Raw genomic sequence first — 72,089 nt, 5'->3', positions numbered from 1 at the left:
AAAGAAATATATATTTTTAATATATATTTTTTAAATCAATCAATAAATATATATTTTTTAAAAGATCATCTATTCTTGCTAAAACTTGAATCTGAATCTGATAAACCTCAATATCTCACTACAGGAAAATACAGGGGTCAGAGGCGCTGGTGAGTGGTGATGCCACACCAGTTTAATCAGTTAGGGAAGCCTGGACAAGGTTAAATGACACCATCGGGGAGAAGCATTCTGTCAAATCCAGAATGTGGGAAATTTTACAGGACAGAACTGATTTCTTCTACAAGTGCACTGAAAAGAAGGAGAAGAGAAAAACTAGAACCTATAGATGAAAAAAAGATTAAAAGGGCATACCAATCAACTCCAACATATGTGCATTGTTTAGGTCCTGAATCAAACAAATGAATTGTAAAAAATGTAGAAGACAACCAGAGAAAGTTGTACACTGAGTGAATATTTGATTATATTAAGGAATAGGTGTTATCTTTACATGCAATAATAACTTCAGATAACTAAAGAATGGTTATCTTTAGAAATGGTATTGTAATTATGTTTACAAGTGAGTACTTTGAGATACTGAAATATTTATGGATGAAATGATAATGATACATCTTTTTTTAAATTTTGTTTTATTGCTTAAAGTATTACAAAGAGTATTACATATATCTCCCCTCCCCTTGACCTTCCCCCGGCCTCCCCTGCCCCCCAGTGTCTTGTGTCCATTAGTTATGCTTATATGCACGCATACAAGTCCTTCAGTTGATCTCTTACCTCCCCCCCAACCCTCCCCAGCCTCCCCGCTGTAGTTTGACAGTCTGTTCGATGAAATGATACATCTTAGTCTTGTTTCAAAATGGAGGGCATTGGGTTGGGGGTATAGATGAAGCAAGATTGGCTAACAACCTAGGATTTTGGCTGGCACAATTGAGTGTACAGTGGTAGAGTTAGATAGGGAAGCCAAAGAAAGAAACAGATTTCAATCAGGACAAGGGTAGTGGCAGATTAGTAGTTTTGTTTTTGATACAATAGATTTGAAATGTCTATTAGGTGTAGAAGTGGAGATACCAAGCAGATAATGGGATAATAGAGTCAGGTGCTAAGAGATCACACTAGAGTTGTAACTTTGGGTGTCACCAGATTCTATAGTTTACACTCTCCCTATGTGTTCTCATTTATCCATATGCCTTTAATACTTTCTACATTAGGTGGGAACTTTTGTGTTCTCTACAGTTCAGCCATTCTAGATAACATAATAAGTTAGCAGTTTGTACGCAAATTCAAATGTACCTCCTCAATGAGCAAGCAATCTGACTTCTCTGTATCTTAGAGTAACATTTGCACATGAGCAAAAGCAAACATGACAAGGGTACTCCCACAACCTTTTTATGTATTAGTAAAGAATTTGAAACATGTTCATCAATTGGGGAATGACTCAATTAAAAATATTTCCAAATTATGGAATAGTACACAACAGTGAAAAAGAATTCAGGATATCTGTATATACTGTAATGAAAAGCTCTCTAAACCCTGGATGGAGTGGCTCAGTTGGTTGGGCATCGTCCCATGCACTGAAAGGTTGCTAGTTCGATCCTGGTCAGGAAACACGCCTGGGTTTCTGGTTTAAATCTCCAGTAGGGAGCGTGCAGGAGGCAGCCAATACATGCTCTCACATCCATGTTTCTCTCTCTCCCTCTCCCTTCCTATCTCTTTAAAAATTTATAAGAAATCTTTTTAAAAATCTCTCTAAGATATATTGTTGAATAAAAGCAAGTTGCAGGAAAATACTTCTATTTCTATGCTAATATCTTAAAAACTGTATGTGCATGCGTGTATATATAAATTTTTATATACAAATTAAGTTTTTTAAATACTTAAAATACTATACAAAAAACATAGCATTGGCTGTATTTGGGTATGATACTGGATTTTGGGGGATGTTCAAGAGAAATTTTAATTTTATAAGTAATGTTTTAATTTTATAATAAAATATACTTATATATAACTTGCAAAATTATCTTTTATCTAATTTAAAAGAATTAAGTAAGTAAATGTAACTATCTGGAATCAAGTCATACCAAACTGCATGGTAAAGTGGTTAGGAACAGACTTTGGAGTAGGACTTCCTGAGTTTGAATCCTGGCTCTGCAATTTAGTAGCTGTGTTTGAACAAAATACGTATATTCTTTATGCTTTTCTATCTTCATTTTTAATGTGGAGATTACAATAGGACTTACCTCAAAGTATTGTGCTAAAATAATGTGTATATGGAAAATGCATAAAAGACTGCCTGGCACATAGTAAGTGATCAATAAATCTCAGCTGCTTTTATTGTTGTTTCTATTTCTTAGTTAGGCTTCTGGTTTGGAATGTTAAGGGTGTCTGAATACTATTCTAGTGAATAAAATGATACAATGTGAACTGAATGGTATCGGTAGGATATTCATAGCAGATTCATTTATTAAATATTTTGCACACCTATTATGTACAAGTGTGTGCAAAGTGTTTTTATTCATAGATTGTTGTTTGCCTGAAAAGCCAGTGTGGTACTATTCAATGGTTTTGTCAGCCTTGAGAAGAAAAAAAGAAAAATGCAGATGACATACATCTTCAAGGGATTACCAATTCCATTGATAAACATGCAGGGTTGAATACAATAAAGATAAAGTATTTTTCATAAAGTAAAATAATCTTAAATTAGATCTTAAAGTTTCTCTTATCCAACAGCCACTCAATACTCTCACCACTGTGCATAATAAAAATCATTCTTTTTTAAAAAAATACATTTTATTGATTTTTTACAGAGAGGAAGGGAGGAGAGAGATAGAGAGCTAGAAACATCGATGAGAGAGAAACATCGATCAGCTGCCTCCTGCACATCTCCTACTGGGGATATGCCCGCAACCAAGGTACATGCCCTTGACCGGAATCGAACCTGGGACCTTTCAGTCTGCAGGCCGACTCTCTATCCACTGAGCCAAACTGGTTTCGGCCATTCTGTTTTTTAAACGTTGTTTTGAACAAAGGACTCATTATTTCATGAAGCAGACTGTTCAATCATTGAACTGCTAGAGCTGTGTAAGGAACTCTGTACCTTAAAGAATTCTGTAACTTTCAGAACTGGCTCTTTTTCCAACTGGAGCTACACAAATCTATTCTCTTTCACCTTCTACATGGCAAGTTTTGAATGCCACCCTAGAATCACTTCTTTTTCAGGTTAAAAATTCCCAAACTTATTTGATTTCCTATCACCCTCCTTATCCTCTGGATCAATTCCAGTTCAGTGGTGTTCTACTTAAAGTGTAGGGCTTCGTATTTTTGTTGCTAGGAAAGTACATCTGGAGCACTTGTTCCTCTAATGACCTCATATAATTAACCCTTGTGGTGTCTAATTAAAAATAAACATATATCGGGGCCCCTATGTTTCCCTGTGGAACTGTTCTAATTCATCTTTGTCCTCTGGCTACTATTTTACATAAGATAACCATAGGGCAGTTAATTTTGGAAACACATATGATAGAAACTTGCAGTTCAGTTTTTTTCCTTAATGTACTTTCAATCAGTCCTTCTGGTTATATTCTGATAATTTTCTCATGCCTATTTATTCTCCCATCCCTAACCCTATGTAGGCAATACTGAAAGTTAAACCTTAAAATGGCAAGGCCTAGGTTCACCCCATCCTCAGAATTAGCAAAGTTCTCCTCTGAAGCCAGAAGACAGATATTTTCCTCAACCAGGGGACATCTTAGCCTACTCTCACTCAGAAATAGGAAGGCCACACCAGCACACCTAAGCCCATGTCGGTAGACCTTTACAGACCCTTTGGTTATCAAGTTCTGACTTTTAAAGAACCCATAGTTTGCTCTTTTATCAGGGTCACTGAATTCAGAGTTATTTTGTTTCTCTGGCCCTTCAAGGTAAGTCTCAGCTGATTCTTCCAAACACTGGGACTATATCCTTGGATCTCTTCTCTATCTACAATTCTCCCCTCCCTCAACTAGACTTGTAGTGTTAAATATTTTACTGGATGGGGCAAACGTAGTTCTACAGTTGTTCATATGGAAAATAATACAATAATTAATAAATAATAATACAAGAATAAACTGTTTCATATGCTCACAACTGTAAACCTACTTTGCTCCACCCTGTATATATGCTGATAATACAAAATATATATCTCCTCTTCAAATCTTTCCCTTGGATTCTACCATCCTGGGTGTTAGATTTGTCCGAAGGAAAGCTACAGAGCAACATCCCTTATGAACAAAGATACAAAAATACTTAAAGAAATATTATGGAAATTGGATCCAGCAATGTATATGAGGATAATGAATGCATCACAAACAAGTGGAGTTTATTCTGAGAATTCAAGGTTGTATTAACATTTGAAAATAAATTGTTGTAATTCATCATGTCAACAGGATAAAAGAGAAAAACCATACGATCATTTTAATAGATACAGAAGATTCATTTGAAAAAAATCAAAACTAAATCATGATTTTATTTTGTTGTTGTTGTTAATTCTCACACGAGGATATTTTTCCATTGATTTTTAGAGAGAGTGGGAGGGGGAGAGACAGAGAGAGAGAGACATCGATGTGAGAGAGACACATCAATTGGTTGTGCCTGCAACTGAGGTACCTGCCCTTGACTGGAATCGAACCTGAGACCCTTCAGTTCATGGGCTGATGGTTTATTCACTGAGCCAAACCGTCTAGGGCAGGAATAAATCCTGTTTTGTTTTTTAAAACTGTCAGCAAAAAGAAATGGAAAGGTACTTTCTTAACCTGATAATAGGCATCTATCAGAAAAGCCCTATGGTACTTTTAAGATTGAGAACAGGGCAAAGATGTCCACTCTTGCCATTTCTTTTTGACATTATACTGTGGGTCCTAGCCATTGCAATAAGGTCAGTATGAGAAATAAAAGACATAAAGATTGGAAAGGAAAAAACAATACTATCTTTACTCACAAGTGAGATTACTATGTACATGGAAAATCTTTCTAAATCTCAAAAAGAGCTATGAAATACACAAGTAAGCAAGGTCTCAAGATAGAAGATCAACATACAAAAGTCAATTGTATTTCTGTAAACTAGAAAGTAGCAATTGGATATTGACATAAAAAGTAAAATAGCATCCAAAAACATGAATTACTTAAAGTTACATTTAATAAAAGATGTGCAAACCTGTACATTTAAAACTTATTGACAAAAATTGAAGAAAACTTAAATGGAGAAATACACCATATCACAGGTTGGAAAACCCAGTTCTGTCAAGGTGTCAACTCTCATAGTAATTCATAGATTCAAGTCAAGCTCATGAATATCCCAACAGGGTATTTTAAAAGATATTTACAAGCTGATACTAAATTTTGTATGGAAATGCAAAGATCTAAATGCCAAAAAAATTTCTAAAGTAACAAAGTGGTGGAGGAGGTGGAGGGGGGAAAGGGGGTATATGTAATACTTTTAACAATAAAGAATTATTAAAAAAATAAAAATAATAAAATAACAAAGTGGGAGTACTTATACTACCTGATTCCAATACTTAACTAAAAGGATGCAGAAATCAAGATAATTTGGTGTTGGCAAAAGATAGTCATATAGGTCAATGGAACAGAATAGAGCATCCAGAAATAGACCCACACAGTTATGGTCAACTGATCTTTGATCAAGGTGCCAAGATAATTAAATGGAGAAAAGATAATCTTTATATCAGGTAGTGCTAGAACAACTGGATATCTGTATGCAAGAAAAAGAAAGAAAATAAACTCAGCACTTACCTCAGACCACACAAAAATTCATTTGAAATGGACAACAGAAAAAAAATGAGAAAATATTTTCAATCTTGGGGTAAGTAAAGACTTCTTAGCATTCAATTGTAAAGCATGAGGCAGAAAAGAAAAAACACTGATAAACTGGACCTCATAAAAATGTAAACTTTTTGTTCTTTAAAATATTCTGTTAAAATAAAAAGACAAGTCACAGATTGTGTGAATGGTCTGCAAAACAGATATCTGACAAAGAACTTGTGTCAAGAGTATGCAAAGAGCCCAACCAGTATGGTTGAGCATCATCCCACAAACCAGGAAGACAAGATTCTATTCCCAGTTAGGGCACAAGCCCAGGTTGCAGGCTCGACCCTCAGTAGGGGGCGTGCAGGAGGCAGCTGATGATTGATAATGTTTCTCTATCCCTCTGCCTTCCTCTCTCTAAAATCAATAAAATACATTTTTTAAAAAGTATGCAAAGAATTCTCAAAGTTAATAATAATAATAATAATAATAATAATAATAATAATAATAGAAAACAACCTGCAGAAACATTGGCCAAAAATTTGAACAGAAATTTTATAAAAGATTTTCTACAAAACTAGTCATCAGGAAATACGAATAAAATCACAATGTGATACTACTATATATCCACTAGAATGGCCAAAATTAAAGGATGTAACAATAACCCATATTGGTAAGGATGTGGAGAAACTGAAACACATCTTATTAGTCAGAACATTAAATGGTACAACCACTATGGAAAACAGTTCAGCAGTTTCTTATAAAGCTAAATATATACTTTACATAAAACCCTGTAATGCCACCCCTGCGTACTTATGCAACAAATACAAACATATTTCCATAAAAAGACTTGTATTAGAATATTTATATCAGCTTTATTCATAGTAGCCTTAACCTGGGAATAACCAAAGTTTCCATCCGAGATGAATAAATAAATTATGTTATATCCATACAATGGAATACGAATTTCTGAAAGAGTTTGTGTAAGATTGATATTATTTCTTCCTTAAATGTTTCACAGAATTAATCAGTGAAGCCATCTGGTTCTGTGATGTTTTAAATTATGAATTCAGAATTCAATGTCTTTATAAAATATAACATATTCAGATTTTCCTTTTTATAGTCAATTTCAAAATTTTGATTTTTCATGGAGTTTGTTAATTTCATATAAGTTGTAAAATCTCTTGGCATAAAGTTGTTCACAATATTTCCTTATTATCCTTTTAATATATGAAGGACCTGTAGTGACATTCCCTCTTTAATTCCTGATATTTATCATTTGTTTCTTCTCCCTTTTTTTTCTTGATCCCATTAGTTAAAACTAATGAATCTTTTCAAATAACTAGCTCTTGGTTTCACTGATTTTTCTCTATTGTTTTTCTGTTTTCAATTTCATTGATTCCCTTTCTTTATTTTCTTCCTTCCACCTTTGGGTTGAAGTTGCTCTTCTATTTCTAGTTATCAAGATAGAAGCTTGGATTGTTGATTTGAATACTTCCTTCCTTTCTAATATAGTAAACACTTAATACAGTGTGTTTCCCTTGAGTACTTTTTTAGCTACAACACAAAAATTTTAGTATCCATGTTTTCATTTCCATTCAGTAAAAAATATATTTTGATTTAACTTATGATTTCTCTAACCCATATTAGTTCCAAATATTTGGGGATTTTTTTTGAGATATCTTATAGATTCCTAATTTAATTGTACTGTCGTCAGAGAAACATATTTTGTATGATTTCATTTCTTTTAAATTTATTGACACTTGCTTTATGGCCCCAAATATACCTATTTTGGTGAGTGCTCCATGTACAGTTGAAAAGAATGTGTATTTTGCTGTTGTTGATTGGGGTTTTCTGTAAATGCCAAGTAAGTCATGTTCGTTGATCCAGTTCTTCAAATCTTTTTTATATCCTTATTGATGTTCTATCTACTTGTTCTAGCAATTACTGAGAAAAGTATGTTGAAAATCTAACTGTAACCATATTTATCTATGTTGTCTTTCATTTCTGTCAGTTTTTGCTTCACGTATATTCAATTTCTGTTAGGTTTATACACATTTAGGATTGCTATGTCTTCCTAAAGAATTGACCCTTTATCATTATGAAATGTCTGTCTTTACTTTTGATAATATTTCTTATTCTGAAATCTATTTTATATATTAATATAAGCACTCCAGCTTTCTTTTGCATTGTTTTTTGTATTGTATACCATTTGCCACATATTTCCTTTTAACTTATCTGTGCCTTTATAATAAAGTGAATCTCTTTTAGACAACATATAGTTGGCTCTTGGTTTTGTATCTAAGAGAGAAAAGAAAATGTTTCTTTTTTTGTAATATAAGGAACTCTTATTTGAAAGTCAAATAATGAAGTCAAATGAGTGTATTTTCTAAGATGAGTCAACACCGCCTGACCCAGCAGGATTTGAAAAATCACAGTAGGAAATAAAAAGAATTAAAAGTACTTCTGGGCATTTTGACATTGAATGAATAATGCATGACTTTCAAGCAGTATATAATACAAATTAAAATTTTCGAGTCAACAGCTCAGATCCATTTTAAAATAGGATTGCAATAGAGAATGAAGTATAGGTCTAAGTCATAGACATGATTGAAATACATATATCTCTCAACTTTACATGTTAATATTTTTGGAGTAATGACATTGATGACTATGATGAGCAATAATCTGAAACTCATTTTTGTTTATCAGTGGAATAGACTGCAGTATATTGATACATGTAATTTATTTCCAACAGTTTTACAATATGCCAGGTAGTGAGGACACAACAATTAACAACACAACCACTACTCCCTCCCTCACAACGTTTATATTTTAGCAGCAGAAGAAACATGTAATTAAATAATTATTAGTGGTCAGAGCACTGAGTACTATAGAATTGTATAATGAAGAACAAAATCTAGTTTCCAAGGTATCAGAATCAAAGGTGATAGTTAAGATATCTAAAGAATGAGCAGCAGTAAGCTATATTAAGGGGGTTGGTCTGATAAACCAACATGGGCAAATGCCTCAGCAGAATAAAACATGGTATGTTTAAGGAAAAGAGAGATGACCAGTATATCTGGAATAAAGTGGGGGAGGGAGTAGAATATGAGATAGAAGAGGAGTAGGCAGGAACCTGACAATGTTAAGAAAGTTGATTTACTAATTAGGGAGCTAAAAAAGAAATGAGATTGAGACAATGAAATAATCAAATTTGCACTTAAAATCTCACTCTTTGCTATGTGGAGAAAATATTGGAGTGAACACAAAAGGTTTTATGATGAAACTAGTTAAGAAGCCATTGGAGCAGTGCAATAGGCATTGTTAATAGCTTTGTGGTTAGTAAGTTATGGTTGTGGAGAGGTAGTAAAACTAAACAATTAGAGAGATTTTTAAGAAAGTAGAATTGACAAGACTTTTTGATTCACTGTATATATTGGGTGAAGAAGAAGGAGAAGAGAAGATTAATTCATAAGCATATGGCTTGAGCAGTTGATACATGTATTACTATGTGTTGGATTTGAGAACCCCTGAAGATAAGCATATTTAACTGGAAAAAAGATAATTAGTTCAATTTTGAACATGTTGGACTTGAGTTAGCTATGATGTAGAGTATGAAGTTAGATATACTCTTTTTTATTCTTTATTGATTAACATATTACATATGTGTCCTTACCCCCCCATTGCCCCCCCACCCCCACTCATGCCCCTATCCCCCTGTTGTCTGTGTCCATTAGTTAGGCTTATGTGTATGCATACAAGTCCTTTGGTTGATCTCTCCCTTTTATCCCCGCCCTCCCCTACCTTCCCTCTGAGGTTTGACGGTCTGATCGATGCTTCTCTGTCTCTGGATCTGTTTTTGTTCATCAGTTTATGTTGTTCATTATATTCCACAAATGAGTGAGATCATGTGATATTTATCTTTCTCTGACTGGTTTATTTCGCTTAGCATAATGCTTTCCAGTTCCATCCACGCTGTTGCAAATGGTAAGAATTCCTTCTTTTTCACCACAGTGTAATATTCCATTGTGTAGATGTACCACAGTTTTCTAATCCACTCATCTGCTGATGGGCATGTAGGCTGTTTCCAAATCTTAGCTCTGGTGAATTGTGCTGCTTATGAACATAGGGGTACATATATCCTTTCTGATTGGTGTTTCCAGATATATTCTCGATCTTACAAAAACGGTGTATGCTGGAGATATAAATGTGAGAATCATCAAACTATCAATAATAGTTGAAGTCATAAGAGTGGATGATATTTCTTAGGAAAGGTGTGTAGAATTAAAAAGAAAAGAGCCCAGGAAAAGTCCTGAGTAACTTCAACATTGAAGAGTCAGATAGAGGGGAAAGGTCTAGAAAAGGGGACTGGGATGTAACCATATAAATAGAGGGAAAACCAGGAAAATGTAGCTTACTGGAAACCAAGGTAGGAAAGAACTGCAAAGAAGGACAGGTTAATTTTGTTAAAAGCTACTGATAGATCTGGTTAAATAAACAGGCATATTTAATTTTCATACACACATTCTAAATGGATATAATTAGAAAAGAAGGTGGCATTTTACAATGCAAAGAACATAATGTCTAATTAAGACAAACCTGGTTTTATTTACTTGTATTATATATTTGTTTCAATTACAGTTTACATTCAATATGTATTCTGTATTAGTCTCAGATGTACAGCATAGTGGTTTGAAAATTGTGAACTTGCTGTCTCAAGTACCCACCTGGCCCCACTCATAATTATTATGATATTATTGACTATATTCTCTGTGCTGTACTTTACATCTCTGTGACTATTCACTCATTTTTAGAAAATGGACAAAGAATGAAATAAGAATTGTTTGAGGGACTTGAGGTATTTCTCCAATAAAAGTATTGCATGATACACCTCATTTGTGATTCTCCTAGCATAAAAAAAGGGTTATTTTTGCCAAAACATTTGAACAACTCACTGTTTCTTCTAAAGACCCCTCATTAATTTGATATCAAAATACCCATCCCTTATCAATCCATGTAAATTTTCTTCACTTCAGTTGGTAACTAATCTAATTCATGTGTCAGTGACTTTGGTGTGTTGAAACAGTTATCCACCACTACTTTCAACTTTATGAAATCCTGTATCTTTTGCAAGATTTATAATTTTACCTTGCAATTATTTGCAGTTTTTGCATTGTTAGCATTCAATAGTTGACAAAGGACTAATGATGTGATGGAGAGTAGAGTTGCTATTGCTTAGCAGGGAGGGATGTTTGAAGAGGACTAATTTTATAAGTGATCAATTTATTAGGGGCCTTTCCCATGGTATAATGAACTTTGTTTTCCTATACAACCTCAAATTATAAGCATTCAGAAAAATATCTAAAGTAATTTTATATATACACATACACATACATAAACTTGTCTGTACATCCTATATAATAATCCTATATAATAAAAGGCTAATATGCAAATTGTCCCCTGGACTGGGAGTTCGACCAGGGAGTGGGGCCAGCTGGCCAACTGCCCGCAGCCCCTCCCCCTGGTCAGCCCCGCCCCCAATTGGCCCCCCCACTCCAATTGGAGGTGGGGCCAGCCCACCAATCACCTGTGGCCCCTACCCCCAGCCAGCTGGGCCTGATCGCCTGATGGGGGCAGGCCGGCCGACCCCACCCATGCACAAATTCGTGCACCGGGCCTCTAGTGTATATATAAAGTCTTATAAAAATATATACCCTAAATGGCAGGATTAAGGTTGATTTTTATACTTTCCTTATTATCTACTTGCATTTTCTGATTTCTTATTACTGATCATGCATTACTTGTATACAAAACTTTTATGGCATATCTAATGAAAATAGGTTTTGAATAATGGCTGAAAACAATGAGGCTTATAGTATCTGTCTAGTGACAGATTTTGTTTGCACTGGTTTTATAAACTGGTGACTTAAATTAGGCCTATATCATAGTCATTAAGTCCAGAATTATAGGGTACCAGTTACGAGGGACAGTAAATGAACTTGAAACTACAGAATCAAAGATTTAGTTTATATCTAATAAATAACATTCTGACAGTTTGTGTTGTTAACTCTGGTAGGCACTCCTGCAAATTGAAAAATCTGATTCCAGTTTAGGATTATATCTGATCCTATTCTGAGATTGGGGCATTAAGTAAATAGGTTTTATAGCTTCTGCTTTTACAGTATTTTGTTATCAGTGTTGCCTGGGTCTCTTGCTATAAATACGGATCCTCATCTTCCACCCTAAAAATTGTGACTTTGTAGGCCAGGAATCTATGTTAACAGCTAACACCCCCAGGTGATTCTGATGTAGCCCATCCATATAGTGGTGTTAAGGAATCAATGTCTTAATCCAATTGTTCTGGAAGGAAACCACCAAACTCTCGGTGTATGGACATTTAAACTCACTTCTCCATGATCATATGAGAGAGTTCCTTAGGGTATGGTCCTTTTTGGGCAATACAAATGTATGCAATTTCTATCTGTATCAACTGCCAGCACCTGCCAACCAAGAGAAAGCAAAGGATAATAGTGTTATTGCTCACTATCAAGTACCAAACAATAAAATGCAGCAAAACTTTAAAGAGAAAAGCAATCACTTAAAGAAAACTCTTTTTGCCAGATTCAAATACAGTCACATCATAAAAATTTTTCTAAAAAATCAGCTAGTACGACCTCCATAATTTTTCAGATGAGAGTCAGAAAGGTGGAGTCATATGAGTTGCATTGAAACTGGAGGTGTAACAAAATCCAGGACACAATGACTCTTACACTTGCGTGTTTTTAATGACTCAATTACATATATTATTTGAGTTCCTTGAGAGCATGTGTCTCTAGTACTTAGCATACTTCTCTTGGCACATGATGCCTCAGTAAAAGTTTGTTGAACTGAATTTCTCTGTGTAATTGCAGGTACTTAAAATTAAAGTCATGGGGATAACTTCTAAAAAAAATCCTAGGCTGGCCAGCATTGCTCAGTGGTTAAGCATCAACTTATGAACCAGGAGGTCACGGTTCGATTCCTAGTCAGGCCATATACCCTGGTTTCCGGCTTGATCCCCAGTATGGGGCGTGTAGGAGGCAGCTGATAAATTATTCTCTTTCATCATTGATGTTTCTATCTCTCTCTCCCTCTCCCTTCCTCTCTGAAATCAATAAAAATATATATTTTTTAAAAACCCAGAATGTTGGTCTTTCTAATTTGGCAGGCTATAATTGTATGACTAACTCAATACATCTGGGCAATTGAAACATGTTACCTTCATGACTGAAAAAAGTGGTTCCTTGTGTGGGACTTACTACATAAGCAGTAACCTTTTGCTCTATTACATTCCTGCCCCACTCATCCTTTAAGACACAATTTGACTGTGAAGTCAGCTGTGAAGCTGCATTGTATAAAGGTATATAGGGGACTCTGAAGTCAAAATAGACATTGGATTTGAATTTCAGCTTTGTTATTAACCTTTTACAGGGTACTTTATCCCTTTAAACCAGTGGTTCTCAACCTTCCTAATGCCGCAACCCTTTAATACAGTTCCTCATGTTGTGGTGAACCCCAACCATAAAATTATTTTCGCTGCTACTTCATAACTGTAATTTTGCTACTGTTATGAATCATAATGTAAATATCTGATCTGCAGGATGTATTTTCATTGTTACAAATTGAACATAATTAAAGCATAGTGATTAATCACAAAAACAATATGTAATTATATATGTGTTTTCCGATGGTCTTAGCTGACCCCTGTGAAAGGGTCATCTGACCCCCAAAGGGGTCGTGACCAACAGGTTGAGAACCGCTGCTTTAAACCTAAGTTTTGTCACTATCTTTCACCATGTCCTTTTATATATCTGCATAAGGAGATTTCTTTGGATTATTTATAAAGTTCTAGTTGCTGCTGAAATTTCAAGAGATATATCGCAAGATGATATTATTCAGAGTTGGTGGAATAGTAACTGAGACTAAGTATATATATATATTTGAAAAACAGAAGATAAGAATACTTGCCTGACATTAAGTAGAAACTCAACAAATGCAGTGTTTTATGTACTGTTGTATTAGTATCTTGGACATATCAGACACTCAATACATATATATTCAAGAAATAGAGGGGAATGTGTTTCCTTTCCTTCCTCTGCCTACTTGACATAAAATATCTATCATATCAATTATCATTGTGCCATGCATACGTATTTTTCTGCTTTACACCTCCACCCAGATTGTGAACACATGGTTTTATCCTTGTTTGTAGTCACCCAGTTCAGCAGGTTTCAATAAATGTTTAGTCTGTATGTTGCTTCAATTCTTTTAAATTTCTATATGGCTTTCTGTTATACTTAGAAACTTGCTGTCTTCTTACGAAAAGGTATTTCCACCTCTCAACAAAGTCAATGGTCTGCATACCTGTGTGAAGATGTAGTAACCGTCAATATAGAGTTGAGCAATAGTGTATCCTAGTGATCTTGTGAACCATAGGATGTGAATGAATTTGTTACTTTTTTACAGAGATTCAAAAACACTTTGAAATTACTTTCCAGAAGGGAGTAAAATGGACAAATTAAAAATATGTATTCTTTGGTTTCCTTTGTGTGACATATGATGAACAGCTTTCTTTTTTTAATCTTTACTATTGAAAGTATTACATATGTCCTTCTACCTCCCCCATTGACCTCTTCTAGCCCACCTCCCACCCCACCCCCACCCCAGGCCTTCACCACCATATTGCCTGTTCCCATGGGTTATGCATATATGCATACAAGTTCTTTGGTTGATCTCTTCCCACCCACTCCCACCTTCCCTCTGAGATTCTGCTCTCTGTTCCATGCTTCTATGTCTCTGGAACTATTTGACGAACAGCTTTCAAATGCTCTAAGACATAACATGAAAATCATTACCTTTACATGCGAGCTATCTGAAGCTTTTATTCTTTTCCTTACAGGGAACCACTGTGGCCACAGATTTAAATAAAATTGAAGGCTGTAGTGGGAATTTTAGAAAGCCTTGAGATGCGTTAGGAAGAGCAAGAGTCCAGGGAGCAGCCACCTCAGCTTGTAGACCCAGCCCTGCAGCCTCTAACTGCAGGGTGATTTAGAGCAACCCCTTTGAGCCTTACTGTATAAGACTTAGAGGTGAACTCCATCCATGGTTTTGACCCATCATTTAAACCCCAGCCTCTTTTCTTTCATAGATGTGCTCCAAGTGAATCTCGAGACCAGTGGGGAGGGAGATGAAACCCCGTCCACTCTGGTTTGTTCTTGTTTTTTTCCCCCGAGGAACAATGAATGAGACAAAAGAAAACCAAAGTTGACCTGGTCTACATGATGACTGTTACATCCCCATGCCTCCTGAAGAAGACCATAGTTTCAGTCCATTTTCCACCTCTCTCCGGAACCCAGGCCACGAGCTCGCATTCAGTGGCCACAATATCTAAGGAGAGCCGTCCTGGAGTCCCCAGTCCACTGGAGGGAAGAAAACTACAGGGAGGGCACTCTGCCCCATCCCTCCAGCCACAGAGCAGCTGCCTCCAGCAGTGACCACCTGGCCTGCCTGGTCCCTGTTCTCTGACACTATCCCGACCCCCAATTCAAGCTCTGTGTGGCCCTGGGGACTGTGTACTCAGAAATACTTTACCATTCGCTAGCATTGACTCACTGTCTTCCAACCATTTTGCTGTGAAAGGTTGGCTCTCCTTAAACACCCCCTTACCCCCGCCAATCTTGGTGTCTTCTTAATGCTAATCATCAGCTTTCAAGGAAATGTGGTCCAGGAGGCAGGAATGGAAATGGAGGAGGAGTAAGGAAGCAAACAGTTTGCGTATGGGTCTGGAACTGTTAGATTTAGCAAACCAACACTGATTGCCCACCACTCCTTGTGTTCCTTCTTAAGGTGCTTCTGAAATGTATGCAAGAGGGACTGGGTAGGAAGCACAGATCCAGGCAAAGGAGGTTGATGATAACAATGTCTTTACACCATTACAGCGATGATTAAATGCAGTAATATATGTTTATCTTAGAATACTTTTGGTACCAGAGAAGTGTTAGCCCTTCTCATTAGTATGCATTCTTTTAACAAACTCTAACTGAGCAACCACTCTGTGCCACCTTGAGAAAGAAAGGTGAACAGGAGCAATAAGGTTCTGGCCCTCATAGGACTTATATTTTCCACTATTGAATAAAATGTAATGGGACAGACAGACAAAATGCAAGTAAACAAGAAAAATTATTTTGATTGTCATACATGTTGTAAAGAAAATAAAATAGGAGCCCTAGCCGGTTTTGCTCAGTGGATAGAGCATGGGCCTGCGGGCCGAAGGGTCCAGGATTTGATTCTGGTCAAGGGTACACCTCGATTGCAGGCTCCTCACTGGCCCCGGCCCTGGTTCAGGGCGCGTACAGGAGGCAACCAATCAGTGTGTTTCTCTCACATGGATATTTTTCTCTCTTTCCCTCTCTCTTCCACTCTCTCTAAAAAAAAAAAAAAATCAATGGAAAAGTATCAAGTGAGGATTAACAATAAAATAAAACAGGAGAATGTATAGTGATCAGTGGACAGGGAAACTCCCTTTGAAAATGGGCAGTATAAACAGGGACCTGAGTGACAAGACATATGCACAGATCTGGAGGTTCAGCGTTCAGTGCTGAGTGAATGGCTGGTGTAAAAACTCAAAGGTGAGAACATCTTTGATGTATTCCAAGGTGGGAATCATGGACTTGCTATATGATCATGTCTGGATTCTCATGAAGAAAGTTGGAGAATGGGGAAGACAGGGCTATGTGTCCTGGATGTTCTCTAATTATAAAAGTGATTGATGACAAACGTCCATTTCTGTGTGGAGAAACAATCCCACCCCCTTCCACCAACAAATAATTGGTTAAATGCTGAATGCATGAGGAGTCAAAATCTTAAACAACTGGGAATGAGCCAAAGTGGAAAAAAATGCCAAGTTACAGGCCTCTTCACAGAGATACCAGTTCTTTGTGGTTTGCTATCCCATAAGAATGTGGAGCTTTTACAACAAATTAGAAGTGAGCCAACAGATGGGACATGCCTGGCTTTTAAGCTGAGAACTTTGAACTGGACTTTAATATTCCATCAGAATTTTAAAGCAAGATAATGTCAAATCAGTGCTTTCTTGCCCTCCATTTCATCATGTTTATAACTTAAACCTAATCACTTGCTGATAGCAATAATATCTACCTCAAAGTCATTACTATCTCTTGCTTTTAACTCGGTGATTAAGATAATTCAAATTAGCCCTTTTTATAATTTGAGATTGCCTTTGCTTTAGAAACCTCAAAATTTTTAAAAATGAGTTGCCTTATTAGTACTGCACTTCCATCTGCTGCACCACACCTCGGTCTTGCCCTTGGTCCTTTTATTTTATTTTATTTTATTTTATTTTATTTTATTTTATTTTATTTTATTTTATTTTATTTTATTTTATTTTTTGTTAATCCTCACCCGAGGGTGTTTTTCCATTGATTTCAGAGAGAGTAGAAGGGAGGAGGAGAGACAGAGAGAGAAACATGATGTGAGAGAGACACATCGATTGGTCGCCTTCCATTCCCGCCCCAGGGGGCTGGGGATTGAGCCTGCAACTGAGGTACGTGCTCTTGACCAGAATTGAATCCGGGACCCTTCAGTCGTGGGCTGATGCTCTAGCTGACCCTCTATCCACTGAGCCAAAAATGTTCCTGTTCCGTGAAGCAGGCCTTTTCTGTTTCACTCACTCCATCCAGTCTAAGCTGTACCAGTAAGGAGAAAATATAGCGAGCTCCCAATTTCTCTAGGATTAGAAGTTAGTGGATAAGAAAGAAAAGGAAAAAAAAAGTGAAATGGTCACAAAATTTGGAATCTCCTTATGAATATTCTGTATGTTTCTTTGAAGCTAAGAAAAAAGTCAAGCAGTCAAGGGAGGTAACATTTATAACAGAATGAGAGGATCAAAATATGCCAACTTAGGAAATAAAACACTTGAATAATTTTGCTAGATCAGAGCAGATATTTCTATATCTGGATGCTCATTGGGTTTTAGAAAAAGCTAAGGAAATTGCTCTCCAGATGGGAGTTGATCTCTCAAGTCTTTCTGGCTGGCAACAACACTTGCAGCATCATCACAATATCATGTCACTTCACCTAGAAGGGAAGCATCTACAACAACTCTTGTTTGCTGGATATCATCTTGAAAATGGGAGGCCAAATCTGAAAAGATATTCCCATGGAGGCACATCTATGTACCTCTATAATCTGCTACAAAACCAGAGGCACACTCTGACAGGAAAACGTTGTCCTGGGGGAAAACAAATATATATGGAGAAACGGGTCATCAGCTTTCCTTTGTTACAGTGCTAAGAGGAGCAAGAAATTAGAATCACTTATATGGAAATTTGAAAACTGCCTTTATATATACAACTTTCCTTTGTGTATATAAAGGGAAAAATGCACTGACGTCTGGCAGTTTGTTTGGGAAATGCCTCCTGCAATTAGAGAGAAAAGTGGCTTACCAGAATGTGAACATTCTATTACTGACTAGAGGCCCGATGCATGAAATTCGTGTGTGTGTGCGGTGGGGGGGGGGGGGGGGGTCCTCAGCCCAGCCTGCACCCTCTTGCAGTCCAGGACCCCTTGGGGGATGTCTGCCTGCCAGCATGTCTCTCACAGTATGGGACCCCTTGCTCCTTACTGCCTGCCTGCAGCGGAGGCGGACTGAGGCTTTCCACCACCGCCACTGTGCTCGCCAGTGTGAACCCAGCTTCTGGCTGAGTGGCACTCCCCCTGTGGGAACACAATGATCACCGGGGGCAGCTCCTGCATTGAGCATCTTCCCCCTGGTGGTCAGTGTGTGTCATAGCAACCGGTCATTCTGCAGTTTGGTCGATTTGCATATTAGCCTTTTATTATATAGGATAGCTGCACACAGACACTGGAGGTTTAAATTAAAACAAGTCTGTGGGGTTTTTACTTTGTATTTTTGTTGGGGGGGGGGTTGCCTACTAGCATCATGGCTATGTGTAGCCATTAGACTGAGATGTAATAAATTTAAAAAGTTGGATGTTGTAAGTGCTTGGTTTAGTATGAGAAGTATTGTTTTATTGAAGATATAAAGAAATGGTATGTTTTGAAATGGTGAAAAATTTCATTGCTATGTGGGACAGACAACTCTGAAGTAATCCACAATTGCTTTGCCAAGTCTGGTGTTAGAACCACTGATGGCTTAGATGAACAGAGCAGGACATGTGATGACTGTGACTGGAATGAGCTGCAAAGAGAAACAAACTGTCTCATACTCAAATGTCAATGATTTTATATATATTGATAACGTGTTAGCTCCCTCTGCTGATTGTGAATTTCAAAGGAGAACACGCATTCTTTTTCTTTTTATTGACTTCAGAGAGGAAGGGAGAGGGAGCGAGAGATAGAAACATCAATGATGAAAGAGAATCATTGATCGGCTGCCTCCTGCACACCCCACACAAGGGATTGAGCCCACAACCCGGGCATGTGCCTGACCAGGAATCAAACTGTGACCTCCTGGTTCATAGGTTGGTGCTCAACCACTGAGCCACACCGTCCGGTCGAACATGCATTCTTGATATAAGTCTGTTTCAAGCATTGAAGAGAGGAAGAAAAATTGCCCAAGTCCAAATATCCAGGAGAAAGAAGTATAAGCAGCACTGGTGATCAGTGGAGAACTGCAATAATGTCAATAATTTTTTTTCCAGGGTACTCATTTATCCATTATTTATTCAATGTCAATGATATTTATGCCAAAGCAACAGTCACTAGATTTGTCTGTGGACCATAAAAGAACACAACGAGATCCGATCATGGTAAGCAGAATGTGAAACCAGGGTATCCCACATATGACTAGAGCTCTGTGTAGTATATATATCTTATTTTAGCCCAACAGACATTTCTAGAGCATCTGGTACATGTGAGCTGGTTTGTAATCCAGGTTACATCTCTTCTTTGCCTTTTAATCTTTGTCAAGACCAGAAAATTTCTCATGTGTACAATGAGGAGACTGGATTAGGTTATCTAAAGTAAACCATCAGTTCTTTAATTCCAGGTTTGGTAGCTGCAGGAACTAAAATGGAAATTGAAACTTTGACTCCACAAACTCAAGCTATCTAAAATCATGGATTATAAAGAAAGAGTTTCTATTCTTTAGTAACTTGATGAAATGGTAACAGAACTTCTAAATTGTAAAATTATAAAGTCACCTATTTGAACGGTTCCACATAAACTTTAGTGTACATATCCAGAAGCATTTTTTTCTTGGAAATTAACATATCTTGAAAGCTGTACACATTAATTATTGCCAGAATAGACAATGTATCAGCATGCTAAATAAAGCCTGATAATTTTTTAAACCCAGATATCAGATCATATCACCCCTTTGCTTGAACCTCTCTAATTATTTCCCATTACACTTAGAATAAAACCCAAACGTATTATCCTAGCTTTCATAGCCTTGCAAGACCCTCTGGCCACAAGAAGATGAGAGGGAACAGAACTCCAAGAAGAGAGAACTGGTGCAAAGATCATAAGATAGGGAGGAGCTTGACATATTTGAGGAGCAGAAACAAGGCTAGTGTGATCTCCTCTCCTACCATTCTCCCCTTACTTCCACTACCATCAGTCATGCTGGCTTTATTTCTGATCCCTCTCATCTTCTTGTGGCTTATTCTTCCTTGACATTCAGGTTTCAACTTAAATGCTCCCCCACCTCAGAGAGACCTTCTCTGATTTCCCAATATAAAGGCTTATGATAGATATACAAGTTTTAGAACATAGATGATTAGAAAACTGTGGTACAGCTACACGATGGAATACTATGCTGCTGTAAAAAAAGAAGGAACTCTTACCATTTGCAACAGCATGGATGGAACTGGAGAGCATTATGCTAAGTGAAATAAGCCAGTCAGTGAAGGAAAAATACCACATGATCTCACTCATTCATGGATAATAGAGACCATTATAAACTTTTGAACAATAATAGATACAGAGGCAGAGCAGCCTCAAACAGATTGTCAAACTGCAGCAGGAAGGCCGGGGAGGGTTGGGGGGCAGGAGGGAGGGGGGTAAGAGATCAACCAAAGGACTTGTATGCATGCATATAAGCATAACCAGTGGACATAAGACACTGGGGGGTAGGGGAGGCCAGGGGATTGTCAAGGGCGGGGGGGAAAAAGGGACACATATGTAATACCCTTTGTAATACTGTAAGCAATAAAAAAAAGAAAAAGAAAAAAAAAAGAACATAGATGATATTACTTTAGGAGACAATGTGGAATAATTTAGGCTCTAAAGCTCATTCTCTTTCTAAGATATTATGCTGTCTCTCTCAGTATTTAATAAAAACTAATATTAATATGAAAAGTAAGCCTTTGCAGAGGGTGGATAAAGTTGAGAAAAGAAGCATATACTTTGCTAGAAAATGAAGATGTGATATTTGAGCTAGGTCTTGAAGAATAAATAAGATTTAGACAGGGGAGACAGCATGTGCAAAGGCACTGAGGCCTGGAAGAGCATGGTAATGAGGTGCTAACTCTATATAGGCAAGGACATTGTCTTTCTCATTCACTGTTTATCTCCAGTGTCCAGAACAAGGCTGGCTCACAGTAGGTACTTAGTATACATTTGTTGAAGGAATGTATGAATGGGTGGATGAATGGATGGATGAGTGAATACCATAATACAGGAGCAAACTTGAACACAGGATGTGTTGGTGAGAGAAGCAGAATATAAAGCAGGAGAGATAGTGAGAGGTCAGTTCATGGAAGCCTTCATCTTGGACATTATCCCCATTATGAAAGTTTTAAGTAGGATTTTGAAGTGAAGAGATTTTGTTTTAGATGTAATCTCAAGTGAGAAGAGCAGGTGGTGAAGAAGATACAATAGGCACAGAGACATTAATTCTGATTTCTAGTGTCCAGATCATTTTAGTCATGATTCTCCTAATGTACTTTTGTTTCTTGATAGCTCATCCAGAGCTGGTAACAATAACTAAGATATAGTATATCCTGTACACGTTAGAGTAGAACCATGTGCATAGTGCCTCGTAATCAGTACTCTATTGTGTCATGCTTGGAAAAATACTGAGGAATGGAGTGGGGGTAACTTGCACAAACTATCTCACCATGTTTTGTTTTCCCCCCTTTTATTTATCGCTAAATATAAACTACATAAAAGTAAATGCTGGCTATCATTATTAAGATCTAATGAAGGAGAACTAATGACAAACACAATGCTTGTTTAATAAATACTTATCCTTGAGTGCTTACCCTCTGCCTGGCATGACTGCTTATTAAGCATTCAATAATCCTTGAACATAGACACCATTATTTTCCTCATTTTATTTATTTGTTTTTAAAATATATTTTTATTGATTGCAGACAGGAAGGGAGAGGGAGAGAGAGATAGAAACATCAATGATGAGAGAGAATCATTGATTGGCTGCCTCCTGCATGCCCCACACTGGGGATGGAGCCCAAAACCTGGACATGTGCCCTGACCGGGAATAGAACCATGACCTCCTGTTCATAGGTCGACACTCAACCACATCAACACTAATAAAAGAGAAAAATGGTAATTGGTGTACGAGCTACCCTTTTCATTGGCTAATCAGGGCTATATGCAAATTAACTGCCAACTAAGATTGGCAGTTAACTGCCAACAAGATGGCGGTTAATTTGCATATGTAGGCACAATGCAGGGAGGCTAAAGGGAAAGCAGGAAGAAGCCCCCTGCCACTGACAGTGATCGGAAACCCAGGGGGGAGCTAAGAGCTGGGGGGCAGGGCAAAGGCGGCCCTGGGGCCGCCTTTGCCCTGCCCCCCAGCCATGTTCGGAGAATCAGGGGCCTTTTCCACCCTGGCCAGTGATAGCAGGAAGTAGGGGTGGAGCCAGCGATGGGAGCTGGGCACGGTCGAAGCTGGCAGTCCCAGGAGCTAGGGGTCCCTTGCCTGGGCCTAATGTGAAGCCCACGATCGTGGGGCCGCTGCAGCTGCAGGTCCCTGCTGCCCGGGCCGGACGCCTAGGCCAGAGGCGTCAGGCCTGGGCAAGGGGCCGATCCTGCGATTGGAGGGTGATGGGGGGTCAACGCCTGAGGGCTCCCAGTATGTGAGAGGGGGCAGGCTGGGCTGAGGGACACTCCGCCCCACACACACCCAGTGCACGAATTTCGTGCACCAGGCCCCTAGTTATAAAGATAAGAAAACTGAAGCTTGAAAGTAAAATATTTAGGAAATAGAATTAATGACTTGGTTATTGGAAGTGAACAGTGAGGGGTAAAATGATACCCAGTTTCCTAGTGTGGGCAACTGATTCCATGGTTGTGCCAATCACTGGAATGGGATTAGAGGAGGAGGAGCAGGTTATGGGAGAGGGGAGAGTAGACATGTATTAGGCCAACTGAATACTATTAAGTTTTAGGTGCCTGAAAGAGATGCCTAGCTGTCATTAGATATTTCAGTCTCACAGGAGTTCTGTCTGGTCTTCCTATATGTGGGAATAATCAGCATACTGACAACTAAAGCAATGGTGATAGTTAAGATCACCCAAAAAAGTGTGACGAGTAAGAAAAGAAAAGAGTCTAGGGCAGAGTCTTATGGAACATGAACATTTCAAAGGAAAATGAGAAACTGCCACAGAAGTGAGAGAGAAACCGGGGGAATGCAACATCTTAGAAAGAGCTAAGCGACTAGAGGGTGCTATGAAGTAAATGTTTGTGCTCCCCATACAAATTTATAGATTTGAGCCCAAATTATCAAGTGATGGTATTTAGAGGTGGGGCCTTTGAAGGTAATTAGATCATGAGGGTGGAGCCCTCATGAATGGGATTAGTGCCCTTGTAATAGATGTGTAAGTGAGGATATCTCTCTGCCTTGTGAGGATACAGCAAGAATAGAGCACTCTGCAAGCTGGGAAGCAGGTCCTCACCAGAACCTAACCGTACTGGCACCTTGTCTGAAACTTCCTAGCCTCCCAAACTGTGAGGAATAAATTTCTGTTGTTTAAGCCTTCGGATCTGTGGTATTTTGTTAAAGCAGCTGGAACTAAGATTTCAAGGAGGAGGGAATAATCTATGCAAAGCCCTGCAGAATCGAGGTATGATAATGGTTGAAAAGTGTCTATTTGTTTTGAGAATTTTGACTAGAAAGGAGAAGTGGAAGAAAGACCACAAGTTTAAGTCTGTGTGTGTAAGAGGTTTGGAGGGTGTGGGTTGAGGAATATTTTAGATGAGAGAAACTTTTACAGCCTTTAAGTGTTGATAAGAAAAAGTGAATTAGCAGGGAACCATTGAAAAGTCAGGAGACAAAAAGATTCATCAGTGGAGCTAGACTCAGAGTTGGCAAAAGGGAATGGGGATGTAAAAGCAGATGGGGGAGCTTAAATCAAAGTAAAGTAATAGTGCCCAGCCAGGGGGTGGCTCAGTGGTTGAGCATTGACCTATGAACCGGGAGGTCCCAGTTAGATTCCCAGGTTGTGGGCTCAATCCCATTCTCTCTCATCATTGATGTTTCCATCTCTCTCTCCCTCTCCCTTCCTCTCTGAAATCAATTTAAAAATTTTTAAGTAGAGTAGTAGTAGCAGCAGTAGTTTTTATTGCAAAAGAATGGGATAAAGGAAGCAGGTCCTCACCAGAAGGTTCCAAAGAGGTTAGAAAATTTTGTGGGTAAATTAGAGAGAGTCCCTGCCAAATGAATTCTACTTTATATGTATGTACATTACCTGTTGAGACTAAGCAGGCAGTTGGTGGGACAAGATTGGCTCTTCATTTATCCCGCCCACTCAATGCTGGTAGACGCTTTGTGACACCGCATCCTCTCGTTTTCCTGGAGAAATAGTGCTTGACGTCCTTTAAGCAAGTTATTGACTGAACATGTGACAGACCAGGGCTATAACCCAGTCCGCACTACCACTCCCAGAATGCAGTGTGGCTCCTGGGAAGTGCGGCGGCTGGGAACGCACAGGCCCCACCCCTCCACCCGCTCCTATTGGAGGAGCACTCACATTCCCAAGAGGCCGCGCGCGGGCGGGGCTCCGTACCCGGAAGCTGGCGGCGTCCGGTCCCAGCCTTCTCTGGGAGCCGGGAGTTAAAGACCCTCCGCTGAACTGCGCCCCACCGTCCGGAGCCCGCGCGCTCTCAGGGGGCGTCCGGACAGGTAAACGGAGCGGGGCGCTCGGCGGAAGGCGGGGAGCGACAGCGGAGGGAGGGCAGAGATGTGGACCCGGACGTGCCCGGGTAGAAAGAGGAGGCAGTGCTAGGGTGACTTGGGCTTCTCTGTCGTCGACAGTTTTGTCAGCCGGGTACAGTTTTGGCGAAGTGAGTGTTACGCCACTGAAAAGGCCGCGAGATAAAGAGTGTCAGAATGCGTCACATACAGCAGGGGGCCAGATGACAAATTTAATTAAGCTGGCATTGAATCTCTCGACATCTCTTGAGTTTTCTGAAAACTCCCCTTGACGCCCTTGGTTTTCTGACGTCACTTTCTGCTTCTCATCCTCATCCTGGGCTCCTAGGTGGGTCTCTAGCCCTCCGCGAGCCCGTCCTCCACCCCCGCAGTGTTGACACTCTTCTTCTTCAGTTCGGTTGGGAACTCTTATTTCCACCCACTGTTTTCTCAACATCAGACATGTATGATGTTGTTATTATTGGCCAATATTTAACAAACTCTGACCATGTAATAGCTCCTCTGGTACATGCTTTACATCTCCCTCCCTCAAAACACCCCAGTCAGTTGTCAAACCCTTTTCTGTCTTATTAATTTTTCTCAACTACCTGTACCTCCATTGTCCCATCCATGATCCCAGAGGATACTGTCATGTTTGGGACATCCTTTCCCTTTGAATAGCTGTGTCTGAGAGCACTTCTTGAACAGCTATTCTGTGTTAGACACTCTTCTAAGTGCAAGGGATATAGCTGGAAACAAAACATAGGAGATCGCTACTCTCAGTAGCTTACATGTTTGGGAACAAAGAAGAATAATTAAGATCATGTTATATGGTGGCAGTGGTAGTCAGTGTAACATAAAACAAGTGGTTGACTTGACAGGGTAGGCTACTGTTCTGAGAAAGTCAGAGCGATTGGGTTGGGTCTAAGAGCATCACCCAAAAAGAATATTTATAATACCAACAAGAACAGTCTTGAGCTATGACTAGACTTAAGGCTTTTCATAAATATTTCTTCTTTTCCTCTCTCATATCAACGTCTGTTCTTCACTCTTCTGTCTCCTTCAAGGTTATTACATCAGAATTGGTGGTTTATCTGTCGTTGGTTTGTTTCCGCCTCAGACCCAGAGGAAAGAGTTGGGGGATGGATTAGTGTCAGATCAATTGCTTTATCTTACTTAGGGAGATAGTTGGTAACTGAAACATTCTTTTTGCCAGATCCTACTAATAAAGTTATCTATCATTTATAGTATATTTATTTTTTCCTATTGATTTTTTATATAATATATTTTTATTGATTTCAGAGAGTAAGGGAGAGGGAGAGAGAGAGAGAGAAACATCAATGATGAGAGAGAATCATTTATCAGCTGCCTCCTGCACACCCCACACTGGGAATTGATCCCACAACCCGGGCATGTGCCCTTGACTGGAATCGAGCCTGCGACCCTTCAGTTCACAGGCCGATGCTCTATCCATTGAGCCAAACAGGCCAGGGCTCCCATTGATTTTTAGAGAGAGTGGAAGGGATGAGGAGAGACAGAGAGAGAGAAACATTGATCGGAGAGAGACACAGCGATTGGTTGCCTCCCAGGCACCTGGACTGGATGGGGCCAGGGATTGAGCCTGCAACTGAGGTACATGCCCTTGACTGGAATTGAACTTGGGACCCTTCAGTCCTCAGGCCGACACTCTATCCACTGAGCCAAACCAGCTAGGGATATAATATGTTTAAAACCAAATCGTGCTTAGTGTCCAAAATACTTCAGGGAATAGTATATGCCAGGCACTGTGCTGGACACTGAGAACCTAGTGAAGATAAAATAGACAATTTGACCTCCCTCTCAAGGAGAAATAGTTGTAACAGTATACTGAGAAATTTCCCAATACGTAGGCTGACATCTGCATTCTTTTTTTCTTAGTCAAGGTGTGGTAAACACAGATTTTTAAGAAATCTCCTGAACAGTTGTGTACATTCTTATATTACCAGTAGAGGCCTGATGCACGAAGATTCGTGCAAGAATGGGCCTTCCTTCCCCTGGCTGCCAGCACTGCCTTTCCGCCTTCCCATGCTGGCCAGAGGCCCAGAGCGGCTAGGGCCGTGCGGAATGCCTGCGTCGTCGTCATGGCGGATGCAAGCGTCCTGCCCCACCCCTGGCCACTCAGCCGCTATGTATGCAAATTAACCCACTATCATTGCATACCCACTCCTGATTGGCTGGTGGGTGTCACAGAGGTACAGTCAATTTGCATCTTTCTCTTTTATTAGTGTAGATTACATTTTATTGCATTGATTTGTCTGTCTTCCCCATTGTACTATGCCTCCCTTGAGTGTAGAGGTCTTTTTTTTAGTCATCTTCATATTGTGTCTACTACATTGACTGCCACATAGTAAACCTTCAGAACATACGTGTTGAATTGAAATAGAAAAACTACTTTATGCAATTCAAATTACTTAACTTACACAAGACCTTCTTTATATGAGGCCATTAGACATAGCCCTAAACCTTCTCATTAACCAAATGTGGACCATTCCATAATAGATCAATCCCCTTGCAATAATATAAATAATGATATAGAATACTTTTTATTTCGGGTTAATCATTACCATGTGATATGTAATGAGTTAATCCTTCCCCCTTTTTTCTGTTTGGACAGGTGGACAGCCTTTATTTATATAGCACATTATTGTACCATTTGGTTTCCACTTTGTACAAGCACATCTTGGAGTATTATAGTATTTTCTCCTTAGCCTGAGAAAACATACCTGTCCTTGTTATTCTGCCACATTGTCATTTTCCGAATGTCAGCTGAAAGTCTCAATTCTTAAGTTTTTTCAGTGCAGATATCTTTCCATTGTAAATTGTTACTGTGAAAGATACATTTCATCTTTATAACTGATTATAAAAGCACAACAGAAATTCAAGAGTGCTTGAGTTATGATTTTAGGATATGCCAACCTAAGAGCTGCCAGACATGCTTCCATTGCATTAAAAATTAAGCATTGTCATTTTAGGGACCTTATAATGCAAATGGAGCACTGCGTTGTGTGCCATCACTCATTTATAAGGTATACAAGTCAATGATCCAGAATATTCATATACATCTTTAAATTTTTAAAAACTATTTTTTATTGATTTCAGAGAGGGAGAGACAGACATACATCAATGATGAGAGAGAATCATCAATCCGTTGGCTCCTGCATGCCCCACACTGGGGATCAAACCTGCAACCCGGGCATGTGCCCTGACTGAGAATCGAACCTCAACCTCCTGATTCATAGGTTGGCACTCAACCACTGAGCCACACTGGCCAGGCTTAAATTTCTTTTTTTTAATCCTCACCCAAGGATATTTTTCTGTTGATTTTTTTAGAGAGAGTGGAAGGGAGAGACAGAGAAACATTGATTGTAGAGAGAGACATTGATTGGTTGCCTCCTGCATGCACCCTGACCAGGGCCAGGGATCGAGCCTGCAGCCCATGTATATGCCCTTGACCAGAATTGAACCCGGGACCCTTCAGTTCACGGGCTGACATTCTATCCACTGAGCCAAACTGGCTAGGGCATACATTTTTAAATTTTATCAAAGTAAAAATACAGAATTTCAAAATTTCTCAGAACACATAGACTGGAGTGTGAGAAACACTGAGATGGCTTTTTCTCCTCATCAGTTATCTGAACCTCTTCAACCTCCTCTTGAAGATGCCTCCACGGGGGAGGAGCATTTGCATCATTGCTGTGCTATTTTGTTAGCAATTTTTTTACAAATATAGGTGGTCCCGTACTTACAAATACATATATTCCTCAGGTTCCTTTGCAAGATTATTGTTTGACACTCTGGATGCAGTTTCCTCTATAAACAATGCTACTTGTGATGTTTTTATTGGTATGCCAACCAGTAGCATCTTATTTAACCTTTATTTTAATGGACTTAAAGACTTTCACCACAATTTATAATAATTCTTCTACAACAAACAAACAAACACAAAACTGCATCGAGATTTCTCATTTGGATTTCCCCATAGCATATATTTTTTCTTTTTGGGGGAATCGTAGCAACTGGAACAAAAATGTCCTTTCCTTGGAAACTTCTAGGCTGTAGAAACAGTCCTGTTCTAACTCCAAACTATGGGAGGTTGCACTTCTCACCCACTGCTGTAAGGACTCTTACATAAGTAAGGAAAGAGATGAATAGAGGTTTTGGAGAGGAAAGGGAGGCAGGTTTGGGTGATGTGCATATGTGGAAGAGAGAGTAGAAGTGATTTGGAGGGAATGGTTAATCTCTAAGGTGGGGGCTTATTGTGTCCTCGACAAAGATATGTTGAATCCTGACCCCTGGTACCTGTGAATGGGATCTTATTTGGAAGTAGGGTCTTTGAAGTTATAGTAATTAAGCTGTAAGTTAACATGAGGTCATACTGGAGTAGGTATCCTTTTTAAAAAATATATTTGTATTGATTTCAGAGAGGAAGGGAGAACGAGAGAAACATCGATGATGACAGAGAATCATTGATCGGCTGCCTCCTGCACGCCCCACACGGGGGATCAAGCCCACAACCCAGGCATGTGTCCTGACCAGGACCGAACCATGACCTCCTGGTTCATAGGTCGATGCTCAACCACTGAGCCATGTGGGCCTGGCTGGAGTAGGTATCCCTGTAAGGAGAGAAGATACACGGAGAATACTATGTGAAAACATGGACGGTTTGACTATGGAGGCAGAGACTGAGTGCTTCAGCTGCCGCCATGGGTTGCCAGCAAAGCATCAGAGGCTAGGAAGAGACAAGGAAGGATTTTCTCCTACAGATTTCAGAGGGAGCATGGCCCTGTCAGCATCTTGATTTTAGGCTTCTGAAATTGTTTTAAGCCTTAATACTTTCTGCACTTTTTTAAATGGTCCACAGGAAACTCATACACAATTCTTAGCAGGAATGGAGTAGAATTGGGATGATGGCTGTGGGACTAAGCAAGCAGAGAATAAGAGAACAGGGAAGAATGGTGAGACAGGGCTTTCCTTTATATTCCACTAGAGGCCTGGTGCACGAAATCCGTGCACGGGTAGGGTCCCTAAGCCTGTCCCGCGATCAGGGCTGATCTGTGGAGCAACCAGTGGGGCGAGTGGGGGGCCCCTGCTGGCACCCACCTTGGTCAGCCTGGCACACCCTGCTCGTCAGCCCCACCCCCCCCCACCACCACTGGTTGCCTCCCTCTGTGGGGCGATCGGTGGCGGGGGGGGCGGGGGAGGTGGTCACTGGCACCCATCTTGGCTGACCTGGGGCCTACGGGCTGGGAGCAGCTCCTGCATTGAACATCTGCTCCCTAGTGTTCAGTGCATATCATAGTAACTGGTCATTCCACCGGTTGTTCTGCTATCCAATCAATTTGCATATTAGGCTTTTATTATATAGGATTATCTTTTTTTTCTTCTTTTCTCTCTCTAGCTTATGTTTTCATTCTTTTTCTTCTTAAATATATTTGAATAGCACTCTATGGTGTATTGGACATTCACTAACTGCTGATAATTAGCAGAGCCAGGTTTTCTGATTTCAAATTCAGTATTATTCTTGTCACAGTTGTTTCTATGATCCCAATACTCATTCAGACATTACGGGTTATATTGCAAGGGATTACAGTGGGGTCAGGTGAGACTGGATGATAGGTGGGTTTTTTTTAAAAAAAATTATTTTTATTGATTTCAGAGAGGAAGGGAGAGGGAGAGAGACAGAAACATCAATGATGAGAGAGAATCATGGATTGGCTGCCTTTTGCATGCCCCACACTGGGGATTGAGCCTGCAACCTGGGCATGTGCCCTGATCGGGAATCGAACTGTGAGCTCCTGGTTCATAGGTCAACGCTCAACTACTGAGCCACACTGGCCGGGTGATAGGTGGGGTTTTTAGCAGTATAGGAGAGAGTAAGAAATTCCTATTAGTGACATGTGAGAGGAAAGTAGTTTGTTGCTATGTACTCAGTGTTTAGCCGTCAGGCATTTTTAAATTGAGGACTGCTTTTATTGACTAAAACACTGCTTCCCTGTAACTGATATCCATTGTTCTTAGTTAATAATCCGAGTAACGCGCCCTGTTCCAAGTGACTGTACTTTATATCAACTCGAAGACTGCTGTCATAGTCCCTCTAAGTCAGCGGTTCTCAACCTGTGGGTCGCGACCCCTTTGGGGGTCGAATGACCCTTTCACAGGGGTCGCCTAAGACCATCAGAAAACACATACATAATTACGTATTGTTTTGTGATTAATCACTATGCTTTAACTATGTTCAATGTGTAACAATGAAAATACATCCTGCATATCAGATATTTACATGACGATGCATAACAGTAGGAAAATTACAGTTATGAAGTAGCAACAAAAATAATTTTATGGTTGGGGGTCACCACAACATGAGGAACTGTATTAAAGGGTCGCGGCATCAGGAAGGTTGAGAACCACTGCTCTAAGTCTTCTCTTTTTCTTGTGAAAGATTTCTAGTTCCTCTGGCCATTCTTAAGTGATACAATCTCCAGGTCTCTCGCCCATACTGTTGCCCTTCCGTGCAATCTTGAAATACTATACCCAGAACTGAACTCAGTATTCCACTTGTGTTCTAACTACCACAGAGTACAATGGCAGTAGTACTTAAAGAGATCAAGATACCCTGTCTCTAAATGTAATTTAAGATTACATATGCTTTTTAAGCAATTACCTCATGTCAGTTCATAATGAACTTAGGGTCCACTAAGACACTGGATGTTTTTGTATAGTTGCCAAACTCAGTGTTCTTCTTCCAGCGGCTAAGGGACTGAGGCTGCTACTTTTCTGTCTCTGTATGTCAGGAACCATATGATTCTTCATCTCTGTTTCTCTTTGACCCTAACCAGTGACCTCCTTCGTTATAAAAGTTCAGTGACTGTTTTAGAGACATCATACTGTGCATCAGTGAACACAGCTAGGAGCTGACACTTGTTCTTCTTGAAGCTTTCTTTCCCTTTGGCTTCCAGGCCACCACGCCCTTCTGACTTTCCTTTCATTTTCCTAGTCGTATGTACGTATGTATGTATGTGTATGTATGTATGTATTTCAGAGAGGTAGAAACATCAATGATGGGAGAGAATCATTGATCGACTGCCTCCTGCATGTCCCACACTGAGGACCGAGCCCATAATCCAGCCACGTGCCTGACCAGGAATCAAACCAGGACCTCCTGGTGCATAGGTTGATGCCTAACCACTGAACCACATGGACCGGGCCCCAGTCTTCTTTGTAGATCCCTGTTCATCTACCTTTCCCTCATCTATTTGTTGCATCTTGGGTTTTATCTTTGGTTTTCCCTCAATTTTGGTGTGCCTTTGCTTTTTTCTGCTTTGTTTTGTTTCTTAAAAAAAAATTTTTTTAGAGAGAGAGAGAAACATTGGTTGGTTGCCCTCCCCCCCCCCCCCCCCCGCTCCCCACACACGCCTCGACCTTAGATCAAACCCGCAACCTAGGTATGCACCCTGATTGGGAATCCAACTGCCACCTTTTGGTGTATGGGACAACGCTCAACGAACTGAGCCACAGCAGCCAGAACTGTTTTGTTTCTTGCAGGCAATGTGTCTTCAGCAAATAAATGGCAGGTCTAGGTCAGCTCATCTAGGGATAAGAGTGCAGAACCAATCCCTGTGGAAATTCAACATTTAGAGGTAAACTAGAGGAGGAGGACTAGCAAGATGACAGGAGAACCAGACATGTAGGAGAATTTCAAGAAAGAGGGTTTAGACCACGGTGTTGACTGTTCTGGGAGGTCAAGTGAAGTGAGAATAGAGAAGTTACCACTAAATTTTGCAACAGAGAGGCAGTTGGTGATCTTAGCAAGCACGGTTTTATGGAGTGTTGAGGACAAAAGCCAGAATATAGTAAGTTAGACAGTTCAAAGGAGGTATAGAAGCATAGAGAGTGTGTAGATGATGATTTTTAAAATGGAGTAATATTTGGAGAATGTTACAGGGTCAGTTGAGATTTTTTTTTTTTTTTTACTTTTTTTCCCCAGAAACACTGCTTTAATTTTTATTTATTTTCCTGTTGTTAATTCTCTCCCAAGGATATTTCTCCAGTGATTTTTAGAAAGAGTGGAAGGGACGGGGAGTGATACAGAAAGAGATACATTGATGTGAGAGAGACATATCCATTGGTTGCCTCCCACATGCTCCCCGACCAGGGCTAGAGGTTGGGCCTGCCAGAGAGGTATGTGCCCTTGACCAGAATTGAACCCGGGACCCATCAGTCTACGGGCTGGCGCTCTATCCACTGAGCCAAATGGGCTAGGGCCAATTGAGGTTTTTAGAATTGAGGGATATAACATGAAAAGTGATTGAGACATTATAACTTGCTCCATATTATAAGGAGAAATCCAGAAAGAAGATGGCTGAGGACATAACTCTGGGGAACACCCTCATTTAGAGAGTGGAATGAGAAGACAAGTTCAAGAGACAGAAGAGCACCTCTGTCTGTGTGCTATCCTTTGGGGCTAGGATTCCAAGAAGGAATCGGGGTCTGCCCTGACGTCAAGCACTTTATATCTGTTGCTGTGTTTCACAAAATGCGGCTGTATGAATCACCTGCATCCAGGCAGGCTTGTATTAGACACATATTCGAGGCCCCACATCAGGCCTACTGAATCAGAATTGCAGGGGATACTGCCAAGAATATGAAATTTTAACAAGTGACGCTTACTCTGCCACCTAAGATGACTCATTCACTGCAGTGTGAGAAGCACTGGCTTATGGGATGAAACTGAACATAACAAACAGCATTAGGTTGAAGAGTTAGTTGAAGACTAGGAAGGCATTTTTTGCATCCCTTTTTATAAGTGTATAGCATTAGATAAGACAAACTGGGCTGTCATGGAGGAACGCAGTGCTACAAAGTCATCAATATGAGAAAAATAATCTTAAACGCATGCTGCATTGTTTTAGAAATGCTTTGTTTCTGAAGCATAATTTAAAGAAGCACTCCTCTCCTATGGAATGTTGCTTGTTTTCACTTTGTTTCTGTTATGGGTAATTAATGCCTTTCTAATAGAGGCAGTATACCTACTAGTATAGGGGATAAGATTGTGGCTTTTAGAGCCATAGTGCCTGGATTTAAATCCCAACTCTTATCACTTCCTAGCTCTGTAATTTTGGGCAAATTATGTAAGTCATCTATAGTTCAGTTTCTTCATTTTAATGTACGTTTCATAATAGTGCATAATTTCATTGATGTGAGGGCTAAATGAGCTAATATTGGTAAAATGCTTAAAATGGTGCCTAGCACATAGTAAGCACCTAATAAATATGGGCTATTATTTCTCTTTATTGTCTAAAGTTTTACAATATGGGTTATTGTTAATAGGTATCTTTAGGAATCTAGAGTCTAACTTCTGTTGAACTACTTCCCAAGGATAAATTTTCAGGATGATATTATTGCATTAAAGGGTGAAGACATCTTTATGTCCCTTTGATATCTGTGGTCATCACTTTTTAAAGGGTGATACAAATTTGTGCTGTATAATTTACAAATGCAACCTATCCATCAATGTAAGGTATATGTGTGTGTATCACATATACATCACCTTGTATACACACATACATATATGTATTATTTGCATATATGTATTATTTGGTATTCTACCCTATCTAATAAAAGAGAAACATGGTAATTAGCCATACCTCCGCTACCCTTCCCATTGGCGAATCAGGGCAATATGCAAATTAACTGCCAGCCAAGATGGCGGCCGGCAGCCAGGCAGCTTGAAGCTAACATGAGGCTTGCTTGCTTCAGTGACAGAGGACTCCAACATTCTCCGCCTGCCTTGCCAGCCTCTGAGCTTGCAGTTTGAAACATTGTTACAAATATAGAAGCTAAACAAAACCCCAGAAACCTACTTTCAGCCAGCCGGGATCTCAGAGCTGGAGTTGATACAGTGTTTCGATTATAGAACCCAAACAAACCAGATACCTGCTTTCAGCAGCAGAGGCCTCAGAGCTGGAGCCAGAGCTAAAGCTGGCCCAGAATTAAAAGAAAAAAAGGAGCAGTTGGGAGCTTCAGTCACCCGCCAGCCTGAAAACAGCCCTCAGCCCCTCACCCAGACTGGCCAGGCACCCCAGTGAGGACGCCCACCCTGAAGGATGTGTGACCAGCTGCAAACAGCCATCATCCCCTCATCCAGCCTGGCCAGGCACCCCAGTGGGGACCCCCACCCTGATCCAGGACACCCTTCAGGGCAAATCAGCTGGCCCCCACCCATGCACCAGGCCTCTATCCTATATAGTAAAAGGATAATATGCCTCCCAGCACCAGGATCAGCGGAGCCGCGAGGCCTCCCGGCACCGGGATCAGCGTGACAGGGGGCAGCACCCAAACCCCCTGATCGCCCTGCGGCTCTGTGTGTGACAGGGGGCAGGGCCACAACCTCCCTATCTGCCCTGCTCTGTTTGTGACAGGGGAAGGTGCCCCAACCCCCTGATCAGCCCTGCTCTGTGCCTGATAGGGGGGAGCTCCCCAACCCCCTGATCGCCCTGCGGCTCTGTGTGTGACAGGGTGCGGCGTCCCAACCCCCTGATCGGCCCTGCTCTGTGTGTGACAGGGTACGGCGCCCCAACCCCCCCTCCCCCCACGGGCCCTGCTCTGTGTGTGACGGGGTATAGCCATAACCTCCCCATCAGCCCTGCCCTGAGTGTGAGAGTGGCAGCCCCCCAACCCCCTGATCGGCTCTACCCTGAGCGTGACTGAGGGTGGCATCGCAACCTCCCGATCCGCCCTGCTCTGTGCATGATGGGGCGGCGCCCCAACTCCCCAATCGGCCCTGCTCTGAGCCCGACCAGGGGCTGCACCTAGGGATTGGGCCTGCCCTCTGCCACCCGGGAGCAGGCCTAAGCCAGCAGGTCGTTATCTCCCGAGGGGTCCCAGACTGCGAGAGGGCACAGGCCAGGCTGAGGGACCCCCCTCCCCCGAGTGCACAAATTTTTGTGCACTGGGCCTCTAGTCCTATATAATAAAAGGCTAATATGCAAATTGTCCAACTGATGGCTTAGGCCTGCTCCCCTAAGCCGTTAGTCGGACATCCCCTGAGGGCTCCCGGACTTTGAGAGGGCACAAGCCAGCCTGAGGGACCCCCCAAGTGCACGAATCTCCCGCACTGGGCCTTTAGCGTCTATATATGTGTGCATATCAGCATGGTTTAGGTTTTAAGCTTATACAAGATTTTGATCCTTTTCAAATATATTTTTAATGATTTCAAAGAAGGGAGAGAGAGAGACATCAGTGATGAAAGAGAGTCATTGATCGGCTGCCTCCTGCACATCCCCTACTAGGGATTGAGCCCGCAACACAGGCATGTACCCTGACCAGGAATCAAACCATGACCTCCTGGTTCATAGGTTGACGCTCTTGTTAAGCCTGTAATTAAGTCTGTTACATTTAATGTTATAATGTCTTGGTCAATACTGTCTTCAGGCAGATGCTGATAAATGATATTAAGTTACTTTTGAAAGATCATATCAAAGAAATATTCTAAGTCTTGTGCCTTTTTTCCCTTTGATAGATTAAAACCATGGCCATTCTTTTTGCTGTTGTGGCCAGAGGAACTACCATCCTTGCCAAACATGCTTGGTGCGGAGGAAACTTCCTGGAGGTGACGGAGCAGATTCTGGCTAAGATTCCTTCTGAAAACAACAAACTAACATACTCACATGGCAGGTGAGTTCTGCTCTGCCTGGGTGAAGGGTGAAAGAAGTGAATTCTATTATTGTAGTCAGGACAGCATAAAACTAGGAAAGAAACTTCTTAGCAGATCATTTGAATAATCTGACAGAACAGTAACCTTTACCAGCTTAGAACATGTCAATTTCTATTAATTATAAATTTAACTTATAATTATTTTATTCTATCATTTGAAGTGATTTAATATTTTAAAGAAAGAAAAGGAAATGTGAGATGTAAAAATGACTTTGTTATAGAGCTCTAGGATATGTGAAACTTGATACAGATAAGATATGTAATATTTTTTAAAATATATTTTTATTGATTTCTGAGAGGAAGGGAGAGGGAGGGAGAGAAACATCAATGATGAGAGAGAATCATTGATCAGCCGCCTCCTGCATGGCCCCCACTGGGGATTGAACCCACAACCTGGGCATGTGCCCTGACCGGGAATGGAACTTCAACCTCCTGGTTCATAGGTTGATGTCCAACCACTGACCCACACCGGCCAGGCTATCTTCATTTTTTTTTTTATTGTTGACAGTATTACAGATGTCCCTCATTCCCACCCTTTGCCCTTCCACCCAGCTTCTTCTAGAAACCCCTGAACTCCAAGCCGGGCCAGGTGCCCCCCCCCTTTTTATTGATTTCAGAGAGGAAAGGAGGAGAGAGAGATAAAAACATCAATGATGAGAGAGAATCATTGTTCGGCTGCCTCCTGCACACCCCCTACTGGGGATCGAGCCGCAACCCAGGCATGTTCCCTTGACCCATATTGAACCCGGGACCCTTCAGTCCACAGGCCGACGCTCTATCTACTGAGCCAAACCAGCTAGGGTCAGGTGCCCCCTTTTTGTGCATCTCCGTAGAATCCTGGGTTTATTCACATTGTAATACTATATTATAATTACAATCTTTATCTTTTGTCTCTGTCCCCTTGATAGCAAGGACCATCCCTCATTTCCTTTTGTTATCTTTGCACCAAGTTACTCCCAAGTGTGATTTAGGAGAAATACATTTTGTAGGGAAAAGGATGACTTCCATTTTGGACATCTGGTTGGATATGTCTAGTGGACAGTAGCGTATGCAGACCTAGAACTCGGCAGAGAGGTCCGATTTAGGAGTAGCCATCACAATTGCTGTAGCCGAAAACAAACATCAACAACAAAACATGAGAGTGGGTGCTGCCCTTCAGGGAGCGTGTGTGAGGAAAGCAGGGGCTGAGGCTGCTGGAAAACATCAACAGAGAAGGAAAGAGACGACCACATAAACTAGGCCAGCCTGCTGTCAAGGAAATCTAGTAGAGAGAAAGCACTTTCCAGAAAAAGGAAGTGGTTACCACTAGCAGATGTTTCAGAGCCACTGGGTAGGGCAATGTGGAAGGCAGTGGAGGAAGACATTTTGCCTGACTTCCCATACCTCCGGGTAATTCATATGAAGCCTCTATGTGAACATTAATAATATAACTCAAGCCTGGCCGGTGTGGCTCAGTGGTTGAGCATCGACCTATGAACCAGGAGGTCACAGTTTGATTCCTGGTCAGGGCACAGGCCCAAGTTGTAAGCTCAATTCCCAGTGTGGGATGTGCAGGAGGCAGCTGATCAATGATTCTCTTTCATCATTGATGTTTCTCTCTCCATTCCTCTCTGAAATCAATAAAAATATATTTTTAAAAATAATATAACTCAACAGATACTTCTGTCTATCCACTTGCCCAAGGTAGAAATCTAGGTGGCAAAGTTGAGTAATCCCTCTGCCTCACCTCCAATAGCCAATCACCAGATTCTGTTCTGTTTCTTCTTTGTCCCTTCTTCCGCCTACAGTACTTTAGTTTATTTCCTTCATTGTTTCTCATCTGCTCTATTGCAGGAGAATCTGTCTGGTCCTCCTTTCAGTTAGTTCTCCACACTAGGCAAAGCACCCTTTAAAAAAAAATATATATATATATATATATATATATATATATATATATATATATATATATATATATATATATATATGTTTTTGTTGATTTTAGAGAGAGGGGAAGGGAGAAGGAGAGAGAGATAGAAACATGGATGAGAAAAAGAACATCAATGAGCTGCCTCCTGCACGCCCCCTACTGGGGATCCAGGGGGATGTGCCACCAACTGAGCCACACTGGTCAGGGCCCAAACATCCTTTTATATTGCAAATCTAATCACACTCTCCCCTTGTTCACTGTTCTTAGGATAATGCATAGTGAGGTTTTAAAGTCTTGTGTAACCTGGTATTTGCTCCCTTCTCTAGCCTCACCTGTACAGTCCATTGATTTTTTCCTTACACTCTATACTCTAGTCAGATGAACACGTTTTAGTTTCCTAAACTCATGATGTGCTCCAGGCCCTTAATGCTTGTTGGTCTCTCACTCGGGAACACTTCGCTCACTCTTCACCTCGCCATCTCTTACTTATTCCAGGATATCCTTCCTGTTACCCTTAGCCAAACTCTCTTAGGTACCTCCTCTATGTCCCCAGAGCACCATCTACTGAACTTTAACTCCTCATCCTACCTAAGCCATGCCACTCTGTCACTCCCTTCAGTGATCTCTGTGAAGGCAGGGACTGAAGAGTTTACTCATCGCCCAGCCCAGCAACTGACTTCAAAGCAGATACCAAGCAAATGTTATCATTGAGTATTTGGGAGAAGAAAGTGTTTGCTTTGAGATCTTAGGAGAAAGCAACAAAGAAGACCATATTGCTCTTTGGGGGTTCACCTTCATTACATGTCCCTCCTAAGATGTCATCTCTTGTCCAAGCCTTAAGAGTCTAATTATGCTTGTGCAGCTATAATTTTAATGGATAAATGTGCACACTGTTGTGCTATATAGTTAGAGTAGAGACATTCTATTTTTTAAATATATTTTTATTGATTTCAGAGAGGAGGGAGAGGGAGAGAGATAGAAACATTAGTGATGAGAGAGAATCATTGATCGGCTGCCTCCTGCACTTTCCACACTGGGGATGGAGCTGCAACCTGGGCATGTGCCCTGACCAGGAATCGAACCATGATCTCCTGGTTCATAGGTCGATGCTCAACCACTGAGCCACGCTGGCCGGGCGAGTAGAGACATTCTTTAGTTTCTTGTTTGTTCCTATCAGTTTGACTTGAGAGAAACAGGTATGCATAAGGGAGGGAAAGAGAGAGAATAGACAGTATTTGTAAATAATATGGTCACATTAGCAGTACGATTTTGCTTATACATAGAAAAAGACAAAAGAGAAAGAGATATTACACATAACCACATAACTTTTATATCTTTTATCCTACAGTTACTTGTTTCATTACATCTGCCAAGACAGGATTATATACCTTTGTATTACTGATGATGTAAGTAACTTGAGGACATATTGCTATTTAATTGTGTGTACTGTTAATAGAGTCATTTCTTAGTCTTAATTATCTATATCTATGGTGGGTAAAGGTGACATGGATATAACTGTCCATAGCTGGAAATTTTTTGTATACTTTACATTTATCATATAGAGCAAGCAGCAAATGACAAGCAGAGTTGATATCTGGTTATATGCAAATCAGCTTGGTTCTGGTAGAGTTTTAGCTTAACTTCTTGCAACTTCTACATTTATCCTGTTGTATAGTGAGAATTGGTGTTCATAATTATGACTCTTTGGTGTCAAATATTCTCAAAATTTATCTGAAATAGTAAATTAAATTATTTCATCCCTCCAATTAATAGTTAGTGAATTTTTTTGTAATGTATGTGAACTTTGGGAAAATCACAAGACACTATGATCGGCTGTAGTTCACATTGGCAGATTGCTTTTGAGTATTTGTAAATTCTGTGCTCAGTAACTTGATGTTCTCAAGGTCCTTTGTCTGTGACTTAGTGTCAGCTCCTCCCTAGACACAGTCCCCATCCCCCCTATGCCTGCATGTAGCCACACGCTTACTTATTTGTTCCCAGAGGCTGGGGACTAGGTTTTCTCCAGTCTCTTATTGTAGGAATGAGGAAGCTTTTCCCAAAAGCACATTCTCCCCTCCCCCTGCTTTCAAAGCAGACTTCCTTTCATGCAGCATTGGCTAGGACTAGGCTACATACTTATTTATAAATTTATCACTGACCAGAGGCATGGAATTGACATGAGCGTTAGCTTTTATTTTGTCACAGATCCCCTCTGACATTCATGGGCCCCGCCCAGAATGTTTTAAAATATGAAATAAAGTACATGACTGTAAACCAAGAATATTGAAAGACAGTATTCACAGGTTTTAAGGTATGTGCTTCTTTATGAATTCATTAACAAGATCTAGCCATGGGTCTAACAACTAATAATGATAATTTTATTATTATAACAATATTTGGAGATGTTTAGAACTGATAGTAGATGGGAAAAAAAGATTTCTGTTGGTGGCAGGTACCATCTAATGATACTACTCTGGTTTGTTCCCTACATTCAAAATTGAAATATAAGTTAAAGATTGGTGAAAATAACAGTGTAGTTTTTTTTCCTATCTAAGTACATAGGCCCCTTGAATTGGGACCACTGACCCCAGTGTAAGAACCGTGGGCTTAGATTAATCAACTGGTGAAGTGGAGATAAGTTTCAGCCACAGTGGTCACCACAGTGACTTTTATCCCTGGTCTCACAGTACTTTTAAAAATTATTTTGAAAAATCCAGCTGTATCTGAAATGACAGATGTAAAAGGACTTGGAGTAGATGAGAAATATCACTAAATTTCTTAGAGCTAAGTCTTACATTTATTGAGCTATGATTGTGTGTGTGTGTGTGTGTGTGTGTGTGTGTGTGTGTGTCTGTGTGTGTGTAAGTCTTTATATATTATATAAATACTTTTTGACTAGCTGGGACTAGACAAGAGGACATCATTTGATCTTTTCAAATGTATCACCACTATTAGAAAAAAAATCAATTCAAAGTTTATCTTAGTAGTGTTATCTTTGTTATGAATGACTGTACTGTTATTATGGGTTTATTAAACACCTTGAGCTGGGCCATCTGAAAGATCCTGTGAAAGATATGGAGGAAGTAAACCCCAATTCCTGCTCTCAAGAAGCTCACCTAGTTCCTGTTATCTTCACTTGGCAGTAATCAAACATGTTTGGAGTGGACTCTCGGCTCATTCATTTACCAGTTATCTGACCTTTGGCTAGTTAGTTACCTTTCCCGAGACTTTGTTTCCTTATCTGTAAAATGAGGTCAGTGTTAGTTCTTCCTCATGGAATCATTGCTCAGTAAATGTTAGCTGTTCTTATGGTTGTTAATCATCTATGTCATCTTTTGTTTACTTTTGAACTCTGTGTTGGTCTCTCTTCAGGATTTTGAACGTTCCCGGGCCTTTAATTTTCTGAATGAGATAAAGAAGCGGTTCCAGACTACCTATGGTTCAAGAGCGCAGACAGCACTGCCTTATGCCATGAATAGTGAGTTCTCAAGTGTCTTGGCTGCACAGCTGGTAAGATCTTTCTCACGATTAGTATTTTTATTCATATCTTTATTACCTCAAAGCACCGTGAATATAGAGGACCCTGACCTGCAATACAGTTTTCTGATTATGTTATTATATGCCACCATAATACAATTTCTCTCACAAAAAGGGGTCATTTTAGGGTAGAAAGCTAATAGTTGGTGATATTCTCTGTTAATAATAGTCAGAGTATCTCAGGATTGAGAAGGCCCTTAAAGATCATCTACTTAAACTACACATAACGCATAAATCCATTCAACATGCCAAATGGCCTCTCACCCTTATTCAGTGACCTTCTACCACCCCATGAGACAAATTTAATTTTTGAGAAACTCAGAGCAGTCCTTTGAAAGTCTGTTTATCTGTAGGCATGCCTAATTGTGGGCTCAGTGACGTTTTACATACGTATACACCTGTGAAATAGCACCCTTTTCCGATAGAAAAACATCTAAAAGTTCCCTCACCGCCCCTTTGCAGTCAGTCCTCTCCCTCACTCTGCCTCAGGCAACACTGCTCTATTTTCTTTCACTATAGTTTTGTCTTTTCTAGAATTTCCTATACATGGAACAATATATTATGTACTCTTTTTCTTGTTTTGCTCAATGTGAGGCTTTTAAAAATATTTTTTATTGATTTTATAGAGGAAGAGAGAGATAGAAACATCAATGATGAGAGAGAATCACTGATTGGCTGCCTCCTACACTGCTCACATTGGGGACTGACCAAGGACTCCTGGTTTATAGGTGGACGCTCAGCCACTGAGCCACGCCAGCCAGGCTTTAATGCTCTGTTTGAGTATTATACTTCTAAATATGCATTGTTCTAGGGATGAAGTTCCTTTAAATAGTTATAAATCTTTATTATTCAATCAGTTGATTTGTTTTAGGCTTCCCACTAGGAAACATTCATATATGTGAAACTATGTAAAATGTCACCAACAGAAAACATACTAATGCACAGACAAAAGTAAACAAGGGAAGCTGGCAGCAAACTTTCAACTTAGGTGGTTGTCATTAGCTCCAGTTCTGTGTGTGACCCTCTGAATAGTTACCTGTAAATGGCTATAATAATGATAGCGTCTTCATCATAGAGTTTTTGAGCAAATTAAATAATACCCCCTACTTTCAGCATTTAGCACAGTTAAGTGACTGGAATATTGTATATCAAGCACTCAATAATTGTTTGCTAGGATAATTTCAAAATGTATACTGTTATCAGTATCTTACATTTCTAGCTCCTATAAAAAGCCAATCAAAATAGGATGCATAACTTGATCCCAACAGTATAACAACAGATGCCTAGAAGCTGGGCCATCTCCTATCTCATCATACCCAAGTAGTGGGGAACAATTTAGTGTACCCTTTCCCTGTCCTGTCCCCCTTGCCTCAACTATAGTCTTCTGTTCTTCTTTCTTCCTAGTCTGAACCCCCTACTTCTGTTCCAAGAGTCTCAGATGTATATTTGATATATTATAATACATTTAGCTTTAATTCATTTAGAGTAAGGGGCATTTTTATACTATAACACATATTTCATTTGGTAGCATTTTTATGTTTATACTAGAGGCCTGGTGCACAAATTCATGCATGGGTGGGGTCCAGCTGGCCCGCCCTAATTGGGGTTGGGGGTCCAATTGGGGGCGGGGCCGACGGGGGGGGGGGAAGGGGCCGCAAGTAGTTGGCTGGCTGGCCCCGCCCCCTGGTGGAATTCCCCCTGGTTGAATGCCCAGTGGAACTCCTGGTCAAGGGGACAATTTGCATATTAGCCTTTTATTATGTAGGATTTTTCCTAGGTCTGGTAACAATGTTTAAATGAATTGACATGTTTTTTATATCAATAGACACATAATTTTATAGTACTGTCATTGTCATTCCTCTTCTTTTTGTTTTCCTATTATAAATAATGTCTGGGTACCATAAGTTCAATATTATTTTCTTATAGAAGCATCATTCTGAAAACAAGGGCCTAGACAAAGTGATGGAGACCCAAGCCCAAGTGGATGAGCTGAAAGGAATCATGGTCAGAAACATAGGTATGTTTCATGACACAGTCCATGTGAATGTGGGCAAAAATGATAATAGATTACTTGATTAGGGTCAAATAATTCTAGAGAGACTGAAACCAAACGTCTTTATTCTTACTACCGGAAGCTAATTGTCAGCTGAGATACAGAGATTACTTGCCTATGATACTGTCTACTGTTTGAATGGTTTCTTTTTAGTAGTTATGATTGTTCTATAATCTAAATTTGTTAGTTTGCTTAGCAAGACTAATTTCCTACACCCTTGCAACAGTTCAAGGATTTAGCATAATTTAATCAGTTTTGACTGGAGATACCCAGATAGCTGATATTATCAGTAGATATTTTAAAGTATAACTATTTAACCTCCTTAGAAGGTTTGTAGCTCTTTTTTTAAAAATATATTTTTTATTGATTTCAGAGAGGAAGGGAGAGAGGGCGAGAGAGAGATAGGAACATCAATGATGAGAGAGAATCATTGATCAGCTGCCTCCTGCATGCCCCCCACAGGGGATTGAGCCCCAAACCCAGGCATGTGCCCTGACCGGGAGTTGAACCGTGACCTGGTTCATAGGTCCACGCTCAACCACTGAGCCACACCGGCTGGGCAAAAAAAAGGCATTTAAAAATTTATTCTTGGTCTCACCATCCTAAGATTTCTTTCCATTTTTCTTCCTTTAACTTTTTATCCACATGTATACTTAGTTGTAATCACAGTTTATATTCCATTTCATGGAGGCAGTATAATATAGTGATCAAGATTTGGAGTCATACATGCCTGATTTCACATCCTACTTGCTGTTAGTCCTCGATCAGTCCTTTAACCTCTCTGAGCTTTATTTACTAATCTGCAAAAAAAGATAATAGAACCTAAAGATACCTGGAAAAAAAGAGGTAATGTATGTAAGTCACTTTGTACAGTTCCGGGCACATAGCGAGAGCTGAGTGACTGTTGGCTGTTGTTAGTCTACTTTATGTTCATACAGTATTTCATTGAGTTATATCATAGGTTACCAGTCATGTCTTTATTTTTTACACTTTGGTTCTGTAAGTCAGTGATGTGCTCCCTTCATTGAGAACGTGTCACTGTGAAAATCTCAGTGAGACTGAACAGTTTGCTTAGAGACTTAAAGCAGTAGCAGACACTCTTAGGTAGCACTGATTTAGATGTTTGTGTTATAATAGTTCTGTTAGAAATGGTTTTGTGGCTATTATGATTTTCTTAAGCTCAATTCCCAGGAATGGGGTTAATAATCAAAAGGTAGAAACATTTTTTGCGGTTCTGGACGTGTATGTCTCTTGGGTATTTGAAGTGATGTCCTTTCATTGATTTTAATTTTAATTATATGTCTAGATGCAGTCTAGAGAACCTTTTGAAAAAATAGCTTCCTCTTGTTCCCCCTTTTTTTTTGTCAACGAATGTATTTATTTTACCTGAAAGTGGAAGCCGCCAACTACTATAACATTATTTACTAGAGGCCCAGTGCACGCATTCATGCACCAGTGGGGTCTGAAGTGGCAGGCGGCCAGGGAGGAGCCCCAGCCCGAGCCGGGCGCTGTGCCACTACTGCTCATCCCAGCCCCCCTGTGCCTGCAGCCGTCGCAGCTCAGTAGTGCTGCTGCGGAGGCGGGAGACACTCGCACCACTGCAGCCACGCCACTGTGGGAGTGCACTGACCACCAGGAGGCAGCTCCTGCGTTGAGCATTTGTCCCCTGGTGGTCAGTGCACGTTATAGCGACCGGTCAAATGATCAGCTGGTCGAATGGTTGACAGGTCGCTTAGGATTTTATATATATAGATTACAGATGCATGTTTCTAGAAAATGAAGCTTTTAAATCAACTCCTTTTAAATGTTTATTTTTAGAATAACAGAAACAACAAATTAAAAATGTAGCAAAACCATTTCTAAACATTTTCCTTTGATTTTTTAACAGCTCCATTGAGATACAATTCACATACCATACGATTCACCCATTTAAAGTATTCAGTCCAATGGTTTTTACTATAATCAGAGTTGTGCAACCATCACCACAATCAATTTTAGAACATTTTCATCACCCCCCCAAAAGAAATCCTATACCCACTTACAGTCCCCTCAAACTCCAGACCTAAGCAGCAGTTAACCTCCTGTCTGTCTATATCAGTGGTTCTCAACCTTCCTAATTCCACGACCCTTTAATACAGTTCCTCATGTTGTGGTGACCCCCAACCATAAAATTATTTTCGTTGCTACTTCATAACTGTAATTTTGCTACTGTTATGAATCATAATGTAAATATCTGATATGCAGGATGTATTTTCATTGTTACAAATTGAACATTATTAAAGCATAGTGATTCATCACAAAAAGAATATGTAATTATATATGTGTTTTCCGATGGTCTTAGGTGACCCCTGTGAAAGGGTCGTTCGACCCCCAAAGGGGTTGCGAACCACAGGTTGAGAACCGCTGGTCTATATAGATTTGCCTTTTCTGGACATTTCGTATAAATGGAATCATGTAACATGTGGTCTTTTGTATCTTGGCTTTTTTCACTTACCATGATGATTTTGAGGTTAGCATGCATCAGTACTTCATTCCTTGTTATGGCTGAATATTCCATTGTATTGATACATTTTATTTATCTTTTAGTTGATGGACATTTGGGTGGTTTCTGCTTTTTGGTTATGAATAGTGCTTCTATGAACATTGGTATACAACTTTTTGTGTGAGCATATATCTTCTTTTTTTTTTATTTTTTTTATTTTTTTTTATTTTTTTATTTATTTTTTATTTTATTTTTTATATTTTATTTTTTATAATATTTTCATTTCTCTTGGGTATATACCTAGGAGTAGAATTACTAGGTTTCATGGGACCTCCATGTTTAACATTTTTTTCTTTTATTTAATTCTTAAAAATTTTTTTATAGTTGACACTATTACAGATGTCTCCCATTCCCCCCCTTTGCCCACCTCCACCCAGCCCCCACCCTCCTCCCCTGGCATGTTTCACATGTTGAGTAAGGCCAGACCTGCCTAAAATAGCTGCCCCATTGTCCATTCCCAGTAGCAGTGCATGCAGATTCCAGTTTCTTCACATCCTTGCCAAAATGTATGGTTTTTCTGGACTCTTGGTTCTGTGCCAATACTATGTGTCTATCAGGCCAGTACCACACTGTCATGATTATTGTAGATTTGTAGTAAGTTTTAAAATCAGGAAGTATGAGTCTTCCAACTTTGTTCTTTTTGAAGATTGCTTTGACTATCCTGAGTATCATTTCCATGAGAATTTTAAGGTAGGCTTGTCAGTTTCTGAAACCAAAACAGCTGGGATTTTGATAGGGCTCGTGTTGAATCTATAGGTCAGTTTGGGTAATATTGCCAGCTTCAGGATATTAAACTTCTGATCCATGAACATGAGATGCCTTTTCATTTATTTAGGTCTTCTTGAAGTTTTTTTTTAGAGATGTTCTGTAGTTTGCCATGTACAAGTCTTACGTGACAAAGACTATGCTTGACCAAAGGTTACACAGGCTCCTCTGAGCCCTCTGTTTGACCAGGCTTCATCCTTGGGCCCTGTCCTTGGCCTGCCTAAGCCAGTTTTAGCAAAGAATCCTGTTAAGTCAATCCCCTACCCTTGATATCTGATCACCCTTGATAGCTGAGCAAAGTTCCTCATCCCCTACCTTTGATGTGTAAATCTTTGGCCTGCCCTTTACAGAGATGCTTTAGGCCAGTTTAGCAAGATTCCCTTCCTTTGGTTTCACTTCCTAGTAATTTTCCATGCACTGACCATCCCCTCACTCTGCTCCTCTTTTTTCATTATTGAGATATAATTTACATACAAAATCCTGTGAGTTTAAGGGGTACAACATGTTGATTTGATACATTTATATATTGCAGTAATTACCACCTTAGCTGTAGCTAATCTCTATCACATAAAGTACTTTCTGTGGTGAGAAACACTATCTAGTCTCTTAGCAATTTTGAAGTATATAATACAGTGTTACTGATTATAATGAGTGGGCTGTGCATTAGATCTCCAGAACATATTCACCTTCTCGTTGCAAGTTTGTACCCTTAACAACATCTCCCCAATTTCTCCAACCCCCATCCCTTGGTAACCATCATTCTCCTCTCTGTTTCTACGAGTTTGGCATTTTTAGATTCCATGTATAAATAATATACAATATTTGTCTTTCTCAAGCTGGCTTATTTCACTAAGCATAGTGCCCCGAGATCCACCCATGTTATTGCAAATGGCAGGATTTCCTTCTTTCCCTTGGTTCAGTAATATTCCTGTGTGTGTGTGTGTGTGTGTGTGTGTGTGTGTGTGTGTGTGTGTGTGTGACATATTCTTTATCCATTCATCCATCATTCATCCATTAATGGACACTTCGGTTGTTTTTCATGTCTCTGCTATTGTGAATTAGTGCTGCAGTAAACATGGGAGTGCAGATAACTCTTCAAAATCCTTTGTTTTATTTCCTTTGAATGTATACCCCAAAGTGGGATTGCTAGATCACATGGTGGTATTTTTAATCGTTTGAGAAACCTGGCTGAACCCATTTACATTTCCCCCAACAGAGCAAAAGGGTTCCCTTTTCCTCCATTTGCTTGTATCTCTTGTCTTCTTGGTGATGCCATTCCAAAAGATGTGTGTTTTCTTTCTTTTCTTTTTTGCAGGCTCGGGGGTGGTTTTATTGACACCGCTTTGCATCTGCAGATTTCACTGCCTGTCCTTGAGCTGTGCAGGGTGGGGCGAGATCTGGAGAGCAGAGACCCAGAGCCTTGGGGATTAGCCGTGAGGGAGACCAGGAGGGGCTGACGTGGCTGGTGGCACAGAGCCTGCCCTGAACACATTCCAGCTGATCAGTCGGTGATAGCCCGTGGCGGCCTGCGGCCACGCAGCAGACTGGCTCCACCTGTGGCCTCCCCGCCCCTCCCTGTGGTTTTGATTTGCTTGTTCCTGATGATTAGTGATGTTGAGTGTCTTTTCATGTACTTGTTGGCCATTTGTATGTCTTTGGAAAAATATCTGTTCAGTTCCTCTGTCCATTTTTAATCAGCTTGTTTGTTTTTTTTTTGTTACTGGGTTATAGGAATTATTTATATACCGGGTGTCCCAAAAAATGTATACACACTGTAACAGCTGATAGCTCCACTTTGAAAATGAAATGCATTTTAATAAACGCTGCCTTTATAATTATTCAAAATGTGTTATACATTTTTGGGACACCCCTTGTCCGATATATGGTTTGTAAATACGTTTTTCCCATTCTGTGAGTCTTTTCATTTTGTTGGGTTTGTTTTTTGTTTGTTTGTTTGTTTTTGGGTTTTTTTTGCTGTGCAGAAGCTTTTTAGTTTGCTGTAGCCCCACTTGTTGACTTTTGCTTTGGTTGCTTATGTTTTGGTGTCGTATTCTAAAAAATATTGCAAAGACCAATGTTAAGTCTTTAGTCCATTTCAAGTTAATTTTTTTTATTTTTGAGTGGCATACAGTAAGTCCTCAATGTTGTCAGTAGGTTCTTAGAAACTGTGACTTTAAGAGAAACAATGTATAGTGAAACCAGTTTTACCTTAAGCTAATTGATATAAACAAGAGATAAGTTCCTACAGCATATTTTGGTCACAAAAACATCAACAAACTTCTAAATAAAGACCCTAAACACTTCGAATATCAAGCATTGAAATAAACATGAGCTACACATACATTTAAGAAAGATTAATAAAAAGTAAAATTCTTTTTCAACCCACTTATTCCAGGTCAGGGTTGCATGTGCCTGGGACCTAACCTGGCAGCTCAGGGTGCAAGGCGCGAACCCCCCCTGGACAAGGTGCCATTCCATCACAGGACTCCCATAGTGCTGACACTGCCCACTGGTCCTGCTTATATTCAGAGTTGAGCTCAATCTTTCCCCTTTTGTGATAGTCTTGACCCCCTACTGCTAGAGTCTTGAATAAAGTCTTCCCTTACCATTTGACAAAGTGTCAGAATCATTTCTCTTTAATAGTATCTTCTAACATTCTTCTTGCCTTGTTTTCAAGTATTTTTTTTATGCTATCGTAAATGGAATTTTTCTCTTCCATTTTTGGATTGTTCATTGCTTATGGTTTTTATATGCTGATCTTCTATCATGCAGCTTTGTAGAACTCATTTTATTGCATTTAGTGGATTACTTATGATTGTGTGTATATAGGATCATACATTCTGAAAATCAAGATAGGTTTAATTCTCCCTTTATAATCTGGATGCCTTTCATTTTCTTTCTCCTATGCAGTTGCCCACTCTAGAACCTCCAGTACAATGTCGAATAAAAGTGGTGAGAGTTGCCTGGCTGGTGTGGCTCAGTGGCTGAGCATCAACCTGTGAACCAGGAGGTCACAGTTCAATTCTCCGTCAGGGCACATGCCTGGGTTGTGGGCTTGATCCCCAGTAGGGGGTGTGCAGGAGGCAGCCAATCAATGATTCTCTCTCATCACTGATGTTTCTATCTTTCCCTCTCCATTCCTCTCTGAAATCAATACAATTATTTTTTTAAAAAGTGGCAAGAGTAAACATCCTTGTCTATTCCTGATCTTAGGGAGTCTTTCACAATTAAGTATGATGTTAACTGCGGTTCTCTACTAGGTGCCCTTTATCCGATTTAGCAAGTCCCCTTCTATTTCCTGCTTGTTGAGTGATTTGTAATGATAAGGTGTTGGATTTTGTCAAGTGCGTCTTTGCCTCTACTGAAATGATCATACGGTTTTTGCCCTTTATTCTATGAATACAGTATATTGCAGTCATTGATTTGGGATAGTAAATCAACCTTGCATTTCTTAAATAAATGACACTGTATCGTGGTCTACAAGCCTTTTTATGTATTGCTGGATTCATGTGCTGGTATTTTATTGGAGATTTTTTTAAAGTCTATGTTCATAAGAGATACTGATCTGTTGTTTTCTTCTGATGTCCTTGTCTGGTTTTGATACCAGACTATTACTGGCCTCTTAGGATGAATTGAGAAGTGTTGCCTCCTCTTCTATGTTGGGAGGAGTTTGTGAAAATTCGGTATTCTTCTTGCAGTGTTTGGTAGAATTCACCTTTGAAGCCATCTGGGCTTGGGCTCTTCTTGTTGCAAAATTTAAAAATTACTTATTCAGCCTCTGTTCTGTATTCAATTTGTTGTAGGTCAGATTCAGATCTATTTCCTCTCGAGTCTGTTTTGGTGGTTTGTGTCTTTCTAGGAATTTATCTGTTTCATCTAAGGTATCAAATGTGTTGACATACTCTTGTTCATAGTATTCTCTTAGGATCCCTCTAATTTCTGTGAAGCTGATAGTGATTCTTTTAGTAATTTGAGTCTTGCCTCTTTTCTCTTTGGTTAGTTTTTGCAGATTTGTCAATGTTGCTGATTTTTTTTTTAAAAAAAATCTTTTGGTTTTAATTAGTTTTCTCTATTGTTTTTCTGTTCTGTATTTAATTTTGTCTGCCCTGATCTGTATTATTTCCTTCCCTTGGCTGAGAACTCTCTTCCTGGTTATAGATTGCTGCCTTGTCACGGTGTCCTTGAAATGGGGGCGGGGGGAGGCAGGGAGAGGAAGAAAGAGAGAGACAGACCTCACGTTCTCATCTAAACCTAATGACCTCCCAAAGGTCCATGCCCAAATACCATCATAGTGGTGGTTAGGGTTTCAAGGCTTCAGTATAGGAATTTAGTGGAGGGAGGGGCACAAGTCAGTCTCTAACATCTTCGCTTTAATGTGGGTGTTTAATTTCCTTATATATTCCCTGCTATAAATTCCCTTCTGTGCACCGCTTTGACCTCATCCCATATGTTTTCCTTCTGTTGTTGATTTCTGATTTCATTCCATTCCTAAATCCCACAGCTAAGCCCCCCAATGTACATTTCTAATCTCTGCTCTCTTTCCTGTCTGTGGCTCACACTTTCCTGTTTGTTTTCTTATCTCCATTTTTTGTTGAAAACTGGACACTTTAGATAACATATTGCAGCAACTCTGGATACTGATTTCCAAACCCCGGAGTTTGTGGTTTGCTCGTTTATTTGTGTAGCGATTGTGCTGGGCTTTACTGTTTGAAGTCTTGTTTTTCCCATGGTGTTCAGCCTCTAATGTCACTTCTCCGAGGGAACAACCTTGGGCATACACACAGTCAACCTGAAATGACATGGCTGTTTTGATTGTCTCTTTTCTTAATCTCCCTGGTATGCCTCTTTTTTTCAATATACTTTTATTGATTTCAGAGAGGAAAGGGGAAGGAGAGATAGAAACATCAATGATGAGAGAGAATCATGCATCAGCTGCCTCCTGCACGCCCTGCACTAGGGATCGAGCCTGCAACCTGGGCATGTGCCCCGACCAGGAATCGAACCGTGACCTTCCGGTTCATAGGTCGACGGTCAACCACTGAGCAACACTGGCCAGGCTTCCTGTTATGCTTCTAGCTAGTCTGCTTTTGTTGGTGTCTCACTCTGCTGTTAACCTTCACGAAGTGCAGGCTAATTGCTCTATTTTTTCCCAATAGTTCCCTAGACTTAAATGTCTCCAGTCTGAGCTAATTAGATTTGGGCTCCCTTGTCTCTGTGGGCTGTCTCAGATATTTTTTCTTACCTCAGATGGTTCTTCTTAGCTGTCTCTTTCTTAGCTCTCTGTTAAACTTCTCCTGGCCTGTGGTTTATCTTGTGATTCTCATGATGCTACCACTGACATCTTACTTGCTTACCTCCAAAATCTCTATTGTTTTTTTAATATGTCTTTATTGATTTTATAAAGGAAGGGAAAGGGACGGAGAGATAGAAACATCCATGACGAGAGAAAATCATTATCGGTCAGCTGCCTCCTTGCACACCCCCTACTGGGGATCTAGCCTGCAACCCGGGCATGTGCCCTGACTGGGAATCAATGACCTGGTTCATGGGTCCATGCTCAACCACCGAGCCACACCGGCCAGGCTAAAATGTCTATTGTTTTTGACAGCACTCTTAGGCTTGCACTTCCCCACACTCTTCTCCAAATAAAACCTGTGCTCTTGCCCTAGCTGGTTTGGCTCAGTGGATAGAGTGTCAGCCTACGGACTGAAGGGTCCCGGGTTCGATTCTGGTCAAGGGCACATGCCCCAGTTGCGGGCTCGATCCCCAGTGGGGGACATGCAGGAGGCAGCCGGTCATGATTCTCTCTCATCACTGATGTTTCTATCTCTCTCTCCCTCTCCCTTCCTCTCTGAAATCAATGGGAAGGACAGTGACTGCTTCTCTGGAGGGACACACTTGCTCTGTCTATGGAGTCCTGGGTAACCCTGGTCTTCTTGGCTTGCCTCTCCCAGCATGGGAGTGAGTTGGGGCAGGGACACTCAAGGTCCAGTATTCTTGGCCTGCCACCTGAGGTAGAGCTTCTGCCCTGTGTGGTGGGGCTAGGTAGAGGACTGGAGCCCTAGACCTCTCTATCATGCCTTGCCAGAGTAGAGCTTCTGCATCATTAAGCCTTAGATGGGGCAGGGTGGGAGGAGAAAGGGTGGTGACTTGCCCCTACTACCCCCTCCTGGGGAGAGAGTGTAGTCTTTGCCTGGGACCTGAGGAGAAAGACAATCCCCAGGCTTTACTTGCCAGAACTAGAGCCTCCATCTCCCTGAGCTGAGTGACGTATGGAGCAGGTAATAGATTAAATGCCATAAACTCTCACTGTTCTTACTGAGAATTAGTTGATTTTTCTTGTCTAAATGTTTCTTCATTTGGTTATGTCCTTAGGACAGTCACAGTTTTCAAAGACTTTAAATATATTTTATTTGTTTTAGAGAGGAAGGGAGAGGGATAAAGAGAGAGAAACATCAATGTAGGGGAGAAACATTGATCAGTTGCCTCTGGTATGCACTCTGACCAACCAAGGACCTGCCACCTGGGCATGTGCCCTGATGGGAATCGAACCAACGACCTTTTGGTGCTTGAGACGATGCCCAGCCAACTGAGCCACACCGGCCAGGGCTCAGAGACTTTAAATGGTGGTTGTTGTTTGTTTGTTTTTCAATGTATTTTTATTGATTGCAGAGAGGAAGGGAAAGAGGGAGAGATAGAAACATCCATGGTGACGGAATCATGGATCAGCTGCCTCCTGCACCCTTCCCCCCCCCCCACTGGGGATTGAGTCTGCAATCCCAGCATGTGTCCTGACGGGGAATCGAACCCTGACCTCCTGGTTCATAGATTGAAACTCAACCACTGAGCTGGGCTGTTGTATAATTTTTGCCAGATACAGACTTTTGTTGGAGAGAGGGTCTGTGGAGCTCCTCAAACCACAGTTCCCGCGGTGTCCAACACTCACTTTAACAGTGTCTTTTTTCACTCTCAGATTATACTCTTAATTTAGGGGTTTGGAAACTACATCCCATGGATCATATCTGGCCTATTTTTCCACATAATGTCTCCTTGGAACAGAGTCATGCCCATTTGTTTACATATTGCCTGTCTGACAGAGTTGAGTGATTGCGACTGAGACTGTTTGGCCCACAAAGCCTAAAATATTCAGTATCTGGCCCCTTTACAGAAAAAAAAAAACCCGCCAGCCCCCACTTCAGTTGATAAGCTTTACTAATATATTTTATTAATTAAACATAGAAGTGCTTCTCTAGTAAATGTGAGCTCTCCAGCAGACCAACCATAATTAAAGTCAGATTGGGCTTAAAGCAAAGATTAAAAATAGCACGTCTTTAATATAAACATGTTATTTTCCGTTTTTCCAACATTTTCAGACCTGGTAGCTCAGCGAGGAGAAAGATTGGAACTATTGATAGATAAAACAGAAAATCTCGTGGATTCGGTAAGTACAGGATATGATCGTATTTTTCAGGAAGTAAAGTACAGAAGTGGTTGATGGCTAACTTAAAGGGGAAATGTCTTAAATTCCATACTGTAGTGTGTTTTGTTCTGACCTATTTATGTGATTACATTATGATTACGAGGATAACAATGAGGCATAGAAAAAGAGCCACAACCATTAATAGCCACTAAGGAAGCTTCGGTTTGGAAAACCTCCTCAGTTTACAGAAACAATTTTTCAAGCTTTGGATTGATGCCTACATCAGTTAGCACCTCAACTGCACATACCAATCTGTTCTCTGTAGGTTTTATAAAACGTGAAAAAAGAAATTTTCAGGCCACTTAAGACCCAGTACGAATCCTGAAATCTGGACAGTTGCAGTCACTTTCTTGCTTACTGTGACATCTTTATTTTTTTTAATCAATATATTTTATTGATTTTTTTTTTAGAGAGAGAGGGAGAGGGATAGAGAAATAGACACATTGATGAGAGAGAAACATCATCGATCAGCTGCCTCCTGCACGCCCCACACTGGGATCAAGTCCGCAACCCAGGCATGTGCCCTGACCGGGAATCAAACCGTGACCTCCTGGTTCATAGGTCGACACTCAACCACTGAGCCACACTGATTGGGCTACTGTGACATCCTGAGCTTTCCTTATATCAAGCAAGAGGCAGGGATTGGGAAGGGCCACTGAGCCTTAAAGCAGTCACTGTGTCCCCGTGACCTACTTACGCTACAGTGACGTGTGTCTCGGCGTTCTCCATCTGGTTAGTGGATGAAGGTTGTGAGGGAGATGATGGATATATGGTGAATGCCAAGTGGGCAGAGATCAGTTACAACTTGCGTCTGCATGATTACAAATGTAACTGCAGAGTGGAGGTTTACACCTTGAAACAGATCAGTGAGCGCTCATGTTCATGCTCACCAGCCGCGGGATCGCAGTAGTTAATAGCACAAGCTCTAGATTCCAGCTCCCTACGATTGAATCCCATCTCTGCCTCTTCCTGGTTGTGTGACCTTAGGAAAGTTACTTAACTATGCCTCGGTCATTATCTGTAAAATGGAGATGTACCTGCTTCATAATGTTTTGAGGCTTAAATAAGGCAATGTATGCAAAGTGCCTGACAGTGTCTGGTACAGAGTAAGAGCTATTTAAATATTTTGTTGGCTATTTTACAGGAACATTGGTTAACAGTAGGTCTTAGAAGGATAACAGTTTTTTCATCAAAGCACGTGGTAATTGGAGGAAGGGTGGCGCCATATAGGAATAAAAAACCCCAGGGTTCTGTAATGGCTCACTTTAAACCCATTGCTGGGGTGTGAAGAGGGCTCATACTGCTTACCATAGACCTAGCAGAGTCCTGCTTTGGGGAAGTAATGATTATGAATGACCATCTCTACCGGGGAAGAGAGGGAAGGGGTAAAGAACACTGGGACAAAACAATGAATGAAAGTAAATATTTTGGAGGTATTGCTGCAAATCAACCATATAAGTCAGTGCCAGGGTTCAAACAATTCATGTTTTTTTCTAGTCTGTTACCTTCAGAACAACCAGCAGAAATCTTGCCCGAGCCATGTGTATGAAGAATCTCAAGCTTACTGTCATCATTATCATCGTATCCATTGTAAGTTTTTGTCTTTTTTTGCGTGTGATTTTATTTTTTTAAATATATTTTTATTGATTTCAGAGAGGAAGGGAGGGAGAGAGAAACATCAATGGTGAGAGAGAATCATTAATCGGCTGCCTCCTGCATACCCCACACTGGGGATCGAGCCCACAACCCAGGTATGTGCACTGACTGGTAATTGAACCGTCACCTCCTGGTTCATAGGTCGATGCTTAACCACTGAGCAACACCAGCCGGGCTAGTTCTTGGTTTTAAATGAAATGCTTCTAATATTTAATTTAGAAGAGTGACATTTACTATGAATACTTGTTGGATTTTTATTGTCAAGTTAAAGAACTTTCGTTTTATCTCTAGACTGCTAAAACTTTTGATCAGGAATACGCATTTAATTTTAGGAAATGATATTTCTCTACCCAATGAATTGATAATGTAACTATTTACATTTAATATTAATGTTTTGAATTACAGTAATAAATGCATTTATAATTATTTTATTTCTGGGATTGATACCAAGGGGTTATTATGTAGTATTTTTAATGCATGATGAGTTCAGTTTCCTAATATTTATTTAGTAGTTCTCTTATCTATAAGTAGAAATTAGTCTATGTGCCATTCTCCTACTGGCAGCCCTAAGTGAACAGATATTGGACCTCTTTGGACTATCCTGCGTGTATAGTAACCTTTCTAGTATGTTTAAACTCCTTTTTGCATTACATTCCAGGAGAATCATTTTGCTAGCTCTTCCAACAAAATCAATTTACTTTTAGCTCTGTTCATTCTGCTATCCACCTCTGATTTATTTATTTTTTATAATCATGTTGTCAATTTCTAAGAACGAAAAAGTTTAACTTGTTTTTCACGGAACTTGTTTGTTCACAAATGCATCCTATCCGGGGATTTCTCTGGATGTATAATCAGAGCGATAGCGCGGGGAATTGCATAGCTTACGTGACGGTGGGCGCCAGCTGGGCAAGTCCCACATCTGTCGGGCAGGCTGTGAGGAAAGGCAGGCTGGCCCTCTGACGCAGGAAGAAGCAAGCTGTAAATCGCCGGCGGCATTCCTTCTTCATCAAGGAAACCTCAGCTTTGCTCGGAAGGCCCTTTCACTGATTGAGTCAGGCTCGTTCAGATTATGTAGGATAACCAGCCTGAAAGTCAACTGATGATGAGTTTTAATCACATGTGCAGAAGAAAGCAACGCACTGTACCTTACCCAAGTTGACACATAAAACTGACCTCCCAGAGATAGAGTTGCTTATATGTAATGGGTTTTTTTATTTTTATAGGAATTATATAGCTATTTTTTATTTCATTTCTTTTTTAAAATATATTTTGATTGATTTCAGAGAGGAAGGGAGAGGGAGAGAGAGAGAGAAGCATCAGTCATGAGACAGAATCTTTGTTTGGCTGTCTCCTGCACACCCCACACTAGGGATCGAGCCGCAACCCAGGCATGTGCCCTGACCGGGAATCAAACCATGACCTCCTGGTTCATAGCTCAACACTCAACTGCTGAGCCAGGCTCCTTGGCTTTTTTTTTCTTCCTTCTTCTTTGGGAATTTAGATGAATTTAAAGCCAAACAAAATGACTAATACAGTGGACCTAATGTCTAAAATAAATCTATTTTTTGGAATGTAGTAACGTGAGCAAGCATGTGCACTTAAAACCTGTATGATTTTGGGAACCAGTGTCACCCCAATTAGATAAATATATATATATATATCATGATTTCAAATTACAATATTCTAAAGAGCGAACACATCTATAAGAGGGCTAGTGTTTTTGCTTTCTTTTATCATCAGCTTGCCTTTGATTTGGTCATTGTGATTATTGTGTCATTATCCACTGAAAGGTTAGTAACAACATTCTTGCTTCATAGGTAATATAAATGTATTACTCATGCTTTTTCATTTTTATCCTAATAATGAAAAACTGATCCGTGTGTAAGACTAAGGATGTACTTAATAGTAAAATCATACTTAGAGGGAATTATTATTTGTGATCTCTATGACTATTAATGATGTATCAGTAAGAGTTGGTTTTATAAATGGATTCTTTCTAGTTTCTGGTAAAGAGAAACAATCCCATTGCTTTCACTCCCACTGAAGAAAGCGTAGTGGAATTCAAATCAGTGAGAATTGCCCAGCTGGTGTCGCTCAGTGGTTGAGTGTTGACCTATGAACCCCTTTGATTCCTGGTCAGGGCACCCGTCCGGGTTGTAAGCTTGATCCCCAGTATGGGGCGTGTAGGAGGCAGCTGATCGATGTTGCTCTCTTGTTGATGTGTCTGTCTCTCTCTCCCTCTCCCTTTCTCTCTCTCTAAAAATCAATGAAAACATTTTTTAAAAATTCGGTGAGAATTATATCAGAACGGATTGTTTTAATTCAACATCTAGCTTGAAAATACTAGATTAGTGTATTGTATTATTACATAACTACTACTCTGATAGGACAAGTATTTGTTGGTCTTTACAGTGTTTTATATATTATTTAGGAGCCTATGATAGATTCAAGAAAATAAAATTGCCTCCTTCCTCCCTCCAGGTGTTCATCTATATCATCGTGTCACCTCTCTGTGGTGGGTTTACATGGCCAAACTGTGGGAAGAAATAAAGACAAGTTAACCAAGGACATGCAAGAACAAGAAGTTAAAAGTTCCACGCGTCTTAAGCCTTTTCATACTGACAGATGGTGTCTGCCAGTCTCTTGAACCCTCCTCTTTCTTTTTCTGTTTATAATCTTGTTCTATGCATCCAGATTGATCTCTGTCCTGTCAACCAATTTATTCCAATACACTTCACATTGAGCCATTCATTGCAGCAGTAGCCTTACTGGGCTTTTTGTTTGTTTCTTTGGTTAACTACTGTCATCCCCTTAGAGAAATATTTTTGTTTGTAATTGCACAGAGCTGTCACCAAGGCAGAAAGCACCAGTCCTGGGAGCTATCTCCTGAAACTATAGGCGCGTTTCGTGCACGCACGCAGAAGTGTGCGAGACACAGATAGTATTGCTAACATCTCATCTTTGTTTTTGTTGTTCTTGAAGGGTTTTAGGTGCTCCAAAACGATATACATGGAGACTCATTGTTATTTGGGCAAGTGTAATGACACTGCTGGTGCTGCTTGCTTCTAGGAGCCCGGGCAGGTGAAGTATTAGACACTTTATCTCATCAGATGGGGAACCTTTTGCTAGCCCGTTAGAAGCACAGGGAATCATCTTTGACCTCCTAGTATTCACTTTCCAGAAGAAAGCTCTGACCATTAACAAACCTCGCAGAGCCTGATACTCTCTGTTTCCCCATCACAGTTGAGTTGAGAAGAGGCTAGTGTCAATGTTTTTGAAGGTTATGTTGTTTATATGTTCTTCTTCAGTTGCTATTTAGAGCCCCTGTATCGTTAATGAGATACGTCATGGAGGGACGCCAAAGAAGAAGAGAATCACGGCGAATATGTTGGCATGTTTGCTGGACAAAGGGAGGTAGCGTGGGGACTGTTTGCCAGTCTGGGAAAATCCCAAGCAGAACATAGTCAACGGTCAACTCCAGGGTTTGCTGTTGAATAACAGTCGGGGCATCCTTTGTGGTTTCGTCAGTTCCTCAGCTACCTCGTTTTGAATAATCCTTTTGTGAAATGAGAGTAGGCAAGATGAGGTCTAGAAACAATACAAGACAGCTTGGCGTTCATTGAAATGCACTGTAAGAAAACTGGAGTCCTACTGTTTTGGCTACTCTGACATCTGTTAGCTGGTATGCACCTTGAATGTGTATCTGAAAGGACATTTGCTGCCCAAGATGTAATTGCATTTATCAAAAAGTGCCAGGAAACGGAAATTAAATTACATTTGATTATTTTCCCAACAAAAGAACAAATTTGGTCAGTAAACCCCAGCCACCTGTTTAGCCTCGTCATGTGCCTTGAATATATATATATGTCACATAATCTGGCTCACGCTACCTGTTTTTCAATCTAAACCGTTCGATTCCTGCTACCGGATTCATTTCTTTGACATGTACGTTAGGGCCCCTGGAAGTCTTCCTGGTGATCAGACAAAGCACGAATGTTTTTCCAGTCCTGTTTATCAACACTAAGGCCTTTTAATTACATCAGCATTTCCTATTGGGAAACACATCTGTTCCAGGAAAACAGCTGGCATTCCTGAATAATAACTTCCAAATGTCTTTAATCCAAAGAAAAAGACTTACAAGTTACTTCCCTTTCTTGTACACAACTGAAAAGAACTGATGTGCATGTTTTAGGGATAAATTCCTCAACAGTCCCTTGATCTGTTTATGTGTAAGAATGCTTTTAAAAGCACATATCTTGTTTTGAATGATGCACAAACTGAAGGCATTAATAAAATTTCAGAGTAATCTGATGAGTTGCTTGTGTTAGAATTTCTTCCTGGAATCTCATTTCTTGCAATGACATTTGCCATAGTTTACAGAATAAAGGTATTTTACTTATGCTGGAAATACATTAAGAAGTATGACTTGTACCTTGGCTGGTGTGGTTCAGTTGGTTGGAGCATCGTCCCATTCACCAAAAGGTAGTCGGTTTGATTCCAGGTCAGGGCACATACACAGGTTGTGGGTTCGATCCCCAGCCAGGGCACATGCAGGAGGCAACCAATCAGTGTTTCTCACATCAATGTTTCTCTAAAATCAATTTAAAAATGTATAAAACGTATGACTTGTAGCCTTTCAGTACAGAACAATAGCATGGTCTTGGGTTTATCAAATTTCTACAAAACCAAGGCACAAAGAACTTATTAATAAAATATGGTAGGTCATACTGAAAGCAATGAAAGATCCTGAAATGGCCATGCAGCCTCCACAACCATCATCCTGAGACCACGGTTGAGACATAACAAAAGAACCCCAGGGATTACAAGTATGTCTCTCTACCTCAAACCCTTGGCCACAAGGTCAAACAGGGTCACAATCCATACGTTTCCTTCAGAATGAATGGATACGGCTTCCATCAGATAATGGTTTCTCCCTGCTTAGCTCTGCGCGTACCTATCCTTCCTGACCTTGAGACTGACGACGGAATTGGGTTGCTTCCCAGGGTATGGTGATGGAAATAGATGCAACAACAATAACAGCAGCCCTAGACCCCCCCTCCCCCCCGACACACACACAATGTTCTACATCAGAAGCAGGTCTCTTTCTGACATTTCCATCTTTTCAAGAAGAATAAAGGGGGTGAGTGGCGGTGGTGATTCAGTTCGTATTCAATGGGGAAAACAGCCAAGACAAGTGTTACGGAAATGAGTGGCTTAATGCAGGAATCAAGTTTACACAGGTGTGTGACACTGAAGGAAAGGTCTAGAGCAGTGGTTCTCAACCTTCCTAATGCCGCGACCCTTTAATACAGTTCCTCATGTTGTGGTGACCCCCAACCATAAAATTATATTCGTTGCTACTTCATCACTGTAATGTTGCTACTGTTATGCATGGTCATGTAAATATCTGATCTGCAGGATGGTCTTAGGCGACCCCTGTGAAAGGGTTGTTTGACCGCCAAAGGGGTTGTGACCCACAGGTTGAGAACCGCTGGCCTAGAGGGAGCCATCAAGGAATCAGGAACTGTGCTAAGCATGGCGGTGGTGAAGATTGACGTGGAAAGGTGTGTGGAAGCCACAGCCTCAGTAGACCTGATGCCCAGTACCTGACTTGCACTCAAATGGGTCACGGGGTCAGTCATCAGGAGGATGAGCTGGATATGGAGTGAAGGCAATTGAGAAAAAACTGGGGTACACCAGGCACCTCAGCATCTTCACATCTGATCGCCATAACCATCAGACTATTGGCCTCCACTTCCCTTCTGCTTTCCAGATCTCACACACGTTCATTTCACTGGAAAAACATAATCCTGATAGGGTACAGGGAGAGGAATTTCTATGAAGTTCCCAGCTTCTGGAAGAGCCATGGTACCAGACCAGGAAAACCAAGTTGTTCCCATAGCCCTTCATTATATCAATTTAATTCCTTGATCTCACAGAGAAAGGCTATTCAGATAGGTTAAAGCCTTCTTTTGGTCAGGATACATTGTACAAAATTATTTTGGATTCTTGCTGTTGGTTAAACAAAAACATTATCTGAATCCAAAATACGTTGTGATTTTAATGTATCTCTTTTCCAAAGACAGAAGCTTCGCGTGTACCACGAACAACAACGTTGCCTTTTTAGCAAGTGCAGTTGCTTCTTGCCATTGTGGGAGGACAGAGAGAGCCAGATGGGTGGCTGAGCTCCTGACCTTAAGTGAACGCCTTCCTTTCTTGGGCCTCAGATTCCGTACCTCCACAGTGGGCCATCAGTGGTGTGGAATCTGCTTTTCTCAACCCACAAGCTGTCCTCATGCCCAAATCCAGCACCTCCACTTTCCTGTGGGAATTCCTCCTCTGCTTCCAGTCTAAACAGTTCGAAAGGGCTGAACCCACACCGAGCCAATCCATCCTCTGGGTGCTCTGATAGGTTCCAGGATGAGAATGTGACCCAAACCTGGCCAAAGGGAATGTTTGATATTCTTATTTTTACTTATTTTTTTCATTCAGTTTTATTTTGTATTAGTTTCAGGTGTACAGTGTGGTGGTTAGACAATCATATACTTTACAAAGTGATTCCCCTGATATTTCAGTACCCACCTGGCATTTAATTTTTTAAAATATTTTCTTAGTTGATTTCAGAGAGGGAGGGAGAGAGAGAAACATCACTGATGAGACAGAATCATGGATTGGCTGCCTCCTGCAAGCACCCCCACTGGGGATCGAGCTCACAACCCGGGCATGTGCCCTGACCGGGAATCGAACCATGACCTCCTGGTTCATAGGTCAACACTCAACCACTGAGCCACCCTGACTGGGCCCAACTGGCATTTTAAAGCTGTGACTTTTCATGGATCCCAAGGGAAGGAGAACCCCTTCCCAGTGAGTGGGGGTCAGCCCAGCGTTGCTGAACACTCTCCATGTGGGGGGAGAGGCTGTGCCTGTGAACAGCACCCTCCCCCCCAAGGCACTTAGTAGGATGGAGATTGGAGAGGGACCAGGTTCCACTGCAAGAGTGTGAGAACCCAGGCCTGTCAGGTCCTATCCCACTCTTCAACTTAACCCCTTGCAAGTCGTCATTTATTGCTACCTCTTTAAACACTGAATTTCTCTGACTTCCGTTAGTGTGTCCAGTTGCTAGCAATCAAAAAATCCCGAGCTGACATATCAGAATTAATAATCCCAGAGACTTTGTGCTCAATCCCTCCACCCGCCCCACCCAGCTCGCTGCCGTCACGGCTGTCAGCCTGCTCTCTGTCTGTGAGCCTGTCTCTGTTTTGCTTGTCAGTTCACTCTGTTCATCAGATCCCACATCTGGGTGAAATCATCAAAAGGAAAACAACAATGGACACAAACAACAGTGTGGGGATTGCCAGGGGGAGGGGGAGCGGAGGGAGGTAGAGGAGGGTATGAGGGGATAAATGGTGATGGAAGGAGACTTGACTTGGGGTGGTGAACACCAATGCAGTGTACAGGTGACGAGATGTGAAATTGTGCACCTGGAACTGGTATAATTTTGTCAACCAGTGTCAGCCCAATAAATTCAATAAAAAGGGGGGGGGGAATCCATGAGACTCCCTCCAGTACGATGTTCTCACTGGGCAGGCTCAGCTCGGGGAGATGAAGACATGCGTGGGGTTGGATCTTAGGGGAGCTGCTGAGCAGTTCTGTCCCTGCTCTCCATCCTGGGAGAGGGAAACCCCAAAACAGTGAGAGGAGAACCAGCGGTGGGGGAGGGGGGGAGATCACTGGATGTGGAATTCATCTGATCGTATTGCCCTTATTTTAGGGTCCAGTTTCTTCATGTTTAGTTTTACTAGGAAATCGCCCATTTCCTCTAGGTTTCCAGTTCGATTCCATACGTTCATCTTATGTCATTGTTTTATTGTTGTGAATCCTCACGCAAGGCTATTTTCCATTGATTTTTATTTTTTTAAAATATATTTTATTGATTTTTTACAGAGAGGAAGGGAGAGGGATAGAGAGTTAGAAACATCGATGAGAGAGAAACATCGATCGGCTGCCTCCTGCACACTCCCCACTGGGGATGTGCCCGCAACCAAGGTACATGCCCTTGACCGGAATCAAACCCAGGACCCTTCAGTCCACAGGCCTACGCTCTATCCACTGAGCCAAACCGGTTAGGGCTCCATTGATTTTTAGAGAGAGTGAAGGGAGGAGGCGAGACAGAGAGAGAAACATCGATGTGAGGGAGACACATCGATTGGTTGCCTCCCACACACATCGTGACCAGGGCCAGGGGCGAGCCTGCAACCGAGGTATGTGCCCTTGACCAGAATCAAACCCGGGACCCTTTGGTCCGTGGGCCAGTGCTCTAACCATGAGCAACCAGCTAGGACTTATTTCACTTTTAACCTCTCCTGTCTTTCTGGTTTTTTAATAGAATTGTTACAATTAATGGACAAATACAGATGCCTTATTATTCACTGCAGTCTAAATTTTATTGAGGTTCCCACATGCAGGTTCAGTCTCGATGCTGGCGCCTCCATCTGTTAAAGCCCTTACTGATCGTCCAACCAGAGAGAGAGGTTAATGCTGACAGCGGGGACCGGGTGGGCGACTGAATTGGGTGGTATGATGGGAATGAGGCCAGGAGAAGAAACTGGCCTGAGTCTCAATCCTGTGCTGATAGAGACTTTATTCTTTAGGCTGGGGGAGTGGGGGACCTGTTAGGAGTCCTATACAGTAAACAGGAAGTGACTGGATTAGATCCGTAATTTAGAAAGATCAAACTGGTCACAGTGTGGAGGTTGGATGGGAGAGGGACAGGAAACAGAGGGGATGCTGGCCTGGACCGAGACAGGGACCATGTCTTTGAAGAGGAGCAGGCATGCATAGACCAGCAAGAGGCTGTGCTTAATACTATCCTGAGGGTAAAGCTAGCACAGACGCAAGAGTTAGGCCCGGCTGGCGAGGCTCAGTGGTTGAGCATCCTCTTATGAACCAAGAGGTCACAGTTCGATTCCCTGTCAGGGCACATGCCCGGGGTTGCTGGCTCCATCCCCAGTGGGGGGTGTGCAGGAGGCAGCCAATCAATGATTCTCAACATTAATGTTTCCATCTCCCTCTCCCTTCCTCTCTGAAATCAATAAAAAATATATTTTAAAAAAGAGGACTTGGAGGGCTTTGACTATTTGGACACTAATAGGAGAGCTTATTGTGTAAAAAAGGAGACTGTTTGCTACATTTTGTATTTCTCTGGCCCCATAAAAGATAAAGGACTAAGAAGGGAGAGTGAGTGCTGATGTGTTGTAGAATTGTGCATCTAAAACCTGTATAATTTTGTTAACCAGTGCCATCCCAATAAATTCAATAAATTTGGGCAGGAGCTAACACACGCTACTTCATGAATCTTCACAGCCACCCTGAGAGGGAGCGATTGTCCCCATGTGGGACAGTCTGAAGAGGGCCATGAGAATGAGTCTTGAAATCCTGGTGATAACTTCTAGGGTCAAGGAAATCCCATTTTGTGGTGGATTTGGTTGGCTTTTGGTGCTTTTCTGAACATCTATGGAGAACCAATTAAGTTCTTATTAATGTATATGTTATGAACCCTAACCCTAACCCTAACCCTAACCCTAACCCTAACCCTAACCCTAACCCTAACCCCTAACCCTAACCCTAACCCTAACCCTAACCCTAACCCTAACCCTAACCCTAACCCCTAACCCTAACCCTAACCCTAACCCTAACCCTAACCCCTAACCCTAACCCTAACCCTAACCCCTAACCCTAACCCATTGTCCACCATGTGCCAGGTGAGGAGACTGCCTTTCCAAGGTCACACAGCTAGTGGGTGGTAGGGCCAATAGTCAGCTCTGTGTTTCTTGTTTTGTTTTAATATATTTTTTATTGATTTCAGAGAGGAAGGGAGAGGGAGAGAGAGATAGAAACATCAATGATGCGAGAGCATCAGGGATCGGCTGCCTCCTACACGTCCCACACTGGGGATTGAGCCCACAACCCAGACATGTGCCCCTGACCAGAATCAAACCTGGGACCTTTCAGTCCACAGACCATCACTCTATCCACTGAGCCAAACCGGCTAGGGCTCAGCTCTGTTTGTCTGAGGCTCAGGCATTCCCCCATAAGGAAACCTCCACCCCAGACTCCTTTCTGAGCAGCTAGGAAGCTCTTGTCAGTTGCAACATCAGAAGGAATCAAGGGTAGAAGCAGCCCAGTGTTCTGGACCAAAGAACAGATTTTAAAAGGCCAGAGAACTTGCCCGGCGGGCGTGGCTCAGTGGTTGAGCATCCACCTATGAACCAGGAGGTCACGGTTCAATTCCCAGTTAGGGCACATGCCCGAGTTGCGGGTTCGATACCCAGTGTGGGGCGTGCAGGAGGCAGCCGATCCATGATTCTCTCTCATCATTGATGTTTCTATCTCTCTCTCCTTCTCCCTTCCTCTCTGAAGTAATAAAAATATTTTAAGAATAAATAAAAGGCCAGAGGCCAGGCAGGGTGTAGAAGTTGGGAAGTCATTGTTATAGGGGTCTGGACCTGCCCCCAGCAGCCTGCCCTGGACCCACCCCATAAACTAGCCTGAGTGCATGGCAAGCTGAACCATTCTGTTATGTGCAGATTGGATTCAATGACCAAGATTCAACCAAGATTCAAGTACAATGACCAAGATTCCACCCAAAGCTGCAAAGACTATTCGGATTCTTCTGTTTGTCCACGATATTGTGTGTGCATGTTCTTCCGGCCCATCTTGGCCATTGTGGTTCAGTTCTGGGCTTCAGACTGTTAGAATCAGTCTTCAGATGAAATACCTGTAAAATGGACGTAAATAATTGCCCCTGTCTCATCTGGGACATGGGGATAGTAGGTGAGATAAAGCATGTGACGAGCCTAAAGCAGAGTTATTTCAAAGTGAGCTTAATACCAAGGATCTGGATTCTCACTTGAAAGCCAAGTGGGCAGAGCCCCTAAGGCAGGGAAACGCTCTTTGCTGCCATCTGGTGTGCATTGTGGAAATAACACCAGAGTGCAAGTGACCAGAAAAGGTTATTCTCTGCTGCCATCTGGTGTACAGTTTGGGAATAACATCGGAGTAGAGGTCATCAGTATAAACAAGCTCTTGTGTGCTGCCATCTAGTGTTCATCTTAGGAATAACACCAGAATGTAGGTTTTTCAGGAAAAGCTCCTCTCTCCATTTTAAAAATCTTTATTGTTGCCCTGGACGGTTTTGCTAAGTGGATAGAGCACTGGCCTGCGGACTGCCCGGTCAGGGCACATGCCTGGGTTGCGGGTTCGATCCCTAGTGGGGGGGGGGGGGGTGCAGGAGGCAACCAATCTATGATTCTTTCTCATCTCATCATTGATGTTTCTATCTCTCTCCCTCTCCCTTCCTCCCTGAAATCAATAAAAATATATTTTGAAAAATTTGTAGCTCCTATTAAAAAAATGTATTGTTGAAAGTATTGCATAGGTCCCCCTCTTTTCCCCATTAACCTCTTCCATCCCACTCCTGTCCCCCTCACAGGCCCTCACCGCCCCATTGTCTGTGTCAGAAAGCTCTTCTCTCTGCAAAGGCTTCTGAACCAATGAAGAATGTGTCAGACCTACCGCCGTGCCCCAGGTTCAGTTATTTGTGATCTGGAAACTTCCCACTGGAATGTGGAGTCCTCAGGCAAAACCTGGCCCAGGGCTTGGCCCACCCTGAGTCAACTGCCTTCTTACCTATGCACACTTTATGCCACCCTCCCCTCTTGACTCCCTACTTTCCCCAGGTCAGATTTTGAACTAACTGTGCTTATACAGCCTATGTCAGTCACCACATCTGGGGGCAGTGGGTTGCAAACTAAAGATATATTTTGCATGTGACCCTAGCCGGTTTGGCTCACTGGATAGAGCATCGGCCCTCCGACTGAAAGGTCCCAGGTTCGATTCCTTGTCAAGGACACGTACCTCGATTGCAGGCTTGATCCCAGGCCCTGCTCTGGATGCATGCGGGAGGCAACCAATTCATGTGTCTCTCTCGCCCTGGTGTTTCTCTCTGTGTGTCTCTCCCCCTCCCACTCTTTCTAAAAATCAATAGAAAAGTATCCTCCGCTGAGGATTAACAACAACAAAGAATAGCACCCCCAGCACTCTCTATCCCCAACCTTGCTTTAAAAAACAAAAAGATTTATTTTGCATGTAAAAGAGGCAGCCCAGAGGACCTAATCAAGAGGAACCCAGGTCTGATAGCAGAAATTTGGGCATGAAAAGAACACTGAGAGGCCTGCACCAGCCAGACTGCGACCCCAAGAAAGAGCTGGGGAGGCAGGCTGTGGAGGAATCCCGAGCTCTGGCCTGGGGGCTGGGGCTGGAGGGGCTTGGGGATTCAACTCCAGGTAGAATATTTTCAGTAGGAGCTGAACACCAGGCTTCTCAGGCAGCTTTTCTGGAAGAGGCCTCCCCACCCCTTCCCACAGCTGTGGTAGCTTTGCCCTGTCAGAAAGCGTCTCGGCCAAGGCCACTCTCAGGTTCGGAGGGATGGCCTGGAGTGGGAACTTCAGGCTTGGGGGGAGGGGGGGGCTAAAGGGATATATGGGAAAAGAGTGAAGATTCAGCCAAGACACCCCCAAGAGATCCCACACCCACAGGCCATGCACACAGTCAACAACCATAGGCTGGTGACAGCTCAACACCCCACATCCTGTATTCTCCATTATTTCCATCTCTATCCAACCATCTCCGTCAAGTTTCATCGTTTTCCATCACCATCTGGCTGTCTCCGTCATTCTTGGTCAATGTCCATTTCCACCTACTAGGTTCAAGGTTCACTCTTTTCATCCCATGTCTTCAGTCTCTGACAGAACTGAGCTCCTGCTCCTGGTCAATCCCCCCCCCTCCCTCTTTCCTCTCTCTTCCTCCCTATCACTTCTTCACTCCGTCATTCATTACCTGCTTCATGCCAGCTCTCACCCCTCCTCTCAGTCAACCTCTGACCACTTCTTTGTTTTAAATGTATTTTTAATGCTCTGGTTTCTCTTCAGATCGCAGAAATCTTTCGCCTTTTAAATGTATTTTTATTGATTTAATTTTTTAAATATTTTTTTTATTGATTTCAGAGAGGGACGGGAGAGGGGCCATAGGTGGTTGGCGCGCCGGCCCAACCCTGGTCGAACTCTGGTCAAACTCCCTGTCGAGGGGACAGTTGGCATATAACCCTTTTATTACGGTATATAGGATAAGTTTACACACTTGGCTGAAGGTATTCAATTTTAAAGCCACAGTCGAGCCATGGGTAGTCAGCAGGGAGAGCTCATCGGTACTGTATCATTTGTTACTCGGTTTCTATTGCGTATTCATTACTTCTTCTAAAGAGCATCTCATAAGGCTTTATAAATTTGTTAGTTGTTTTGTTTCTACGATGTCCTTTTGAGTCTCGGTTTCCTTCTTTCTGTTTACTATAGCCATCTGTTCTTGTGTGTTGTCTGCTTTCCCCATTAGCAGTCTTAACCACAGTTCTCTTTCACTCTCAGTGTGATAATCCCTAAATGTTTGCTATGTCAGAGTCTGGTTGTGATGCTCACTGCATGGCTTCAGACTGTGTTTTTGCACATGAGCATGACTTTTAAGACCTTTAGGGTCTGGTTTTATCAGGCTAGAAATCAGACCAGGTTTATGGTTTTCTGTAGCTGTAGGTGTCAGAGGCTAAACGCCCCCCCCCCCTTTCTGTGGCTTTAGGTCAGGGGTGGGCAAACTTTTTGACTCGAGGGCCACAATGGGTTCTTAAACTAGACCGGAGGGCCGGAACAAAAGCATGGATGGAGTGTTTGTGTGAACTAATATAAATTCAAAGTAAACATCATTACATAAAAGGGTACGGTCTTTTTTTCAATAGTTTTATTAGTTTGCCCACGGCTGCTTTAGGTGTTGGGTTTCCCCAAAATCTCCATTAAAAATAAGATCTAAGCCTTGCAATTTTCGTTTAACTGCAATCCTTTGTTATGGTATAGGAGACCTTTGTAATATATTTTTGTATTGATTTCAGAGAGAGGAAGAGAGAGATAGAAACATCCATGATGAGAGAGAAGCATTGGTTGGCTGCCTCCTGCACGCCCCACACTGGGGATCGAGCCCACAACCCAGGCATGTGTCCTGACCGGGAATCGAACCGTGACCTCCTGGTTCCTAGGTTGACCCTCAACCACTGAGAAGACCTGTTGATAGGGTGGTCGGGTGTGCAGGGAGTGGAAGTGTTCTATAGTCCTAGGATTAGGCCTCAGCATTTTAGTGACCCTCTGCCCCTGGTTCGTGACTTCCACAAGCACTTCTCAGCTTTTCTTTACCACTTAGTGAAACAGGAAGGATAAAGGGGGGTCGGAGTTTCCTATTATCATGCTCCCACTTTGAAGGCTAAACAGGGCTAAAGTTGGATACTTCCACTCCCACGGGTAGATGAGGCTCTGGTAAAACCATTTCCTTCAGAGGCAGGCCTTTGTTATGAAGAACGGAATACTCGACCATATATCAAAACACGTTGCTTCCCCTCTGGAACAATGCAGGCATTTTTCTATGGTCTTTACAATGAGAACCTGGATGGGTTTCTGGAACGAAACTCTGGAAAGAATGGAAGTCCCCCCCCTCCCCCAAAGCTGGGCTTCCAGGATTTTTTATCTCGTTAATCCGTGATAAATCTGTAGCAATTATTCTAAGTATTACTACCGGCCACTGGCTCCAGGAGCAGTTTCTGCTCCTGGGATGGTGCATTGGTCTGTATTTGCCTGTCTCTTCAATTTCCAGGGAAGTGGTTTGCCCTTGTGACCTCAATTTTCTGATAAACATAAGAATTGATTTTTCATCTTTCTTTTGTGTAAGAACAGGATGGCTGCTTTCCAAGCTCTTTACATGTAGAAGGGAAACCAGAAGGCTGTGCCCTTTTTATATGTTTTTTTAAAAAAAATCTTTATTGTGGAAAGTGTTACCTATGTCCCCCATTTTCCCCCATTGACCCCTTCTAGCCCACTCCCACCTACCCCTGCCCCAGGCCTTCACCACCCTATTGTCTGTGTCCAGGGGTTATGTATACATATGCATACAGGTTCTTTGCTTGGTCCCTTCCCACCCACCCACCCTCCCCCAGCCTTCCCTCTGAGATTCCCCAGTCTGTTCTATGCTTCCATGTCTCTGGGTCTATTTTGTTCATCAGTTTATTTTTCCCTTTAGATTCCACAAATGAGTGAGATCATGTGATACTTGTCTTTCTCTGACTGGCTTATTTCACTTAGCATAATACTCACCAGGTGCCTCCCTGCTGTCTCAAAGGGTATGAGACCCTTCTTTTTTACCGCTGCATAGTATTCCATGGTATAGATGTACCACAGCTTTTTCATCCACTCATCTACTGATGGGCACTGAGGCTGTTTCCATATCTTAGCTCTGGTGAATTATGCTGCTATGAACATAGGGATGCGTACACATTCAAGCACA

The 72,089-nt window shown here is 41.3% G+C and overlaps 1 protein-coding gene across 2 annotated transcripts; it reads left to right on the top strand.

The window, feature by feature from the left end:
* The first annotated feature begins 24,819 nt into the window (after nucleotides 1–24,819).
* On the top strand, nucleotides 24,820–60,971 carry VAMP7 (vesicle associated membrane protein 7). Of its 2 annotated transcripts, XM_059680093.1 has the most exons (8): nucleotides 24,820–24,961; nucleotides 36,528–36,682; nucleotides 39,976–40,033; nucleotides 42,000–42,137; nucleotides 44,091–44,181; nucleotides 54,898–54,965; nucleotides 56,502–56,594; nucleotides 59,142–60,971. In XM_059680093.1, exons 2-8 carry the CDS (start codon nucleotides 36,537–36,539, stop codon nucleotides 59,208–59,210), a joined length of 663 nt encoding a protein of 220 aa, XP_059536076.1. In that variant the 5' UTR covers nucleotides 24,820–24,961; nucleotides 36,528–36,536; the 3' UTR covers nucleotides 59,211–60,971. The 2 variants fall into 2 exon arrangements, with proteins under 2 accessions (XP_059536076.1, XP_059536077.1); XM_059680094.1 differs by lacking the exon at nucleotides 54,898–54,965.
* Nucleotides 60,972–72,089: the final 11,118 nt, after the last annotated feature.

This window comes from Myotis daubentonii, chromosome X (assembly GCF_963259705.1).
Source record: "Myotis daubentonii chromosome X, mMyoDau2.1, whole genome shotgun sequence".
Lineage (NCBI taxonomy): Eukaryota > Metazoa > Chordata > Mammalia > Chiroptera > Vespertilionidae > Myotis > Myotis daubentonii.
This window is presented reverse-complemented; position numbering and strand designations above follow the sequence as displayed.

Bases quoted from the DNA above. Each gene is read 5' to 3' on its own strand.
- VAMP7 (XM_059680093.1), top strand. From the start codon at position 36,537: ATGGCCATTCTTTTTGCTGTTGTGGCCAGAGGAACTACCATCCTTGCC. The intron at 40,034-41,999 runs GTAAGTAACTTG...GTCTCTCTTCAG, and splicing joins ACCTTTGTATTACTGATGAT to GATTTTGAACGTTCCCGGGC. The intron at 54,966-56,501 runs GTAAGTACAGGA...GTTTTTTTCTAG, and splicing joins CAGAAAATCTCGTGGATTCG to TCTGTTACCTTCAGAACAAC.